The sequence below is a fragment of the Vulpes lagopus genome, chromosome 20 (assembly GCF_018345385.1).
Source record: "Vulpes lagopus strain Blue_001 chromosome 20, ASM1834538v1, whole genome shotgun sequence".
Classification (NCBI taxonomy): Eukaryota; Metazoa; Chordata; class Mammalia; order Carnivora; family Canidae; genus Vulpes; species Vulpes lagopus.
Window position 1 is genome coordinate 1,658,948 of NC_054843.1, and position 60,382 is coordinate 1,719,329.

At 61.8% G+C, this 60,382-nt stretch overlaps 1 protein-coding gene and 1 non-coding gene across 8 annotated transcripts; both read right to left on the reverse strand.

Moving 5' to 3' along the window:
* Positions 1-6,857: 6,857 nt before the first annotated feature.
* On the reverse strand, positions 6,858-54,081 carry TRPM2 (transient receptor potential cation channel subfamily M member 2). Of its 7 annotated transcripts, none has more exons than XM_041735215.1 (34): positions 53,961-54,071; positions 53,764-53,866; positions 48,916-49,141; positions 48,157-48,245; positions 41,665-41,830; positions 40,976-41,156; positions 39,327-39,493; positions 38,644-38,824; positions 37,773-37,834; positions 36,088-36,288; positions 35,066-35,168; positions 32,339-32,460; positions 31,856-32,206; positions 29,248-29,385; positions 28,109-28,238; positions 27,828-27,973; positions 27,408-27,520; positions 26,442-26,655; positions 25,958-26,076; positions 25,429-25,561; positions 24,840-25,011; positions 20,045-20,228; positions 18,830-19,011; positions 18,444-18,576; positions 16,865-16,952; positions 15,234-15,321; positions 14,477-14,634; positions 13,713-13,789; positions 13,383-13,484; positions 12,031-12,117; positions 11,388-11,493; positions 9,658-9,759; positions 8,338-8,454; positions 6,858-7,816 (listed from the first exon to the last, which is right to left on the reverse strand). In XM_041735215.1, the coding sequence occupies exons 3-34, from the start codon at positions 49,009-49,011 to the stop codon at positions 7,691-7,693; spliced, it is 4,434 nt and encodes a 1,477-aa protein (XP_041591149.1). In that variant the 5' UTR covers positions 49,012-49,141; positions 53,764-53,866; positions 53,961-54,071; the 3' UTR covers positions 6,858-7,690. The 7 variants fall into 7 exon arrangements, with proteins under 7 accessions (XP_041591149.1, XP_041591150.1, XP_041591147.1 ...); XM_041735216.1 differs by having other exon boundaries at positions 29,248-29,379; positions 48,916-49,174; XM_041735213.1 differs by having other exon boundaries at positions 48,916-49,174.
* LOC121479623 lies at positions 11,381-11,434 on the reverse strand. Its single transcript, XR_005984779.1, has one exon. It is a non-coding gene; the product is annotated as a Z6 small nucleolar RNA (small nucleolar RNA).
* Positions 54,082-60,382: the final 6,301 nt, after the last annotated feature.

The window sequence follows — 60,382 nt, forward strand, 5'->3', positions numbered from 1 at the left end:
TGAGATGTCCATCGACAGATGATGGATAAAGAAGAGGTGGTCTATATACACACTGGGATATTACTCAGCCATCAAAAAAATCTTGCCATTTTCAACAACATGGACGGAACCAAATGGAACTTGTGCTAAGTGAAATAAGTCAATCAGAGAAAGACAAATATCATATGATTCCACTGACATATGGAAATTAAGAAACAAAACAGAGGATCACAGGGGAAGAGAGGAAAAAATAAGATAAGATGAAATCATACAGGGAGATAAACCATAAGAGACTCTCAATCACAGGAACCAAACTGAAGGTTGCTGGAGGGGAGGGGATGGAGGCGGGGTAACTGGGGGATGGCCATGAAGGGGGGCATGTGATGAGATGAGCAGTGGGTGTTATATGTAACCGATGAATCACTGACCTCTACCTCTGAAACTAGTAATACACTATATAAGCATTAATTGAATAATTAAAAAAGGAATTGTCTGTTTTATTTAAATTGTTGAATTTATCAACATAAAGTTATGCATAATGTCCCCTAGTTACCTTTACAATATGGAGTACAAAGTGATGTCAGTTCATTCCTGGTGTGGGTAATCTGCATCTTCTTTCTTCTATTACTAATCATTCAGGGTAGAAGTCTATCAATTTTATTGACATTTTCAAAGGGACAGTTTTTAGTTTCATTGATTTCTTTATTGTTTTTCTTTTTTATTTCCCAATTGACTCCCATTCTGACCTTTTGCTTACGTTGGGTTTACTTTTCTCTTCTTTTTTTTATTTTATTTTTTATTATTTATTTATTTGTTTGTTTGTTTGTTTTGGTTTCTTAAGGTGAAAACTGACTTCATGGTTTAAGATTTTTCTTCTTCTCTAGTATGGGGATTTTAGTGCTATACGTTTCCCTCCAAGCCCTGCTTTAGCTGCATCCCCGAAATTCTTAATGACATCCATTAAGTTTGAAACATTTTCTAAGTCACCTTTTGATTTCTTTTTTTGACTCAGGGATTTAGAAGTGTTTTGTTTCCCGATATTTACGGATTTTCCAGAGCGCTTTCTGGTTTTGATTATTAAATTCATTGTCAGAGAACATACTCCATATGCTTTGGGTCCTTTTAAATTTATCGACTCATCTTATAGCCCAGAAAGTGGCCCGTGTTAGTAATTGTTACATGTTTACTTAAACGTGTTGTATGACTGCTCCATGGAATGTGCTAGAAGTGTTGATGAGGTCAAGACGGCTGATAGTGTGAGTCTCGCATTTTACATCATTGCTGATCTTTCATGTGTTCTATTAATCATTGAGAGAGGGGTGTTGATGTCTCTGACTGATGGTAGATTTGTCTGCTGTTCTTATAGTTCCATCAGTTTTTGCTTCGCGTATCTTGAAGCCCTTTATTACATTAATATGTCTTCTTTATAAATTGGCCCTTTCTCATTATGAGATAATGCTCTTCACCCCCGGATCATTTTGTCTGACACTAGCATAGCCACTGCAGCCTCCTTGCGATCAGGTCAGCATGCGGTGTCGAGTTCCATCCTCATACCCGTGTCTTTACACTTTGCTACCTGCGCGGTTTCTATAGCACCAGAGTCTCTTCCTCCATATATTTATTAACTACAAAGGGGAAACAATGATTTTACAGTGGAGAAGCACAGCAGAAACCACCCTGCCTATGCGACCAAGGTTAATGTCATCAGTAATAAGAAATCAGGAGAGATCGGTGTCAGTTAGCCCTTGATGCAGTGGATGGAGAAACACACGACAGCACTGCTGTGACATTCGTGCCAAACATGCATAGTGTCTGTCCAGCAGTGAGAGCTCTTCAGACGCTCCCAAACTGAAAGACATGTTACAAGTGACTGATCAGTGCACTTCATAGAGGGCAAGGAAGAGGAACATCCAGGTGGTTCAGTGGTTGAACGTGTGCCTTTGGCTCAGGGAGTGACCCCGGGGTCCCGGGATTGAGTCCCGCATCGGGGTCCCCTCAGGGAGCCTGCTTCTCCCTCTGCCTGTGTCTCTGCCTCTCTCTGTGTGTCTCTCATGAATAAATAAATAAAATGTCTAAAAAAAAAAAAGACAAGGAAGGAAAGGCTGGGTCAGTGAGAGACTGGAGCAGACGGAGGAGAGAGCAGAGCTGACTGCGATGGGGCCCGGGGACGGCGAGGGCCAGGCCATCGTGCTGGCTGGTGGTGCCGTCCTGGCTGCGACAGCCCACGCTCAGGGCTCGGGCTCCGGTCCCTCTGCCCTGCTCCCTTCTCCTCTCTCCTGCCTCCTTTAGGAACACGGGATTGTGATTGTGCCTTCTGTCCGGAGCTGCGCCCCAGCCACGCTATCTCGGCAGCGGCCTAGGCCGTCGTGTCCGGCTGCGGCTGCTCACTGGGGCGATCCTTCAGGGCACGTTTGGACACAGCCTGAGCAGCGGTGCTGTGCGCTGTCCTCCCGCGCACATCCTCGTGTGTAGGAGCCTCGCAGCGCGTGATTATTTCTGCTTTCAGCAGCCAGCTCTCTTTTTGGAGATTAAAATAATGTGAGCCTTGAAGCTGCTGGTTCATCAGCGTATAAGGCAAATCACATAGACGCCAAATGGGAACCCCAAAGGTCAGGAATATTTTAATATTCAAATTAAACAAATTAAATGGGTTTGCTACCAACAAGCACAGTGTCAGTGCAGGGGAATCCAGAGACATAAAAAGCAGAGTGGGAGAGGCCGGACACGCCAAGCCCACGCTGTGTGGTTCTACTTACAGAAAGTTCCGGAGGGCAGTGATGGGACTGGGCAGGAGGGACTCCTGGGACGGTATGTTCTGGATCTTGATCTGGGTGCTGGTGGCTCATAGTTCACATCTGCCCGGATGCCTTTGCTCTGCCTCCACAGCAGAAGATAATCACACGCCACACAGGTTTGCTATTCTCGGGCGGCTCTGCCTCGGTGGACAGCGGAGCAGACGGACACGGGGCGCTCGCCTGCGGTGTGCGCTGAGCGGTGCCCCCAGCCCAGGGCCGGCCTCTCAGGGGGTGCTGGCCGCCAGCCAGGCGCAGGCCAAGCCCGGGAGCGTCGCTCAGGAACAGCAGAAGCTCCTGATGCCTCCCGGCCGCGTGGTCTGCCCGCCGTCGCTGCGCTTCCGACTGTAATTGGGCTCAGGGCCCATTAGCTCACCCATTTATCCCCGGAACCCAGGCTCGCCGGCCCCAGGGATGCTGGGCAGCTGCTCCGGCTGCTTAATTGCTTCCCCGCCAGGAAGGTGGTTTTGCCAGGCGGGGCCGAGAGCATCTCCCCGGGGACCAGCTCACGGCCACGGCAGAACCAGGCCGAGGGACAAAACATCTCGGGGAGGAGGCCGGAGGGCTGCGCTCCCCCGGGGGCCGCCCCTCCTCGGGGTGTCGGTGTGCGCTGGCCCCGCCGCAGGGACCCCCAGACAGGAGCCTGACCTGCCATGCCGTCGGGGACACTGGCTCCCAGCAGGGGCTAGGGCAGCCCAGAGGGAGAGGTCCAAGGGCGGCTGGTGGGCAGCCCGGGGGTAGGGCCGGGAACCAAGGGCGCCCGGAGCCTCATCGCCCGCGGAGGGCCACATCCCCCTCACCGGCCCACGGAGGGCCACGTCCCCTCTGCTTTGTCCGCGTTTCTGAGAACCGATTTTTTAACATCTTCATCATGCCGACTCTGATTTTCCCTCCTCCGTAAAGCCCGGCTTCCCTGGCTCCTGCATCGATGTCGTAGCCGTTTCTTGAGCTTCTGAAGCTAGAACCTCAGACCATTCACTTTCTGTCTTTGATTTTGTAGCAAGGACGTCTAAGGTTAGGTAGGTTCCCTTGGGAGCCTCCAGCCACATCCCGCAGGGGGTGACACGAACCCCTCACTGTCTCGCGTTGGTCCCCTTCCCACTAGAGAGATGCAGGTGGCAGGTGGCAGGCACGGTGGCCCCCTGGGCCTTCCCTGGACAACGCCCAGCTCAGGGGCCTTGCCTGGCCTGCCCCTGGGACTGAGCGCGAACCAGGGTCACAAGGACAGGGTCTGCTCTGAGGACAGAGGCACAGCCCTCCTTGTTAGTGCCCCTGCCTGAGGAACCAGAGGCCCAAGGTGGGGACAGAAGCCGCTCCGAGGGAGGGCAGAGGGCAGAGGGCTGCCCCCCCAGCAGAGCCCCGCCCTGGACACTGCCCCCTCGCCCTCCCAGCTGGCCAGGGGACCGGTCCCCATAGTCCTGAGCTCAGGCTCCTGTTTCTGTCCCTTCTGGTGTGTGTTCTCGTTCCATCGTTGCTGTCCTGAGGCTACAGCCAGAGAGTGTGGCCCCGTGCTGGGGCTGCCTTGCAAAGTTCCGAGATCCCCTCCCTGGGGTGATGCACGTTTGGATTTGGTGAAGGTCCCATGTGTCTCCTCTGGGCCTCTTGTTTCTGCTCTTCGGGTGGGGACAGGACCACACACTCGCACGAGCAAGGTGTGTTGGTGTAGTGCTGTGTCTGTGTGCGTGCGGCACCTGTACGCCATACACATACTCATTTCATACGATATATAAATACATTGTACATCACTTATGTAATTTTTAAAAACATTCCATTCAATTTTTTTATTTTAAAGAGAGAGAGTCAGCAAAAGAGCATGAGCAGGGGAGGGGTAGAGGGAGAAGCGGACTCTTCACTGAGCAGGGAACCCGATGCAGGACTCGATTCCAGGACCCTGAGATCATGACCTGAGCCGAAGGCAGATGCTTCACCCACCGAGCCACCTGGGAGCCCCACTTATTTAATATAATTCACATATAATTTACCTATAAATTGCGTGCGATTCACACCTAATTTGCATGTGGTTTGCATATAATTTGCATGTGATTTACATGTAACTTGCGTGTGCGTCTGAGTTACACACGTGTGTATATCGCATGACGTACACATATTCACACATAAATACACACCGTATGCATGAAGGTGCACACACACACCTCCCGCAGCGACACTCAGGGACCGCAGTCTTGTTGATTTAGTCAAATTCTGCTCTGCTTTCCTTTGGCTTCTTGATTCCTCGATTTCTGAGAAAATGTCTCAAATATTCCTGTGAATTTGCCCATTTCTCCTTGACTTTCTATCAGGTTTGATTTATATATTTAAAAAGCTATGGTGCTGGGACACCTGGGGGGCTCTGTGGTGGAGCGTCTGCCTCCGGCTCAGGGCATGACCCCGGGGTCCTGGGATCGAATCCCGCGTCGGGCTCCCCGCATGGAGCCTGCTTCTCCCTCTGCCTCTGTCTCTGCCTCTTTTTCTGGGTGTCTTATGAATAAATAAATAAAATCTTTAAAAAAAAAGAAAAAGAAAAAGGAGAAGCAGCAGCTGTGTTGCTGGAGGGGTAACAGCTCCTGCGAGGGATGACTTCCCAAGCGAAGGCTGCCGTGACGCCCTCCACCCCTCGGGGCTCCTGGCCCCTCACAGGAGGCCTGCGGCGTGGCTCCGCGAGAACCCTGTCCACGCCTTTCTCTGCGAGCGTTTGCCCGCACGCCTTCTCCACGTTGTCGGCTCTCGTGCTTTCCTTGGTCTTAGCTGATAGAGAAAAATATATAGAAAACAAGACACAGGAGCTGGGTCATTTGTTTGCCCGGATGGGAAAATCACGATTTATACGTGTCACGGTGACTGCGGCGTCTTGCGTGTCTCGAGCCATTTTATTTCACAGTAACCATCCTCCGCTGGTTCCGGGGCTTCCCTCAACAGCCTCCTTTCCAGCTAACTCCTCGGGGTGCAGGGGGTTACGGTTATGCACCTGTCCCCGCCCCGCCAGCGGCCCCGCACCCGTGAGCCCCGCCGTCCCGCGCCGAGCCACGGCAGCCGCTCCTTCCTCCTCCTGAGCCAGAGGACGCCGCTGCGCTGGGTCACCCGCACGCCCCTCCGCGGCTCCCACTGACCCCAGCGAGGCTGCGATCACATTTTATTTTCCCAGCGTGCCCCAACAGAGACTTGCCGTGCGCTCTCATGGTTTCTTCGCTTAGCGCAGCGCTTGGTCTGTGCCCATCTGGGCTCAGCCAGTGCCGGCGCGGGGTGTGCGTGTGTTAGCCTGGAGCTTTGTGTCTCCCTCCCCACCCCCAGTACGGCGGCCCTAGCTCCCAGTGTGGCTGTACTGGGCGGTGGGGCCTCTCCGGACGCACTTAGGTTACCGGAGGCCTCGGAGCAGAGCCCTGATGTGATAGGATTAGGGTCTCGGTAGGAAGAGACCCCGGAGCGCTCGGTCTCCGAGCACACACCGAGGACGGGGCGTGAGCGCGCAGTGGGAGGCGGCCACCGGCAGCCAGAAGAGAGCTCCCACCAGCCCCAACCCTGCTGGCCCCGGGGCGCCGACCGCCAGCCTCCAGGACCAGAACTAAACGCCTGTTGTTGGAGCCTCCCCACCCCCACCCCGTCCGGATTGTGTTACCGCAGCCAAGCTAAGTCAGTGTCTGCTTCTCTGAAATTCAACTTAGAGATGTTCTCTCAGAGCACAATGCATTTTTTGAGTCTTTACGATTCTAAAATGTCATTATTCGGTGCTGCCAGTTGAATGCTAGCTTGGCTAGGTAGATGCATCTAGATAAAGAACCAAGCCCCCCCCCTCCGCCGTGTCCCCCCACACCTGTGTGTGCCGGAAGCCACGGAGAGGGTGTGAGATCGCTGCGGACCAGCCTGGGTGCTGGGGGCCGATGCCGGAGGCTGGGTCCAGGGGTATGAAGAGTAGGGAGCCGGGCGGCAGGGGATCAGAGAGGAAATCATGAGTTGGGGCCTCAGGGGCCTCAGGATGTGCACAGGAGGAACCGTAGGAGAGGGCCTCGGGAGGAGGCTCCGCCACGGGTCCAAAGAGGTTTCAGTGACTCAGACACTGCGCCCTGAGCACTGCATGTGTCTGAACTTTATTTGCAGGAAGCACAGAAGACGCAGGCCAGGCTGGAGGGAGCAGCAGATTTAATGTTGGGTTTTACAACATTCCCGGCCCTGATGACTCCTGGCGGTTTATGCTGATGGCTTGTGAGTCACTGACCCGGAGCAGGGTGGCTCCCCCCGGCGTCTATGCCCACCGCCTGCCCCTCCCTGGGCTCACAGGGAAGGAGGGAGTGCCGTGCATGGGGAGCCCCCGCCCGGTCCCCAGGCTGGCACGTAGGCAGACACCCTGTGGTCTCCAGAGAAGACGTGTGCTTGTGTGGCCCCCACCCCCCGAACGGGCTCAGCCCTGACAGCCCAGGCTCCCGCCCCAGCACAGGTGAGGTCTGCGTAAGGTCATGGTAGACACCACCTCCGGGCTGTGGGCCCGAGGAGAAGAGCACGGGGGATCCCCGACTGTCCAGGAGATGCAGGCCCCAGGCCAGTGCACGTCTGTCGTGGACGAGCTGCTCATGCTGTGACCAGGAGGGAATCACTAGCTGCGGGCCGGGGCTGCCAGGGGTGACGACAGCTGGCGGGTCCCAGGGGCCGCGTCAACCCCGAGGAATGGCCGTGTGACCACAGCCAGCCCGTCCCCTGCCTTGGCTCTCCTCTCAGGGCGCCCTGCCATTGTCCAGTTCACAGGCCCATCTGGTCGGCGACTCGAGGTGGAGATCCCCAAACCACACCACGCGGCGCCCCAGCAGCAGCCCCCAGCCCCGGCGAGGTCCAGGGCAGCAGGACCCTTGGGCAGCCGGTGTCAGCCTGGGTCCCGGGGGCCGACCAGCCTCACCTGCCCCTGGCAGGGGGGCCCGGCTGGAGCCCACAGGTCAGTAGAAAGCCCCGAACAGAGCGGCCACCTTCTGGAGGATGGTCTTGTGGTTGGCATACAGTGGGATGCGCTTGTCCACCACCTGCCATTGGACGGACATCCCGGGGTCACAGGTGTGCAGGTGCTGCAAGGGCAAACGTAGGTGCTGAGTCCCTCCGAGCCGGCCCCGCCTCTGCCCAAACACCCTCAAAACCAGCTGCAGAAGGGCCTCGGGGACGCCACCACCTGGGTCTCTGGCCTGTGGCTGCTTCACTGGGCTCTTCTATCAAAGGGAGTGAAAAACTCTGAGAACTCCCGCCCAGACCTGAAAATCCATCCTGAGGACACAGCCGGTGGCCTTATTCTCAGGGTTCCGTCCTGCAAACCCAGCCCAGGTCTGCTCCCCGGGCCCAGGGGTCCCAGCTCTGCACTGATCTCAGTGCGGGGGATGCTATCCCCATGGGTACGTGACCCCCCCAGCAGGTCCAGCTCTGACTCCGCCCCGGCCATCTGCAGGTGCCTCCGGGACCCCCTACTCTCTGCAGCCCCCCATCTGGGCTCAGCCAGTGCTGGCCGCCTGGGACCCCGGGCAGACCCCTCCTGGAGGCCTGGAGGTCCCCCCCAGAGCATGGTGGCCCCATGTTGCCCCCTCCCCGGAGCCCGTACAGAGTTCAGCCTCTTCAGATCCATGTCGCTCTGGTCTGGGAAGTGGATGCTGACGGCCACCGTCTCAATCCAGGCATTGTCTGTGTTCCTGGGGTCGTCCACGTACCCCTTGTACACCTGGGAAGCAGCACAGGGTGAGCCCATCCACCCCAGGGAGCGCTGAGCCCCACCCCTGCTTGCTGCTCCACGAGGACCCCGGCCACAGCTGCCCACCCTCGGGGGGGCCCCCCCCCCGTTCTCTCCCCAACCACACGGCCTGCTCCACGATGCGGCCTCCACGTGCCTGACCCAAGGGGGCCCCCCCGCGCCTCACGCAGCCCCCTCCTGGGCTCCGGCCCTCAGCCAGAGCCTCCCTGCCCGGCCTGGGAAGGACTGCACCGGGTCGGCGGGCGGCAAAAACATTGCGCCAAGTGATAGAAGCCAGACGCCAAAGGCTGCTCGCTGTGTGATTGCAACCAGGGCCCTGCACGGGGCAGGGGAGCAGGGGGGCGGGGGGTGCAGAGCCCGAGAGCAGACCAGTGCCGCGGGGGAGGGGTGGGGCGCAGAGAGCGCACAGGGAATGTTCTGGACCGCCGGAGGCGGGCGTGGTGATCGCACAACACGGCGGGGCACCCGATGCCACGGTCCCGCTCACTTTGCTAATTTTGTGTGGCGTGGATCCCCCCTCAGTAAGTGAACCACTTAATTCTCTTTACCAACCGGCCGGCCCCTGGGAGCGACTGGCTTCCGGAGGTCAAAAGTCTAAATATCAGCTGTCGCCTGTTTGGCCCTGAACTGGGCCAGACACGGGAGCGGCGACAACCCAGGTGCCCGCCGGCCACGTTCAGCTATTCAAGGCGCAAAACATCCCGCGGCCACGGAAAAGGCGGATTTGTAGATCGGGCCCTAAAACCGCGGCCATCGCGAACTGAGTGAAAAGGCAAGTTAGGAAGAAACGTGCGCGGGCGGCCCCATCCTGCGGGGCAGCTGGCTGGCCCCGGCCCCGGCCTGCGCACGGAGGTCACGCCGTGGGCCCGCGGGAAGGGGCGTGCGGCCGCAGACTGCTTTCGTGATGATGAGAGGACTCAGCGAGACTGCAGGCCCGACCGCCCGCTGCCCTGCGGGACACAGACCCTGCGTCCCCACGCACCCGTGTGCTCGGGCCAAGACTGGGGGGGAGGGGAGGATGGGGACATGGCGGGCACCTCCTGGTCCCAGCTCCTCCCCCAGGAGCTGCAGGATGTGGGTGGGGGCGGCGTCCCAGTGTCCCCTCCTGTGCAGCCGCAGCCAGCGGGGGGACCGGGACACGCGGACGGGAGCGAAGCAGAAGGGCCGCCTTACCTCCGTGCCCTGTATCAGCAAGTTCTGGAAGGGAGACCAGAACTCTCGGCGGAGGACCTGCTTCAGCTTCCGGGGCAGGATCTCTCCCGGTTCCCGAGAGCCCTGAGTGGGGAGGACGCAGGGGGTCTGCGAGGCTGTCCGGGGACCCACCTCCCCTGGCCCCGTGCCCGGCGTGGGCAGCCGGCCAGCGCCCCGGAGCCACAGGCGGAGGCGTGTCTGCGGCCTGGCTGTCTCGGGGCCGAGTGACACTGCCCAGAGCCCACTGCCCACGTCAGCGTGTGACGGAGTCGGGCTGAGTCAGGCCAGAGGCACGGCGTCTCTCAAGCCCAGAGGCCACCAGCACCCTGCCCTCTGCCAGCCTGGCCCCAGCAGGGCACGTTTTCACCACTCACGTTCCTCAGGTGCCAGCTCTCACCTCTGCTGCCCCAGGCCGGGCTCCCGGCCACTCCCCATGCCACCCGCCCCGGGGACCGATCCTGGCCTGCGCTGCCTGGCCCTCGCCCCTCTGGGAGGCCCTGTTTGTTATTAAAGTCCCTCCGAGTCCACGTCACAGCCATCCTGCTTTGGCGCTTGAGACACGGCTGCCCCTCGAATGCTGGAGTACTGGGGACCTGTGTGGGTCTGGGGCTGCGGGTACACGGCCTGGGGCTGCGGGTCCATGGCTCTGGGGCTGCAGGTACACGGCCTGGGGCTACAGGTTCATGGCTCTAGGGCTACAGGTACACAGCCTGGGGCTGCAGGTACACGGCCTGGGGCTGTGGGTACACGGCCTGGGGCTGCGGGTACATGGCTCAGAAGACGCCAACTGCTAGACCCACACTGGCGCTGGGCCAGTGTCCTGCCCGCAGAGACCAAAGTGCCCAAGACGGAGGCTGAATCATGCTAGAGGAGCCCCGGGGGGAGAGGGACCGGCTGTAAGCCGCCCCCTGGTTCAGTGGGGCCCCGGGGGTCCTGGCTGCAGGGGCCAGAGCCGCCCGGAGCCCCGGACCCCTCGCCGCAGCCTGAGGACCTGGGTGCACACGCATGCCCGCCAACAGGCCGTCCCAGCTAAGCAGCCCCGGGGTCAGGGGCAGGTGCTGAGGTCGGGGGAATCACGGACTTCCTTGGCACGCGCTCAGAGGAGGGGTCCCCAGTAGGGGCTGCATCCCAGAGGCTGTGCCCCAGCTCAGAGCCTGTCGGGTGACCTGGTCCTCCTGCCAGGACCCCAGAACAGGGATGGGGGGAGGGCGCACTGGTCTGGGCGTCAAACGGGAGCAGTCCAGCCCAGGGCCTTCTGCACCCCTGTCGTGTTCTTCCCCACAAGGCCTTGGGGTGCACTCCGGCCTTCAGCCCTACCACCAGCTGCCGCTCCTGAGCGGAGGGACCGTTCCTGTGGCCCCCCAGCCCCACACGCCATCCTGTCCTTAGGGCTCAGCTCTGGGCCACACACCCGCAGCAGGTGCCCGCCTGAGACACCTGCACGGGGACCCACGTCTGCCCCCAGGACTGCGAGCCTCCGACGCAGCCCCAGCCCCGAGCCTAGTGCTCTGTCGGCGCCCACACACCAGAGTCTCTGAACCCGTTTTCACAAGCACAAGATAAGGACCGGGAGGGGGAGTTCCTTATACGAAGCCAAGCCCCAGTGTGTCCCTCAGAACCGGGGGCAGGGTCCACAGCTGCCCGGGGGGCGCCTGCAGGGGCTCAGCAGGTGGAGCGCCCCGCGGCACGGACGCACGGCTCGAGCAGCTTACCCCTGGCAAGGCCCAGGACTCGGAGACGGGGTGCTTCACCACCAGCACCTCCAGCATTTTCTTTATGCTCTTCCTGCAGATGGCTCCGTCCTGGTTCCGCCTCCACCTGTAGAAGGGGTGGCCCGTGGGATCCCCTGACCTCAGCACAGCTCTCCCTGCACCGAGGGGAGGATGGGGGGGGGAGCCCCCAGCCTCCCCGGCCTCCCCGGTGCCCAGCCCGGTCTCCTTTCCCCAGAACCTGCTCCAGGGGGAGAACCAGCCTATGACCGTCAGGGGCGTCTTCCCCTCATTGGTGCTGCCGGTGGGACTAGAAGGGGGCGGCCTTTCAGGAAAGTTGTTTTTTTGTTTGTTTTATCAAAAGCCTCAGAGAGAAGCACATGCCTGGCCCCAGCTGCTCCCCTGCTGCTCTTTGGAAATGGGGGGGGGGGTGTTATGCACACTTTCATGTGTCTGTCCTGGGCCTTGGTCCGTGGCTTTGCCCCTCCTCCCAGAGGCACCCAGGGGAGGGGGGTCCGTGGGAGGCCGGAGCAGGCTCTGGGGGGGCCCACGTGCACCCAGGCCCCACATACGATCGGTCCTCTCAGCTGCCAGCGCACGGGGAGGGCCCCACCGGCGACTGAGGGCCTCATCCGAGGCTACTCACCGGGTGATCACAGGCTGCAGCGTGTGGTTGGGTCCAAAGCAACTGAGGCTTCCACGCCCACGCAGTCCCGTGCGGCCCATGGGGTTCCTGGGACAGACGGGGGTCACTTAGGCCACCGCTTGGCTCCGAGAGGACTGGGTGGGGGCAGTGGGCAGGGCACTCACCAGGGGGCGTGCTGGCTCCCCCCGGACCTTCCCCGGCCCAGGATTTCCAGAGCCCGGGCACCTCACCTCAGAGCCGGTGTGGGGAGGCAGGGATGAGACCCCGGACCTGCCAGCCCCTCCCCTGGCCTGGCCAAACCCACCTCCCCACCCTGGGGCCACCACCTGGGGACTCCAAGGGATGAGGCAGGAGCTTCAGGTCACCGTGGACTTGGTGGGGAGGGAAAGAGGTCTCCTTGGGAGCAGAAATCCAGCCCCACCGCAGACGCTTACGTGGTAGCGTGGGCACCCCGGCCCCAGAGAGTGTGCGGCTCGATCGTCGCACCACACGACACACATCTGCATCCGAAGGACTGTGGGTCCCTCTGCGACACGCCAGCCTGACTCCTCCCATGCCACGACCTGCACCTGCCCCACCCCATGTGGCCTCCCGTCCCCACAGCTGGGGCCAGCTTCCCGTTCTCACACCCTGCCCGTCTCCCACCACCTCCCGACAGTCACCCGCTCCTGCTCCAGGACGTGAAGGCCTGCCGCCCGCCACCTCTCTCAGGGCTCGTCCGCCCCAGGGGGCTCAGGGCATCCCAGAGACCTGTCATCCCTCCCCTACTTCTGATGGCACCTTCCTCATCCTCCCAGCCCTGGTGCTGCCACCGCCCCAGCCACCCCGGGCAGAGGAGGCTCCTCTACTTCCAGAACCCCAGGCTGCCACACCGTAGGCGTGATGCCACCGGTCACTCGACAGCTTTACGTTGCATGCACTCGATGCACAATGGGGCACAGAGCCCGTCCCCGCAGGGAACAGACGCTGGGAAACACCACCCCCCCCCCTGACCTGGCCCCACCAGCCCCTCAGCTTCTCCCCCGAGGCCAGAGCCCTCTCAGGTGAAGCCTGCTTTCTCGGAAATCTCCGGAGAGGGCGGGAGCTCATCCCCATTTCACAGGGAAGGACGGAGGTCACCGAGGTCACTCAGGGATGGAGGCGAAGAGCCCGAGGCCAGCGGTAAGTCCCGGGAGGTGCAGGGATGGTGCTAAGGAAACCCTTTATGTCAATGTCTCTTTTCTTCTGTATTTTGTTCATTTTTATCAGAAAAACAGCTAGCTTGCCAAGACAGGACCGCTGACCCCCCGAGCAAGCCCCCGAAGGCACCGCACAAGGGTCGGGGTGATGCGCGAGGGGGCGGCTGCACTCACAGAGGGAGCCCGTCCTGAACCGCGTAGACCCCGTGGAAGCTCCGCCGGTCTACGGGCCCATCCACGGCGTTGTAGGTGATCCCGGCCAGGGGTTCCAGGGCACTGGGAGCAAGGGAGAAGCCACGTCCCCGATGGGAGGGGTGCTGCCCCGGATCGGGCGTCGGGCGCCCCCAGCCACGCGCCTCCCCAGCACATCCCAGCCCCGGGGGGGGAGCGGGGCACCCTGTCCCCGCAGGAGCCTCGCCCTGAGCAGCTTCTGGAGGCCACCCCGGAGCGCCCAGCTGGTCCTCGCCCGCCCTCCCACCCGGGCCCGGGGATGCCCACACTCACTTTCCCACGGGGTCCACCAAGCCCTTGTCCTTCCTGTCGTCCGTGTAAAAGGGCGGGTCGTAGATGAGAAAGTCCGTCTGCACAAACACGGCGGTTCTCGCTTCAGGCTGTTACCCCGGACCGCGGCTGGGGCCCAGGCACCCCGGGTGACGGGGGCGGCTCCTCCTCCAGGTGCTCGTCGGCAAGGACCCCGGGAGCGTCCCCAAAGTGCACACGGTAGCTCCGTGCTCGGGCAGGCCTGAGGGGTGCACCCGCCCCGGGGGCCCAGCCAGGGGGCGGCAATGGCTCTGCTGGTCTAGGGGAGCCCCCAGGATGGGGGGGTCTAGGCTGGACTCCAGAAGTGAGGAGGCCCCCCAGCTCGCAGAGACTTGGAAGAAGGAATGGAAGACACAGCCCAGAACATTCTGGAAAGGCCAGAGCAAAAGCCCGTGGGGCAGGGAGGGCACGCGGAGGCTGTCACCTGGCACCCACAAAAGGGGCAGCAAGCGCTCCCGGGGATGCGGGCTGTAGGACGGGTGAGGCGGGTGCAGGTCGGGGAGCAGTCTGCTCCCTGTGTGGGTCAGAGCCCCCCCAGCGCCCTGGCTCCAATCCCAGCTCCACCGCCTTTAGCTGTGTGGACCTGCATGACTCAGTTTCCTCCTCTGTCCAGCACGTCCCTGTGAGGCTGCGGCGGGCGAGGCCACCTGGTGCCCGGCAGGGTCGGAGGGCTCACACGGCCCACTGCCCCAGGACACCGGGCGCCTCCGGCTGAGACCAGCACTTACCTCCCAGGGCACCTTCTCGTTGGGCACCGGGAACCGCGTGACGTGGGAGTTGGGGTAGAGGAGGTGCCGGGCGTTCACGTGGTGGGTGTCACCCGCGTCCTCCGCCTTGTGCCCACCGTCCGGCTCACGGTCCTGCCCCAGGGAGGCCTTCTGGGGTGCTGGGAAGAGCCACGGGGAGCCATGGGCAAAGCCGGAACCCGGCTCAGACACCTGGCCCACGGGGCGGGGGCGTCCTCTATGGCCCCATCCCCACAACTGGGCCGCCTCCACCTCCCTGAGCCCAGACTGAACACTGCCGGCCCTCACGGGGGCCCCGCGCCGGGAGGACAGAGGTCTGGGGTCGGGCAGTGCCCCCCGCCAGCGCCTGGCTCCTTGTGTGGCTTCCCCGGAGCCCGTGGAGCAAAGGAGGGCCCACGAGCTCCACTGGGGTCAGCAGTTAATGGGCCCATTTCCCGGCTGGCTGCACACTGAGGAGCGTGCACTTTGCTTTCTGCCCCCGGGGCACCTCCTGGGCAGCACGATGCATGGGGGCGTGGCGGGGGGGGGACGGGGGCGTGGGCCAGGTCTCCGCTCACAGTCTCCGCCTGGTCACATCCAGGGCTCGGCCCCTGCTTCCACAGGGTGGGCCGAGCTCCCCTGGGCACCCCCCCCAGGCTGGGCGGCTCCCTCGGCCCACCCCCAGGCGCAGCGGGAGCCCCTCCTCCTCCCCACACGCCCCCAGACCCAGGAGAACACGGGCCAGTAGAGGGACACTCACCCAGGGTGGGGAAGCCCTCCTCGGAGCCAAAGCCACTGTCTCGCAGGGCCTTCACGATCCAGTGCAATGCTCTGGACGTCTGGGCCATCTGGAAGGCACGTCCCAAACAGGATGGGGTCAACACCTGCCCCCGAACTGCATCCCCACGCCTCCACTGAGACCGCGAGCGAGGGCGCTGCCAGGAGGCCCATCCTGCTGCAGTGACCCCGTCAGCATCCAAGCCCACCCTGCTCCCCTCGGGACCAGGGCCGCTGGTCCCCGGCAGTGCCCTCCAGTGAGACACAATGACTGCTGGACCTGGACACACCAGAGGCCCCTGAACAAAGCCCCAGGAGGAGAAATCTGAGCCACAGGAAGAAGGTGGTGCAGGACTACCCACTGGAGCTTCCCACGGCTCCTGCTCCTCCCAGAGAAAAGAAACTTCTAGAAGCAAAACATACTCAACTACAGGTGATAGTAGGAGCCACGTGATGAATGGGGGCCGGGGGAACACTGCTCGGCCGCACTGCACCCGTTGTAGAGGGTGTCAGCAAGGCAAGGACCCACGGAGAGAGGGCAGCTTGGGCGGACCCCCGTGTGCAACAGTCCCCAGAGCTGAGAAGAGGCGGGACTCGGTGACAGCATGTGGGGCTCAGGGCCTGCCTGCTGGGAGGCTGCCATGGGCAGCAGGGCCGCTCACAGGAAAGCACCGGTCCTCTGTGCCCCCAGCAGGAGGGGCATAGAAGGAGGGGCTCAGCCTCCACCCAGTCCACACCTCCTTTTCCCGGAGGCTGGAGCCTCCCTGACCGCCAGTCCCTACGCTTACACTTATGAAAACACACTGTGACCATGACATTTAAGTCTGTGCCCACCAGGCTGGAAACCTCTGAGGGGGAGACAATGCCTGTTCACCCTGACGTTCCTCAGGCCAGCCTGGGATGCGGCACGGAGGAGGAGCACAGGAAACATGACGTGATGGACGGATGGGTGGGTGGGTGGATAAATGGGTGGATAAAAGGATGGATGGGTGGATGGATGGAAGGATGGACAGATGGAAGGAAGGAAGGAAGGAAGGAAGGAAGGAAGGAAGGAAGGAAGGAAGGAGGAAGGGATGGATAGAAGGAAAATGATGGATGGGTAGACGGATGATGGATAGATGGAATGATAGGTGGGAAAATGGAGGAATGAACAGATGGATGGACAGATGGATGGACAGATGGATGGACAGATGGATGGAGGGGTGGGTGAACGTTCAGGCGCCTGAGCCCCGCTGGCCTGCGAGGCGATGACTCTTAGAGGTGAGGCTGCTCGGGGCTGCCTGTCTCAGGCCCAGGGCTTGGAGCCCAGGGAGTGTGGCCCACCCGTGGGGGGAGCACGAGTGTGCGCTGACGGGGGATGAGAGGGGCAGAGGCTCCTCTGACCAGCCCGTGGTGCAGACACCGCCCGGCGCCAGCGGCGGAGCTCAGCGGGGAGGTGTTTCGCAGAATGTCTGGAGGACGCAGAAGGCGCCTCTCCTGCTTGGGAACAATCGCCCCCAGGACTCCCCGAGCCCTTCTCTTGGTCGGCTCCCCAGCGCGCTCATCATCTCGGCTCCTGACCCCAGGCCTGTCCAGCCCGTGACCCAGAAGCGGAGGCCCGGGCCCCGAACCTACTTGCTCCTCCAGGGAGGCCAGTCTCTGCTCCACGAGGCCTGACTGCTTCAGGCTCTCCCTCTCCAGCAGGTCCACCACGGTGCTGACCCTGCAAGAGCACGCAGCTGAGCCCAGCCGGCCCGGCCCAGGGGCCCGGATGCGGAGGGACTGCGGCGCTAGCCTGCGGGTGCAAGTCCCACCAGACCCAGCAGCCTCCTGGGCTTAGCCGTCAGCTCCAGGCCTCTTCCCTTTCAGCTGAAGCTATTTACAACACACGCTGCTGCACAGACCGACCACGGCCTACCCCCCACGGGGACGATCCCGTGGCGAGTGGGTGACCCCGGCTCACACGGCCACCTGACAGCCTGCAGGGGCCTCCCTGGCCGGGAGGTGCAGGTACGAGACGCGCCTCACCCAGGTTTGCCCGCGGCTGCCAGAGGCGAAGCACCGAGCTCAGCGCTGCTTCTGGGCCGCCCTGGGTGGGGCGAGGGCCACGCGGCTGGTCGGGGAATGTCTGCTTTGGTCTCATTTTGCTACAACACGGGAGTTTCACCCAGCTTCGGCCTGCCACGCTGACGGGAGTAATCCCACGGCCAGACCGCGTCCGGGCTCTCCTGCCTGGCTGTGCCCAGGGTGCCCAGTACCACCCACACGGGATGCTCTTCTGTACTAAACCCTGCCCCACGTTGTGGGTGGAGGGGGGTGGGCTCAGCTCGGCCACGGGGCTGTGGGGCCGTGGTGCACCGGGCCGCCTCCCTGGGCCTGGGATCCCTCACCGGACCCAGGGAGGGAAGGTGGCCAGTGCAGGGCATCATCCCCTGTGCCTCCAGCCAGGACGTGCGGTGCGCGCCCTCCCGTGTGTTCTGGAAGCAGTGCCATCACTGGCTCCACATCACAGATGAGCCAAGAGGCACAGCAAGGCAGGCACACGGCTCTGAGGTGCCCTTGGCCTGGCTGCAGGAGGCCCATCCTCTGGGTGCTCCCCCAAGGCCCCAGGGCACCCCCTCTCCATGCACAGCCCAGGGGACTGCACCAGGGGCAGGAGCTGGTATAGCCACATGGACACGGCCTATCGCCCCTTCCTCCTCCTGGCCCACCGCAAGACACGCACTGACAGCAGGGCCACGTCCTCCCACCCATCGGGGCGTCCGGGTGGGGTGGACAAAGCAGCACGGACCTCCCACCAGAAAGAAGTGGGAGGGGGGCCTCGGGGAGAGCCAGAGCTCCAGGCCGGGCCACCAGGCCCCACAGGAGCTGCAGCAAGGCCGTGAGCCTGGGAGCTCACTGAGCTCGCCCTCCCTGGCCAGGTGGGCCTCCCACAGACCCCCACCCCTCCCTCTGCCTCCCACCCCCGGCCCCTGAGGAAGTCAGGGCTCAGTCCTGTCTGCAGTGCAGGTGACCTTCACTCTCCTCCCCACCCGAGGGGGCCAGCCTCCCCAAGGACCCAGAGGGAAGGCCGTGGGTCAGCAGGAGGATGCAGGTTCCCACACAGGGGCCAGTGCCTGGGCCTCCCCCAGCTGGGCATGTCCCCAGGGCCACTTGGAACTATAAGGTCTCCCACCCCGTGGGCCGCCCCATGGGCCGCCCCGGCCTCGCCTACTTATCGCGGATGTCTTGAATCTGCTGCTCCGGCCTCTGCTTCTGCTGGTACTGCTGGTTCTGCAGGTAGTTCTCTTTGAGGTAGATCTCCCAGGACAGGAGGGCGGCCTCCTCGTTCTTCTCCAGCTTGGTCTCTGGGGGAGCAGGAGGCAGACGGAGGGACCCGAACACTGGATGAGGGGGACTGGGAGGGGCCCCGGCGGGAGGAACTGCAGGGAGAACCCACCCCAGGCCCACCCAAGGGGCTGCGGGTCCCTCAGAGGCCTGGGTGGTCTGCATCAGCTCAGCCCGCTGAGCTTCCAGGATTCTAGAAGGAGCAGCCGTGCTCACCCCGACCGCACCCCGAGACAGCCGAGAGCACGCTGGGGGCGCGGAGGGCGGGCTTACTGAGCTGCTTGTGCCTCTTGGCGGGTATCTTCAGCACGACCCTCTTGATGAACAGGTGCAGGTGGCTGAGCAGGATGAAGGGGGGCGGCGCGGGGGGCCTGCCGTGGTACTCCTCTATCAGGTCGTGGCGCTGGAACTTCCAGATCTGGTCCGTGTGCTCCTGGACCTGCTGGAACGTGTAGCTGGTGGGAGGCAAGGGGCGCGGGTCACACGAGGCCAGGCAGGAGGAGGCGTGGGGAGCGATGGGAAACCTGCCCACGGCACCGCCTGGGGGGTCTGGGCCCCCACAGAGCACAAACACACGCCACACGCCACCCAGGATGGCAGTCCCTGCGGCCGAGGAAGACAGCTGAGCGGAGTTCTGAGCTCCCTGGGAGCCGAGGGGAGAAGAAAGGACACCTAGGTCTTAGTCTATGCGTCTTGTTGCGGATGAAACAAGGCGGGGATTGGTGGGAGGGGACCGCGTCCTGGAATCTAAGTCTAAGTAGAGTTTATCTGAATTTGACACGTAGAAGGGACAGTGTCTTCACGGGCTGACGAAGTTCATCGGTGCACACCTGTCCTCCAGCAGATGGGCCTCAGCTGCCTGCCCAGTGCCAGACGGAGAGAGACCCCCGGGGGCGGGAGAGAAAGACGGCTGCCCAGACCAGGGACACAAGGGTCCTGGCCGGGGTCGCGGTCCCACCGCTGACCCCTACTCTGCTCCTGCTTGGGCTATACGCGGAGGACGGATATAGGTCTTCCCACATGGGAAGAGCAGCGTTTTAAAGAAGCTAGCAGCTGGCACGCGCTCCTCTGCATCTCGAGATGACCCCAGCCAAGTCCCTTTGCCTCACGAAGCCCAGGTCCTTTATTTGCAAAATGAAAGGTCTGCATAGAAAGCTTTCACCCCCTGGATCTTTTTTGTTTCCATGAACAATCTGTATAATGTAATATTTTCTCCAACAGGACAGAAGCTGAGCGAACCTCGGGTATTTCCTGAGAGCCCTGGGCGGGAGTCCAGGCTGCACCCCTGTGCGTGGCTGTGCCCCAGGCCCCCCGGAGGCTCAGTTCCCTGTGAACCGCCAGCCCATGGGCGGCCTCTGCACATCCATGCCCAGGACAGGCGCAGCAGGGACCAAGGACGGAGGCCATGCACTGGGTTGAGCAAGGTGCTTCAGAACCCCTAACTCACTCAGGCCACACAGACTGGGCCCCCATCCGGGCAGCACTCACTTGAACATGGCAATGAGGAGGTTCAGCAGCAGGATGTTGGTGAAGAGCAAGTAGAGGCAGAGCAGGATGACCGTCAGCCACTCGGGGAAGGCAGGCTCGTGCCGGATGGCGTCACTCTCGGGGCACTTGGGCTTGTAGGGATCTGTGCCGTTGGGGCTGCACTGGTCCAGGCTGAAGTTCACACCTGGGGGCAAGGGGTGCACAGGGAACAAAGAAAGCCACACACAGTCGCAAGAGCCCTTTAGACAATGAGCATCCCCAGGGCCTGGACGCCCCCACACGGGGTGACCCCAGCTATCAGCTCAGACCCAGAGAAGGCAGCTGTCTACACCTGAGCATCCTCCATGGGCAGGAGGTGTGTTGGCCAAGGGAAGAGGGACGGCCCAGGGGCCAGACCTGCACTCCAGCCTGGAGCATGCACCAGTCCCAGCACCCAGCCGACCCCTCAGGGCACTTCCTGGGCCCCGGGCAGGAGCCAGCACAGGACGGGTGATTCAGGCCCCAACCACGGGGAGCCCAGTGCCGTGGGAGGGAAGTGGAACGGAGAAAGTTAACAACTACCACAGTGAGAAGGGAGGCAGTGGGAGGGAACCCTGCAGCGCAGGCAACGTGCTGACCACACAGCAGGGCGTACAGACCAAAGTGTGGTCCCACATGCGTCGAAAAGGGAAGGGCACAGAGGATAATAAAACATAAATATATGTCCAGCTTGTACATCAAATAGCTCCCAAGGAGACACACCGAGAGGCAGGCGTTAACGGCCGTTAACGCTGGGAAGTGGGTTTATGGACAACATTGTCCAACTCACCTCGGATTTGACATCGTTTCCAACGGTGAGCGCGCCCACCGCCCTGCGCCCGTTTTGCCAACCACCCGCCCCCCGCAAGCCTACACTGGGAAGGAGAAGAAAGAGCTCAAGTCAGTAACACAACCTTCCACTTCGGTCAGCCAAAGAAAGGAAAGCAAACCGAACCCAAAGGAAGCAGAAGGAAGGAAAGGAGAAAGATCAAATGCAAATAAATTAAAGAGAGGTGATTAAAAAAAAAAAAAAAAAACAAAGAAAATCAATAAAACCAAAATCTGGTTTTCGGAAAAGATTAAGAAGATTACAACCCTTCACCTGGACTGATCAAGGGGGAGAAAGTTTCAAGTTGCTCGAGTGATAAACAAGGGAGAGAACATTACCACCAACCCTACAAAAATAAAAGGAACTGTAAGGAAATACTACAGAACGGGGTGCGAATGAAGCAGATGGCTTAGTGCGATGGGCAAGCTCCCAGAAAGACACAAAACAGGGGATCCCTGGGTGGCGCAGCGGTTTGGCGCCTGCCTTTGGCCCAGGGCGCGATCCTGGAGACCCGGGATCGAATCCCACATCGGGCTTCCGGTGCATGGAGCCTGCTTCTCCCTCTGCCTGTGTCTCTGCCTCTCTCTCTCTCTCTCTCTCTCTCTCTCTCTCTGTGACTATCATAAATTTTAAAAAAAATTAAAAAAAAAAAAAGACACAAAACACCGAAAGTGAGTGAAGAAGAAATACAAACAGACCTCTCACAGGCAAAGAGATCAAAGCTAGAACTTAGAACTTCAGGCAAAGAAGAGTCCAGGCCCAGATGGCTTCGCTCGTGAACTCTACTAAACGTCTGAAGAATTAAAGCCAATCCTTCCCAAACTTTTCCAAAATATGAAGGAAAAGGGAATCTTGCACACGTTCTATGTGGCCGGAATCGCCCTGATACCAAAACCAGACAAAAACAAAACTACAGGTCAATGCCCTTTATGAACATAGATGCAAAAACCCTCCCCAAAATGCCGGCAAATCGAATCCAGCCACACATAGAAAGAATTACACGCCACGACCTGGTGGGGTGTATCCCAGGAATGCACAGCTGGTTTTACACCTGGACGTCAGTGAACAGAACACACCGTATTAATTGCATAAGGAACAAAAATCATGTGAGTGTTTCAACAGAGGCAGGAAACGCATTTGACAAAATCGTGTACATTTTCATTATAAAAGCACTCAAGACACTAGGGACAGAGGTGCTTCTTCACCCTGCGAGGGACATTTACCAAAAACCCGCAGTGAACATCGTGCTTAATAGTAAAAGACTGAAAAGCTCCCCCTCTCAGATCAGGGGCAACATACAGACGTTTGTTTTGAACACTTCCATTCAATGTCGCACTAGCAGTAGTTTTCTTTTTTTTTTTAAGATTTTATTTATTTATTTTTCCTGCAGGGAGCCCGATGCGGAACTCAATCCCAGCACCCCAGGATCACGCCCTGAGCCGAAGGCCAACACTCAACCACTGAGCCACCCAGGCGTCCCTGCGCCAGCAGTTCTAGCCAAGATAATGAAGCAAGAAAAAGAAATAAAAGGCATCGGATGGGAAAGGGACAAGGAAAAGCATCTCTATTTGCAGAGGACATGATCTTGTTAATAGTAAATCCCGAGGAATCCACTGAAAACCTATGAGAGCTATAAAGAAGCTCAGCAAGCTTTCAGGATAGAAGATCGACAGGCAAATGTAGTGCATGTTTATACACTAGCAATAAACAACCCAAAAATGAATTGAATAAGATAATTCTATTTACAATAACGTGAAAAATAGTAAAAATCTTATGAACTCAAAAGCAGCATAACGTATACACTGAAAATTACAAAATATTGCTGAAAGAAATTAAAGATCTAAATAAGCGGAAAGGCATCCCATGCTCCCAGCCAACATCCCAGATGGCTTTTGGAGAAAGTGAGAAGCTGATTCAAAAACTGATGTGGACCCAAGGGATCCAGAAGCCAAAGCAATCTTGGAAAAGTACAGAGTTGAAGGACCCACAACACGTCCTGACTGTGAAACTTTCTGTGAAGTGACACTCACCAGGGCCGTGTGGTGCCGGCACAAGAACACAGATCAACAGATCAGAACGGAGGCTCCATAGATAAGCCCTTTCATTAATAATGGTCAGTTGACTTTTCACAAGGGGGTCAAGACAATTCAATGGGGAGGAATCATCTTTTTAACACATGGTGCTCCAACAACTGGAAATTTGTGTGCAAAAGAATGGCCCTTGCCTCCCGCTGTATAAAAAAATTAGTTTACGTAGCCGGAAGTGCGAAAGTAAGAACAAAAGCTGTTACTTTTAAAATAACAACACAGACCTAAGTCTTCACGGCCTTGGGTTCTGAGACACCAACGCCAAAAGCGTAAATGATAGAAGTGATTGATAAGGTGGACTTAATCAAAATTAAAAACTTTCGTGCTTCAAAGGACACGATCAAGAAAGTGACGAGATGAGCCGCAGAATATATTGGTAAATCACATATAGGAGAGGGTCTGGTGTCCATATGTAAAGAATTCTTGTAAGTCAATAAGAAAGAAAAATAACCCCCTTGAGAAATGGGGTCTACTCCAAAGAGAGGAGTAGATGCTTCTAAAGAGAAGACGTACAAATGACTCAGGGAGCACATGAAGAGAGGCTCCACATCACTCGCCATCAGGGAAATGTGAATCAAAGCCACAAAGAGATGCACTTCACACCTGCTGGGATGGCTAGAAGCAAAGACAATGACAAGCCAGAGAGAACTTGGCAAGTGGGGCCCTTACATACGTTGCTGGCAGGGACGTAAAATGCAGGGCAGCTGTCATAGAAAATAGTTCGTGAGATTCCTAACCCTGGGAAATGAACAAGGGGTAGTGGAAGGGGAGGAGGGCGGGGGGATGGGGTAACTGGGTGACGGGCACTGAGGGGGGCACTTGATGGGATGAGCACTGGGTGTCATACTATACGTTGGCAAATCGAACTCCAATAAAAAAATATACCAAAAAACATGTAGTCTTAAACAGGTTGAGGTCTTAAAAAAAAAAAAACCCAAAACAGAAAAAAAAAGAAAATAGTTTGTCCATTTCTCAAAAAGTTAAACACAGACTTGGTATACACCCCAGCAGGTACATATTTCACCCCCAGGTACATATCCGAGACAGAAGAAAACATACGCCCACACAAAAACATATTTAAAAACTTATAAATAACTGTTCATGGTGATGTCATTCATAATAGCCAAAAGGTAGAAGCAACTCATGTTCACCGACCTACAAACGCAGATACAAAATGCGTTGTAGCCACATAAGGGAATATTATTTAGTGATAAAAGGGAATAAAAATGGATGCAGGCTACAATATGGATGAGCCTCGGGGACATCACACTAAGAAAAAGCAAGACGCAAAGACTGCATATCACGTTATCCCATTTATACGAAACGTCCAGCAAAGGCAAATTGTACGAATGGAAAGTCGCTGACGGTTGGGGTCGGGGGGATGGGGAGTGACTGCTAATGGGGGCCTTTAGTGGGTGATGCAAATGTTCTAAAATTAAATCCCACAAGTGGGCTAAAAACCGCTAAAGCACACATGTTATGCAGGGGAGCTTCATGGTACGTGAATTATACCCCAATGAAGCTGTTGAAAAGAAAAAACTCAGTATACAAAAAGGATTGTCCAAAAAAAAAAAAAAAAAAAGGATTGTCCCCATCCAGAGGAGGCTGGGGGGACAGGGTGGCATGTAGTGGGGGGGGGTCAGCTGCTGCCCCAGAGCCCCAGGCCACACCCTTGGCCTGCCTTGGATCTCAGCTCAGGCTCCCCGCACCCCGCTGATGCCAACCCCCCTGAACCAAGCATCACACACACCTGTCTCTGCCGCACGGCACCTGGGGGGCTGCCACCCCCACCCCCTGCCCCCCATCCTCTGTGAGCTTCGCAGGTGCCCCTGCTGGGGCTGTCAGGACCCCCCCGTCCTACCGTCAATGTAAGCTGGCATCTGCCCGAAGATAGTGAGGTACGACTGGTAGATGACCCCACGGAAGATCCAGTCCACTCGGCTCTCGTTGTGGATGAGGATGGCCTGCTTGGCCACCCCGAAGGACACCACCCACACAGCCAGCAGGAAGAGGAAAAAGAAGACGTCCTTCATCTGCACAGACAGGGGGGCACCAGCTGCAGCCGCCCGCACCCACATGCCCCCCCTGCCCCCCCCAACACCCCTGGGCTGTGCGCTCCAGCATGCAGGGAGCTGCCGCCGACACCCAGGGCAGGGACGCTGGGCCCACAGTCCCGGGCCTGCCCCATATCCTAACGGGGTATGCATAAGAGGGACTGGATGTGACTGTGGCCCACGGGGCGGGGGAGTGACAGGAGCCGCAGCAGGGACGAGGGAGGAGCTGTGGGGGTCAGGGGAGGCCGCCCGGAAGAGGTGACCTACAGGCAAAGACCTGAGACTGGCGAGCCGGGGGTGGGGGCCCCAGGGAAGCAGGACACGGGAACCCAGAGGTGTGCTCGAGGCCTGGAGCACCTCACCTGCAACCGGCATGAGGACCCCTCGTCCCCTTACCATCCGCTTCACGATGATTATCTTGGGCCCCAGCGTCTTACTGACGGTAAAGATGTGCATCAGCCGGAGGCAGAACATGATGAAGTCCAGAGACAGGATGACGCGCCCGGGGTACAGCAGCCCCGGTATGAGCCTGGCCCGGGGCGGGATCAAGGGGCTCTCAGCTCGCCGCGCCCGGAGCCTGTCCCAGCTGCCCGCCCGCCCCCCGCCCCCGAGTGCGCCTGTGGCTCCGGAGGCCTCTGGACCCCAAGCACTAAGCGTGGGGTGTGGGGTCAGGGGCCAGCGCTTCTGAGGTCTTCAGAAAAGCCCGGAAGCCCAGCCTTGGGCAGGGTAGGCAGGCCACGCCGGCCCCTCGGGAAGCCACGGCAGGGACGCCCGTGGCGTGATGGGCAGTGGGGTGGCCCACGGCCGCAGAGGGGGGCGGGGGGCCGCAGGGCCGGCCGGGGAGCTCCGCACCTGCCCCTGTGCCCCCCAACAGTCCCAGGCCTGACGGTCAGGCTCGGGGGGCCGTGCCACGGGGGCCGCGCACCTGCAGCTCAGGCCGGCTGCGAAGAGCACGATGGCGCCGATATCCAGCTTGTTCCAGAAGTCGCTGAAGTACAGGAGCGCCACCTTCATCAGGCCGAAGTCGTCGGGGTCGTAGAGGAGCTGCGAGGAGACAGGGCTGGGGCCGTCTGCGCTGTCGCAGCCCCAGCCGTCCACACGCTCCCTCCCCAGAGCAAGTGGGGGGGGGTCGGGAGGTGAGGCGCGAGGGTCCATCCCCGGGCCTGGAGCTACAGGGGGGAGCTCCCCGGCGCCTGAGCCCGCCCCTGCCCCGCCACAGCCCTGCCCTACCTGCAGGCACATGCTGTCGGGGCGTCCCCCGTCTCTGACCCACCAGCCAGCTCTCCGGGCCCCCGGCTCGCCTGCTTCTGTGGCAGCCCCGACCCCGTGGACGAGCCGGCTGCAGGTCCCAGGGGCCGGTCACGCGGGTCGGGGACGCGGGGAAGGGGCGAGGGGGCCGGTGGGCGCACCTGCCGCAGCTCCTCGCACACCAGCGAGAAGAGCCAGAAGTAGATGAGGTACTCGCACCAGGAGGGCGTGGGCTGGAAGTCCACCATGAGCACGTAGGCGAAGAGGCACAGGAAGGCGAAGTAGGACAGGATGTTGAGGTGGAAGATGACCACGGGCGCGTTGAAGAAGGCGCGGACCCGCAGCAGCCCCCTCGTGGCCTGCAGCCTCCTCTCCCTGCAGGCAGACGCCGGACGGCGGGATGGAGCGGCGGGGACTGAGAGCCCGAGGGACCTCTGCCTCCCCCGGGGACTGGGGCCCTGTGCTCGTGTCACATGGCAGAGACACAAGCCCCAGACACAGCCTGCATCCGTGCAGCCCGCTGACCCTGCCCACGCGGCCACGCACACAGCGCCACCAGACGGCTCCACCGAAGGGGGGACCCTGAGAGCCCTGGGCTCTGGTTTCACTAGGACTGAAACGAATGCTTGGCTAAATGGGTGCTCAGGGCAGGACAGGTGTCTGGGCAGGGTGAGTGCTCGCGGCAGGGCAGGTGTCAGGGCAGCGAGTGTGCTCAGGGCAGGGAGGGTGCTCAGGGCAAGGCAGGTGTCAGCGCAGGGTGGGTGCTTGGGGCAGGGTGGGTGCTCAGGGTAGGGCAGGTGTCACGGCAGCGAGGGTGCTCAGGGCAGAGAGGGTGCTCAGGGCAGGGAGGGTGCTCAGGGCAGGGTGGTTGCTCGGGGCAGGGCGGGTGCTCACTGTAAGGTGGGTGATGATGCAGGCCAGGTGCTTCCCCCACGGTGGGTGCTTGGACACAGCAGGTGCTCAGCACACAGTGGGTGCCCGGCATGGGGGCACCCTCCCTCTCCTCCTGCCCACCTTCTATACCCTGCTGGCAGCCAGTGACACCCATGAGGACAGTGACCCCCCGAGGCACACTGGGGACGGCAGCCCAGGCCCCGCCCCTGAGCAGCGCCCAGCAGCGCTGGCACCTGAAGGTGACGAGGCCGGTATAGAGCAGCGGGAAGGCCACCATACACAGGATCACCCGCCACAGCCCGTTGTCCACGCACAGCTGGCCCCACCACACCTTCGTTAGAAAGGCCTGTGGGCAACGGGGAGCTTCAGCCCGGAGGTGCCCCGGGCCGCGCCCCTGGGGTGAGCCTGCATCCCCCGAGCAAGGGGCCCACCCGGGCACAGCGCAGACTAGGCCCCACCATCTGCGGGCTGAGGGACAGGCTCCGGGGCGGGGGGCAGGAGGACTGTGGGCTCCCAGACAGGACCACCAGCAGGGTCCCCAGGTCCCCGAGGGCCCGCAGCACGGGGACCCACGTGCCCCCAGGTGGGCGGAGGCCGCGTCTGCACCGCAGCCCCCCACCGCGCTTCTGGCAAGTGAGCCCGCAGAGGGTCACCTGGATGCCTCCGTGCGACATGAACTTCATGTCTTCGGCCTCCAGGGCCAGCTGCAGGCAGGTGGTCCGCCCCCAGGCCTCTGACACCCGGGTGAGCAGCTTCTGAGCTCTCTCCTCATCCTTCCGGTAGCACTCGGTGAACACCCCTGGCGGAAGGAAGGTCCCCGTCACAGCAGCAGGGTCCCAGTCAGACCCGGGGCAGCGTCATGGCGCGGCTCGTCCCCTGGGCAGGAGGCTGGGGACGAGGGCCCTGGGGGCACAGGGGAGCCGCGCCCGCTCACCGATGGCTCTGTGCTCACACTCGTCGGCGAGCGCCAGCATCTCCTCCAAGCTGTCCGTGTCCTCCTCCTCCTTGGCCAGCTCCTTCAGGATCTTGCTGCAGGCCACGGCCGCCACGATGCAGTCCTGGCTCTGGGCACAGGGGAGCCACGGTGAGGACAGGGACAGTCCAGCCAGGAGCCCCGACACACGCCGGGGCGATGAGAACAGGGGCCTCACAACAGCAGGGGCTGCCAGGTCCATATAAACCGTTTGGGTTGCCCCAAATCAGGAGGGGAGCCTGAGCTGGCCAGTGGGCTGCTGCCCCCCCACCCCCCCCGGAGCACAGACCGGACACAGGCCACCTGCACGGCCCTGCCAGCACGAGGCCCAGCACTGCCTGGGCATCTGGTCAACCCCAGGCGTGGGGCTAAGGGGCAGAAATAGGACCAGGTCCACGCAAACCCCCCTCAGGCTCGGGTTCCCCGCCGCTGGGGCCCTGCAAGTCCCAGGTTCCAGGGATGCTGGGGAAAACTACTCGTTCACTTCCCTTTAGGAAGAGAATCTGCCGGAAGTAGAGGAGCCTCACGTGTGGGGGCCTTGGGCCTGGCACACCCTCCGTCGTGACCATGAGCCTGCCCATAGCCCAGTGGCGAGGGCGCTGAGGGCTCAGGGTCCCGGACAGCCTAGTAGGGGTCTCGGGGCAGGGCACATCTGGGGCCTGGTCCCCATGTCAGCCACAGACAGTCTCTGTCGAGACACCAACGGTCAGTGGACAGACAGGCAGGCCTTCTAGGGATGGCACCTCCTACAGAGTCTCTACTGACCAGGTAGGCCACAGCTCAGGTGCCAACCCCCCGGAACCCACCCGCGCGGGCCGAGGACGGGGGCTCCACCAGCTGTGCGGGCGTGCCGAGCCTCAGCCCTGGACAGAGCTGCAGGACCCTGTGCACCTGCTGAAAATTTTCTTGCCTGAGCCAAGCTCTCTGGGCCCCTGGGGCCCCTCCTGGGGTCACAGAGGCCCACGGTGCCCCTGCAAGGCCACGGGCTCTTCTCTTCCACCTGCTGTTGGCACTGGGCTTCCTGGCCACACTCCCTCCCTGGCTGGAGCCCGTCGCTGGCCCACACGCAGCCATGCGTGCTGAGAGACGGATCCAGTTACCTGCGCCCAGATGATTTCTGCTAGCTCCCGACGGTTCTGGACGATGGCCCAAATGAGAAGATCACGGACCGGGTCCATGGTGAAGGCCACATGGCCTGGCGAACGCTTGTAGAGAGACCGGAGACTCACTCCCTGCATCTGGTGAGCAGTGGACATTCAGAACCTCTCCTAGGTCCTCACTATAGCCTCAGTATCCCCGGGTGGGCCTGGTGGGGGTGCATGCCCAGAGCCCAGCTCCACACCTTCCCAGAACCACTGTCCCCGGGTGGGGTGGGGGGGGGTGGTGAGCCCTGCGGCCTGCAATTTCAACAACACCCTGGACCAATTTCATGCACGCTGGAGTTTTAAAACCATCACTCTGGAGACACAAAGAGACGTTCAGAAAGTGGGGTGCCCCGCTAACACCTTCACCAACGATTGCAGCCTCTCGTCTACACCCCAGGCACCCTGAGTTTCCTTAGTCTCGTCTGATGGCATCAAAGCCTTTTTCTATGAGGCCAACTTCTAGCACAGAGTCCACTATAGATTCATGGCTGTGAGCTCCTCAAGGGAATCCTCACGGTGTCTCCTGCAGAGGAGGCCACCGAGAAAGCCCGAACACACAAGGATGACACGTGAGCAAGAGGACACCTCGCCCCCAGACACCCTCGATTTACACAGTGACCTGGGAGGCCAGCTTCCTGGCTGATCAATAAGTGAACACGTATTCAGACAGGCCGGAAACAATCTCCAGAAGTGAGAACGCATGTCCCACACCACACACAAAATTCCACTTTCTACGACCTTAGAAATTTCCTGAAGGCTTGTCTTTATATTAAAAAGATTCATTGAGGGGACGCCTGGGTGGCTCAGTGGTTGAGCACCTGCCTTCAGTCCAAGGCGTGGTCCTGGAGACCCGGGATCGAGTCCCGTGTCGGGCTCCCTGCATGGAGCCTGCTTCTCCCTCTGCCTGTGTCTCTGCCTCTCCCTCTGGGTCTCTCATGAATAAATAAATAATCTTTTAAAATATTAAAATTAAATTAAAAAATAAAAAGATTAGTTGATAAACTCAGTAAACTACAGACGTGGTTAATGGTAAGCTTCCACTTTGGATCTGTTTAAAGGTTTATCTTAAACGCACTAGGACCGAGAAGAGCAGAATTGTGAATATATAAAACCAAGCCACAACCACGTCTTTCTCAGGGGTCATCGTAGCTCACCTGGGACAATGGATGAATTTGAAAACCTCAAGGAAGTGGACAATTTTCTACCAGAAAAAGAAAACAAACAAACCCAAATTTCATCATGGAACACAAAGAAAACCTAAATCCAGAGATTGTCAGAAAAGAAACTGAGAGTGTTCTCAGAGCTACCACCCAAAAAAGGCACTGAGCCCCGATGGACACACAGGAGAGCCCACCGGGCTCGTAAGGACAGTGAGTTTCAGACGCGTGAACTTTTCCCGGGCAAAGAACTGAGGCAGGTTTCCAGTGGTTTTCACAAGAATAACATAAAGCTGCTGCCGGAACCTGACAAAGACAGCCCCCAAGACACAACCACGACTAAAAGTGCTGAAAATAGAATTCTGCAACCTGGTTATCAAAGAGCCATTAGTAAATATTAAATTATGTTAAATTATATGAATTTGCAGATCGATCATATTAAAAACAAACAAAAACAAAAAGTGCTGAAAATATGGGCCACGAAACCCAGCACTGCACTACCCACGTGTCGCCCGGCCATCAGTTGAGATCAAAACAGGAATAGAAGTGTTTCGCCATCAGGAAGTCCGTTAAAACGACTCAGCAAATTCATAGGTTAAATAAGAAGAGAACACCTCAAATTCTCAAAACTCAGCACCTGGGCTTCGTTTGTAAGAGCTTCAAGAACTGGGAGGTGGATAGTCGCTGACATAAATGCAGGGCTGGCCTCGCACCTCGGGATTCCCATCGAGTACGGACAGAGGCTCGAAAAATGACGTCACCCCGGCTGCAGTGCACGTGCTGGGCACCCGCACAGGGATGTGGTGGGGCCCCGCTGACCTGACCGCGTGGACTCGGGGGTACGAGGCACGAGGGAGGGCATTTTCCTCATATGTGAGCTCTTGCACCATATGAAATTTTTAGAAAGGGAGAACCACGGGCTGGATCGCGTCCTCTAAATTTGTATGTCGGAGCCCCACCTCCTACGCTGACTGTATTTGGAGACGGCGCATCTAAGGAGGTGATTAAGGTCCTGATCTGAACGGACCAGGCTCCCCGTACAAGGGACGGACACTGTGGCTCTCGGCATCTCTCTGCGTGCACACCCAACAGGCCATGCGTGGACACGGCAAGGAGGCGGCCGTGCTCAAGCCAGGAGAGAGAGGCCCTGCTGGAAACCAGCCCCGCGGACGCCCCCCCACCCCCCGGGACCGTGGCCGCCAGACTGCCGGAGCCCCACCGTCTGTGGTTCGAAGCCGCCCGGCCTACAGTATTTCGTGAGGGCGGCCCCAGCAGACACGATAGGGAGCATATTTCTTTTTTCCAATAAATATAAAAGATAATTTCTTTAAAAAAAAAAGAGGTGGGGGGAGCACGAAGGACCACGCAGGCCCAGGGGGGCTGGGACCACAACCACCAGCACGCACGTTGAGCTTGATGTTGGGCATGGGGAGCAGGAGCCGCGGGCGCTCGCCGGTCCGGGGCCGCGGGTACAGCGGCTGCGTGAAGTCCCCCAGGAGCTCCCGGAGCACCTGGGCCACGTGGTGCATCTGCACGCGGGGGGCGGGCCTGCAGGCCGGCCGCTCGGGCTCCTCGGCCAGCACCTTCTGAAGCTTGCTGTGGAACAGGCAGGAGGGGTCCAGGTGCTGGTACAGGTGGAGCAGGGTGTCCCAGGTGACGAACTCCTTCAGCCGCACCCCGTTCTCCAGGAAGAGCTTCACGAACTCGGGCTTGTTGGAGATGAGGGCTGCCATCATCACGGGGTGCAGCTCTGAGGGCTGAGAGACAGCACCGTGGGGGCGCACGCCTCACGCGGCCCGACGCCTCCGCCTTGGGAAGGGCAGAGGCTGCCCCGGGGGGCTCCCCACCAGGATCGAGGACTCGATCCCCTCGCTCCCGCCAAGCCCTACCTTCCACTGCCGCTCGTCGGAGAAGATCTCGCTCCGCGCGATGTCCACGCGGTTCCAGGCCACCGCTAACTTCAGCTGGTGGTCCCAGTTCTCGTGGCCAAAGTAGTCATGGCTCCGAGAGGCTGCAGGGAACAGCACTCACGTCGGGGGGCTGCGGTCCGGGCCCCAGAGGCGCTGCCCTGCCATCGGCTGCAGTCAGGCGGGAGGCGCCTGTCACCAACCCTGGGCTCTCGGTGACCCCGACCCAGGAGCGTGCCCAGCCCCCGCCCCCTGCCCCCCCCACGGACACACGGTCCCTCGCGGTGCGTGTGCCAGGGGACCTCCGGGGTTGGGGCATCGCTCTGGCCCGCCCGCTGGTCAAGCCCCACGGCCCCTAAGCTTCAGGGAGACACAGTCTCTGACCGGCAGGTGCTTCTGCACGAACACTCGAGACTCACACCCGCCCACGCCGTCAACTCCCTTTCCCGCCTTGAGTGCAAAGCCGCGGGCTGGCCCGGGCTCTCACGACGGGCGTCCTGCCAACAGGTTCTGCGCTCTCGCTGCCTTTACAGCTGGAAGCTCGGGCTGTTATTGGGGGGAGGGAAGAAGGAACGGGGACCCCTTCCTGACAGCACGCACAAAGGCCGCCGACGGCGCACTGTGGGCACCTGAGCATAAAGGTCTGAGCCCGCGGCCGGCAGCGGGGCAGGGCGGTGCGAGCTTGCCGCACGGCAGCCGGGCTCTCTTACGGAGCTGACCCGCCGTGTGCCATGGAGCACCAGGAACTCCAGTCCTACATGTGGCCCCAAGAGAGACGAGAAGCCCCAGGAGAATAAGAGCAGCCTGAGTCACGACCACCCCACGCTGGGGGCGGCCTGCGCGTGCAGTGCCAGGCAGGCGGGAAGCCCAGCGGCGGTGGCGGGATCGCGGGGCGGGGGACACTGCCGGTGGGAAGGAGCAGAGCTCTGAGACGTGCAGCAACGGGCCCGGGCCTCCCAGCTGTTGCACGGAGCCCGGGAAGTGAGGTGCAGAAGCGCTCAGAGCCTGGCCCATGACGGCCAGGTAAAGCCGTCTATAAGGGCAGAAGGTGCATAGACGCTTGCCCGGGGCGGGGGCGGGGGCAGCCAGAGGCACAGGGAGCCTTGTGGGGCGGGGGGCTGGTCGCTCTCTGGAGTGGACGCACCTGCTAAGGGGCCCGTCGCAGGGACCCAGGATGGGGACGTTACCCCTACGTCAGCCGTCCCTCACTACAGGTGGTTTTTAAAAGGGGCAAAACCTCGCTGCAAAACCATGTCCACGCGTTTGTGTTTTCCCATAAAGTCACACGATGAAGAGACAGCCCTTCCCCCCGAGCACCACTGCCTTTCTCCCCAGCAACCGGTTAGAACCCGCTGCTCTGCGCGGGCTCCAGAGATGGGCTGGGGCCTGTCCCCGGGCTGGCGTGTCCACGCGGGGCTGCTCAGCACGGGGCCGGAGCCAGGCCCCAGCAAGGCGGCCTCCCTCCTGGGGCGTGGGGCTCCACAGTGCACAACCCTAAGGTCGCTGCCTGGGCTCTGGCTGCCGTCTACACCTGCGTCACCACCACCACCAGCAAGAAGTGAGGACTTTCAACACCCAACACCATCGGGCTCCATCACCATCCCCGCTGGGCACCCCCCTGCCCGCTCGGTGCCCCCCCCCGCCCGCTCGGCGCCCGCCCCAGGAGAAGCCAGGATCCGTGGCGTTGCTTCGCCCCCTCCTGACACCCTGAGAGCACACGGAGACAGACGTGGGGGTCCGTCCTGGCCATGGGCAGGGCCATCCCTCCATCCCTCTCCAGCACGGGGCACAGACGGCCACGCTCAGCCCCCTGCCCCTGTCACTGCCTTCCAGGGGATCGCACCAGACACGGGCAGCCCACTGTCCCTCTTCACCGAAGGCAAGGAAGGGACAGACGCCCTCCCGCCCCGTCTCTGAACAGGAGCGTCAGGCTCCGTGAAGGAGACCGCCGAACCCTATGGTCACGCGGATGTGCACGCCGGCCCCTCCCCCCACCCCCGGGTCCTTGCTGGTGGGCAAGTCGGGGACGAGGGCGGCTCCGATGCTATCGAACCGGCTCTTCCCGGTCCCCTGTGGCCCCCGACAGCCGTCCTCACGTGCAGCCCCTGGGCCTGGTTTTAACCGTCTCGCTGGTTCTCGGAGGTTTTGTCAGGAGAAGGCAGGGAGCAAAGCCCAGGTCTGAGCGTCTCCTGCGAGCGCTTCCTGCCGGGCCGCCCCGTGTGCCTCGAGGGTGAGGAGCGCCCGGCGGCGAGAACCCAGGCTTCCTGGCATCAAGGACACCCACATCCCTGTGGGCACCAGCGGGAAGACGGGGCACCTGCCGTCCCCAGGGGCGCGGGGCAGAGGGCAGACCAAGCGGTTGGCCCAGGCCCAGCCACTGCAGAGCTTTAGTGTCCGGGAGGGTCCCTGCGGCGTGGGGGCCAGCGGGGTGCAGGCCCGGCAGGACGCACGGAGGTCAGGGCTGCCCTTCCGAGCCCGGAACCGGCACGCGCGGCCGTGATGACCGCAGGGCCACCTCACGCGGCTGCACTTGGGTTCCAGCAAGAAGGGAAGGTGCAGAGGAGCCCAAACCGCCAGCACCGCCGCGGTGCCCCAGCCCAGCACGGTCCACTGCCTGACCGAGACCTCCGTGTCCGGCCCCTGCAAGCCCAGGGTCCTGGGGACCCTCACTGCGCGGCTCCCTCTCGCCCCGGGCGGCCCGGCCCTCACCTTTCAGCAAGGCCTGCAGGATGGCCACGTCCACGTCCTGCTGCCCATCCTTGCCTTCGCGGAACACGGTCAGCAGCTGCCGCCTCCGCACGATGTCTTGGATCTGCGACAAACACCGCCCGCTGAGGTCTGGGGGACAAGCAGGGCCCCGCCTCCTCGAAGGGCACCTGCAGAACCACAGACCCCTGGACACGCAGCCAGAGCCCAGGCGCAAGTCCTGCCTGCCTGCCGGCCGCGGCCACCACCTCGCCTCCCCACGGCCCGGGCCGTGAAGAGGGAGACGCCGCAAGGGCGGGTATGCAACGTTCAGTGGCTCGGAGACCACAGGAAGCGCCCCGGGGATCACTGTGTCCCCATAGAGCCCCCAAGAACTGCGCCCGCCTGCCCCCTTTCCAGTGAGCGCTGCTGCCCCCGCAGAGCCCGAACCCGTAGCAGGTGCCGACGTCCGCAACCGCCCTCCACTGGGTCAGCCAGGGACCCCCACGCCCATGACCCCCCCACCCCATGCCCCCCACCCCATTCCCCCTGTGCCCCTCACCCCCAGGCCCCCCACCCTATGCACCCCCGAGACCCTCCACCCCATGACCCCCCATGCCCCCATCCCGTGACCTCCACCCCATGACCCCCCTGTGACCCCCCACTCTGTGCCCCCTGTGGCCCCCCACCCCATGACCCCCCATGCCCCTCACCCCCAGGGCCCCCCAACTCATGACCACCATGGTTCCCCACCCTGTGACACTCTCCACTCCATGCCCCCTACCCCAGGCCCCTCCACCTCATGCCCCCTACCCCGGGCCCCACCCCATGCCCCTCACCCCCCAGGGTCCCCCACCCCGTGCCCCCCATGGCCCCCCACCCTGTGATACCCCCCGCCCCATGCCCCCTACCCCGGGCCCCCCCACCTCATGACCCCCACAGACCGTGACCCTCCCCGGGTCCCCCCAGGCCCCACCACCCCATGACCCCACAGACTGTGCCCCCCACCCCATGGCCCCGACCCCCGGGCCCGTGTGCTCACTCACCTTTTTGGTCCACTCGACGACACTGCTCTCGGGGAGGGTCTCGAACATCTCGTGGAAGAACACGCTGAGCGCCTGCTGGATCCTGGCGATGGTGATCTCGCCCGTGGGCAGGCCGGCCACCTGGGCGATGACGTCCGCCACGCGGCCCGAGCCCTCCACGACCACACAGGGGGTGCCGTTGGTGATGGCGTTGTAGATGGTCTGCAAGAAAGGGTGCCCGTGAGCCCCGCGCCCACCCGCCCCGACGCCCCCCCGCACCGGGCACTTCGCGGCGGCGCTGGCTCAGGGCCTCGGGGCCCCCGAGAAATGTACAGAAAACATGGAGCTTGGTGGGGCAAGGGGGGCTCACCCTGACGGTGGGGGGCGCGCACCTGACTGGCCAGCTCCCTCCAGCCTATGGCACAGGTGGACCGTGACCCCCGCATCCCTGAAGCCCTGCACCCCTGCGGCCCAGGAGCATCTGCAGGAGCCAGTGCTGCCCATCCCGGGGGGACAGGACCACCAGGGCACAGCCCCAGACACCTGGCGATGTCACCTTCAGGGAGGGACTCGGGACCCCCCAGGTTGAGGAGGCAGGTGTTGGTGCCATCTGCAGGGCCCCGTGCAGAGTGCTCCATGTGTGTGGGGGCAGGTGCCCTCCCATCCGTCCCCCAGTGGCCCTCCCATCCATCCCCAGGTTCCCTCCCATCCATCCCCCCCCGGGTCCCCTCCCATCTGTCCCTCAAGGGCTCTCTCATCCATCCCCCCGGGTCCCCTCCAGTCTGTCCCTCAGAGCCCTCCCGTCCATCCCCCCGGTCCCTTCCTGTCCATCCCCCTGGACGCCCTCCCATCGGTCGCCTGGGTCCCCTCCCATCCGTCCCCTCAGGGGCCCTCCCATCCATCCCCCTGGGTCCCTTCCTGTCCATCCTCCAGGTGCCCTCCCGTCTGTCCCCCTAAGCGCCCTTCTGTCCGTCACCCTGGGTGCCCTCCTGTTCGTCCCCCCGGGTCCCCTCCTGTCCTTCCCCCCGGGCACCCTCCTGTCTGTCCCCTGGGTCCCCTCCCGTCTGTCCGTGGGTCCCCTCCCATCCGTACCCCCAGGTCCCCTCCCATCCGCCCCCGTGGGCACCCTCCCACCCATCCCCTAGGAATCCTCCTGCAAACACTGAACATACACAGACGTTTCCCGGGGGCCCCCTCCTGCCCCACCCGTGCAGGCTGTGACGTTATCCTGCCCCCACCAGGCCGCGGTGGCTCAGCTCCACCAGGAAGGCAAACCCCACACCGTAGTGGGTCCTCCGGGGACTGTGTTAAAACCACCCAGGAGCCTGCTTTACACTCGGCTGCTGGTCCCGGGGGACTGGGGTGGGGTCTGAGGGCCACCACCCCGAGAAGCCTTCCTGGGAGGTTGTGGCCGCCCTGCGGTCCTGGAAGGGGAGCCATCCGGCCCCATCGTAGCTGCAGTCCCCCCACCCGGGGCCCCTCTTCCCGGCCACCCAGGGTGAAGCCTGCACGCCCCCCCACAGCAGGGCACCCCCTGGAGGGCCGCCTTCCTACCATCCCTGGAAGGGCCCTGCCACACACCACCTCCTGCTCCTGCCTCCACCCCCACCAGTGACCCCACTGGGATGCCCGTCAGGGGGCTTCGGGCCAGCAGCCCCACCTGAGCAGAGCTCGGCCCCAGGGCCCCCCGCCAGGCCAGTACTCACGTGCAGGGTGCCGGGTCCCCCTTCCAGCACTACACAGACCACGGGGATCTTGATGGCCACACCTGGGACGAGGCACAGAACCCCGATTTAGGGGCCACGGGGGCTCGACGCTCCACCTGGGCGCTCTGGCCCACCTCCTGCCAGCCCCAGCCTCGCCGCAGCAGGAGCACCCGGAGGGAGACAGGCGCCAGGTACCAAGCAGCTTCCCAAGGCTGCTCGCTCTGCGGGCCCTGGGATGGCTCCCCCGCCACGTCCTCGTGCTCCCGTCTGGGGTGGGAGGGGGCAGCGCTGTCCCCCTGGCCGGCCACCACGACCGGCTGGCTTCCCTCAGACCCGGGCACGCCTCGGGGGACAGCCCAAGCCCGCGGGCGTAAGGTGCCATCAAGGCAGGTCCTCTAGGGGACCCTAACCCGCAGGGAGTGCCCCCCAATGGCACAGAGCCAGAACCTCCTGCCACTGCGGGTCCCTTCTCCGCCCCCCAAATCGTGTGCGAATCTATGTGTCCGTCCTTCCCGAGCCCTAGAGTCCACCCCATCTCGCCCACAAGGGGAAAGATGTCTGGGCCACGTTCTGCGCCTTATTTCTGAACTGAGCCCGTGCGTGGTGTAGAGGGACTGCGGGGGTTCTGTGACCTGAGAGAGAGCAGAAAAGCGGGGCGCTGGCCTCCACCTCCCCCCACCGGTTAAACCAGGCGAGAGATGTTCCTGCTGAACAAGTGCAAAGAGAAGCTGGGAAGGAATCCAGGTGTGTCTGAGGGCACCCCCGGCCCCGCACCTGTTCACATCCTGGTCACGGCCGGCTCTGCCCCAGACCCCCTGGCCAGCCCGCCCCCGCTCTGCCCCGAAAGCCCTCAAAGACGTGCTCCACTCGCCTCCTTTTTCCTTCGTCTGCTCCGATATGAACTTCTCCAGCTTCGTCCTCAGGGGGATCTCCACCCCGTAGCGGCCGTGGGTCCCGTCGTCCACAAGGATGAAGTGGGAGTGGTTGCTGTCCAGGCAGGTCAGGTGCCCTTGGCCCTCCTCGTCCATGATGTACTCAGCAGGAAAGCTGCCCTGGGGACACAGACAGACGGGACGTCCTGCGCCTTGAATGCTAGGCAAGGGGGCGTCCAGGTCCTGATCCCCAGGACCTACGAACGTTATGGAAAAAGAGCCACAGCAGATATGGAGACAGTGGCTAACCTGCAAGAGCAGGGCATGATGGTCCCTGGGGCAGTGGCCTGGGGCGGGGGGCAGGGGAGGCCACAGGACAGAGCCTCGTGTCAACCTAACGGATTTCCCTACCGGGCTTGGAGGTCGCCTGGGACCCGGGCCCCCTTATTCCTGCCACAGTCCCCCTCTTGGAATGAGGACGTGCAGCTATTCCGTGATGCCCGTCCCACCATCGCGTGCCGGACGACAGGCACTGGCTTTCCAGTGTGGCGAGTCCACACACGCAGGCGACATCACACCCCGGGGTCCAGACGGCGGCCCGTCCGGGGCAGCACCTGGCGGGATCCTACTCACCACCTCCTCTGACCCCACGGCCCGCCCCAGGAGCAGGCGCTGAGCTCACCGAGGGGTGGACCAGGCCCTCGCGGTTGTGCACGGTGCCCCACGTGGCGATGCCGACAGTGACGACCTCGCCTTCGTTGTAGCTGCTGCTCAGGTTGAAGTCTCGCACCGCCTCGCCCACCTGCTTCATCACGCCCGTGTGGGACCCGCCGGTGATAATCCAGGCCCCTGGGCAGAGGGGAGGGGGGCAGAGGTGTGCACCTGCCGCGTGCAAGCCTGACACTCAGGGCCCTGTGTGCTTCGGGCGGCCGCTTCCTAACTAGGTGTGAGGCCCGGAACCAGGGCCGTGGAGGAAGCCACACTGCGGTTCTGTGTTCGCGGTTGGGGCGCCGGGGCCCAAGACTTCCCGCCTGCAGGCCTCTGTCCCCCCGCCCCGCAGCCCCCTGCCCCGCAGCTTCTCTGTCCTGGCTTCGGGCACATGTTTGTCTGAATTCTAAAGACGTAAACGTCCCTTCCTCCCCTCAGCTCCTGGGGCCTGGGTGTGGGGGGCCAAACCCCTGCCCCTGACCGACTCGTCCTGCCACGCTGCTCGCGGCCCCCCAGTGCACACCCTTCCCGCCCCCCTGCCCGGCCGGACCCGGGCACCCGCTGGGCTCGCACAGGCAGGCAGGCAGGATGAGCACCAGGCCTGGGGCTGAGAATCCGTGCCAGCTGCTTTTGCGGCACCTCTCCTGCCACGAGAAAGCGGATCCCCAGTGGGGTCTGCTCCCCTAACCTGTGTCCTGGATAAGGGGAGACGCCGGGTGGAGCTGCAGCCCTGGACCTGCAGTTGCGTCCCCAGAATGCAAGCCAAGGGTGAGGTTCACTGTGTGGGTTGCCCTAGGCCGACCCCCCCCACCCCCACCAGCATGGAGGTGGTGCCTGTGGTGTTGCCATAGGAACAGACTGATACCCGTGGTGCTGGCTTTGGGGCGGGGAAGTGGCAGCAAGGACATTGCTATTAAACATGCAAAAGATAACCATCAAGACGTGGTAAAAGTGTCACCTGCGATTATGATTACCTGGGGGACAGGTGAGCACCTAATGGGTTCACAGCCAAGGTCACAGCCTGGGTGATGGTTGGCTGCATTTAGCCAGGAAACCCCATGAGACATGTGCCCGGGAAGACTCACACTGAGCCCGTTTTGGGTCAAGGACCAAACGGAGGGTGTGGCCCTCACCAGGTCCTAGAAACAGGGTCAGTCAGTGTCCTCTGGGTGGCCCGTCTCACACGGTCCCAGGATCCTTGCTTTCCCGCCATCAGCCCACCCAGGGTAGCACCCCCTTGGAGGCCACGGGCACCTCAGCTGCTTCTCCAGCGTCACTCTGAGAGCGCGCCAAGGGCCGCCTCCTGTGGAGCTCACGTGGCATGGGGGGGCAGGGGACCCCAAGGCAATCAGCTCACCTGCAGCCCCTCCTCCCCAGATGTGGACGGACAGGTAGGTCACAGGGATTTAGCCAACAGAGACCCTCACTGACATCCCGCAACTAACACAGGGGCCTCCGCCTCCTCCCGCTGCCACCACGTTAGCTCATGGTTAACTCGGGCCTCCTGTGGGCGCAGAGCCCGTGGCGCTATGGGGAGCTGGCTAGGGCTGGCGGCCCCACAAGCAAGCCAAGCAGCAGCCACGTGGGCCAGCACAGACCGGGTGAGTGTGACCCCCAGGCTACCTGTGGTCTGGGCCACCTTGACAAGGCCCCTTCGGAAGATGCTCTTCAGCCTGGGCTTCATGTTGAAGTCCTTGGCCCCGCCTGTCACGGAGATGAGGAGGTTGGGGACATCCAGTCCCCAGTACTGGGTCATGAGGTGATAGATCACGCTGGGGGGTGTGTCCTGGGAGAGGCGGACGTACTGCAGGGAAGTCAGAGGGCAGCACAGGACAGCCCATGTCAGCAGGGGGCCAGCCCAGCCCCAGAGACGCAATGGGCACCCCCACGCCGGGCCACCTCCCACCCGGGGTCTAGAGCCAATGAGTAAAAGTGGCCCCATCCCAGCAGGCCACAGATTGAGAGGAAGGGGGAAGGGGCAAAGGCCCAGAAGTGAGGCCCAGCGGGATGTCAGGCCACCCTGGGGAGACCAGCCCCGTGCCCACAGCACCCTCACTACCCTGCTTCTGTGGTGTGGGACGCACCCAGCCCAAGGCCCACCCTACTCGGTGGTGATGGAGACCTCTGAGAGCACCATGGTCTCCCGTGAGCCTCTGGAGCCCCGCCCAGCCCTCCCCTAGTGCTGGCAGGTTCCATGCCTCTGGGTTTAGCCAGCTCTCCCCACACCAGGAAGGCCTCGGATCATGGCCACCTCAGATCATGGAAGGTTGATGTGAGTCCACAGTGAGAACGATGGAGGGATGGGGACCAACCTTTCCCTTCTGGCCCAGGCCCGTGAAAACAATGTCACCAAAGGCATCTGTTGGCATCTCCTGGACATGTTTTTTTGGATCCCAATCCTTGCCCTGCGAAGTGTGGGGCCTGGTAGCCTCCTCCAAGTGTTGCTGGCGCGTGTAGCCGCACTCACATACCACCTTCCTGCAAAGACCACACAGTTACCAAAGGAAGCCAGGTGCCTCTGTGCTCCCCTCGGGGGTGACAACAGGGCCCTGTGGTGTCAGGACATTCACCCCCCCAGCAGTGATGAGGCTCCCCCAGCAGCAGTGTCAGTGGAGGCCCAGCGGGGGGCTGAGCATCCCTCCCACACCCACAGGAACAAGAAGCCCCTCCCTGCCAAATGTCAACTCAGGCTGAGAGGGGCTTGGACTTCCATCCCCATGTGGCAATAATGAGGTGGTGCTCCCCCTTCCCTGTAGATACGTCACAGGGGACCTGCTAGAACACGCAGAATCTTATAATACCCAACACATCACAGCTTTACATCAAAAATCACTAGTCATACCAGGAACCAGGAAAATCTCCCCCAGAATGAGAAACAACAGCAGCCATCAGTGCCAAGTGACCGACGTTAGGATCACCCAACAAGGACTTTATGGCAGCTGTCATGAAAGTGCTTTACCAAGGAATGGTAGACACACTTGGGGAAAAAATAAAAAAATATAAAGTCTCAGAAAAGAGATAGAAGATACATCAAATGGAAATTTAGAAGTAAAAGATGCACTAAACAACGAAAAAATTAAAAAAAAAAACTCAGTGGGTGAACTCAGCCACAGAATGAAGGTGACAGAGGAAAGAATCTATGAACTTGAAGACAGAACATAGAAATAACCCAATACAAAGGGAATAAAGGGAATAAAGGGGAAAGGAGAAAAAATGAGTGGGAAATATCAGAAAGGGAGACAGAACATGAGAGACTCCTAACTCTGGGAAACGAACTAGGGGAGGTGGAAGGGGAGGTGGGTGGGGGGTGGGGGTGACTGGGTGACGGGCACTGAGGGGGGCACTTGACGGGATGAGCACTGGGTGTTATTCTGTATGTTGGCAAATTGAACACCAATAAAAAATAAATTTATTATTAAAAAAAAAAAAAGAAAAGAAATAACCCAATACAAACACCAAAGAGAAAGCAGAGCTGAAGAAAGCACCAAGCGAAGAGCTGCTAGGACCTCCGGAACTACGACAAAAGATCCAACGTGCGTGTCATCAGAGTCCCAGAGGGAGGAGAGAGAGGGGGCAGCTGGGAAAGCATGTAAAGAAATTATGACCGATCACAATGAGCCCTGAGTTCTGTATGGAAGTGCTGGATCACTATATTGGGATTCCCGAAACCAGTATTACACTGTACAGTACCTATGCTGAGATCAAAATTGAAAACCTAATTTTTTTAATAATAAATTTATTTTTTATTGGTGTTCAATTTGCCAACATACAGAATAACTCCCAGTGCTCATCCTGTCAAGTGCCCCCCTCAGTGCCCACCTCCCTTTCCACCACCCCTAGTTCGTTTCCCAGAGTTAAGAGTCTTTATGAAAACAATTTTAATAAACTGTAACCAAAATAAGACCCAATTATCTACTTTCTACAAAAATCTCACTTCCACTATAATGATGGAGGCAAACTGGAAGTGACCTGACCACTCGGCAGTAAAGAGGAGCGGGATGGATGCACACAACAAGCCCGCTGGATCTCGAAGGCATTGCACTGAGTGAAAAAATGAAAAGCAAAAAATAATAATAATAATAAATAAATAATAATAAAAATAATAGAAAAAATTAAAAAGAAAAACTGAAAAGCTCACATAGGGTGGGATTCCTGGTGTGACATTCTCAAGGTGGGAAAGTTATAGAGACGAAGAACAGATTCATGGTTCCTGGGGGGTTAGGGTGACGGGGGCAGAGGACATCAGTGCAGAACCGGTGGTGGAACCTGGGGAGCTCCCTGTTTTATCTCTGCAACTTCCTAAAATCTATAATTATTCCAAAATTAAAAGGCTAAACTCCCGCCCCCCTCCCCACCAAACACAAGGTGCAGGCTCAAAGCAGCACCTTCCGGACGCAGGGCCAGCAGGGTGCTCCTCGCGCCCACCTGCAGCCCTGCCCGGGGCCCAGCTGGCTGCTCCTGGGTGATGCCGCAGGAGAACCCCACCTCTGGGACTGGCCGCCGTGGCTTCTGCTTTCCTCAGCAGAATGCCCCCACGCCTCTAGCAGCGCTGACCTCCTCTCTTACTTCCTTCATGGTCCCGGGTTCAGACTTTGTATTCCTTTACTGCTATTCATCGGAGAGAGAGATAAAGAACTGCGTTCTTTACACCTCTTTTAATCAGAAATTATGAATTTGTAGGTTCTGACTTTTTACTACTATCCAGTGACCTGAAACACAAGATACCTGTGAGATAGGACAACCAGTCTGAGGCCCGGTGACACCGGGACCAGGAGGCACAGGGGAAGGAGAGCTGGGCAGCCCTCCACTTACCCACTGCACGGTCTCACACGCTCTGGCTCTCCATTTCTCCGCCATTAGATGCGGAAAACAGTACATTGCCGCCCCCCCACCCTACAAAATGTTTTCAGGGTCAGATGAACTTCTAGAAGGAATTTTTAAAGATTTTATTTATTTATTTGAGAGAGAGAGAGCATGAGTGAGGGGAGAGGCAGAACAATAAGCAGACTCTCCGCTGAGAATGGAGCCCCAAGTAGGGCTCGGTCCCAGGACCCTGAGATCATGACCTGAGCCACGGTCAGATGCCCAACCAACTGAGCTACCCGGGTGCTGCTAGAAATAATTTATAAAATTAGTGCAAAAACATTGACCGTGCAGAGCACCGAGGATGGGTAGAGACCCACAGCCTCTTACACCACCTGCAAAGTAGACTCGGAACGGCCGGAGGACCTAAATGAGGCAGGAATCCATCAACACCCAGAGGAGACACGGGCAGCAGCCTCGGTGGCCTCGGCCGCAGCCGTCCTGGGTCACCGCGTCTGCAACAGCAAGGGGCGCGGAGGCACACGTGAGCTGTGGGGCCTAACCGGGATCACAAGCGTCCTCACAGCCGAGGAGCCAGTCACCAAAACCAAGAGGCCTGCGGGGTGGGCGGGGATGTTGCGAGCGTCTCCCCCCACGAAGGGCTGGTGTCCGAGATCCAAACTCAACACCCGAGCGACGAACAATCCATCAAGAGATGGGCGGAAGACGTGAGCAGACCCGTCTCCAGCGGAGACCCACACGGGGCCCAGGCACGCGGGAAGATGCTCCCCGTCCCTCGGCGTCAGGGAGACACACCAGCACCACGTGGGACCCCCCACCCCGTACTCCCGTCAGGACGGCCACCGTCGGGAGGTGACAGATGCAGATGGGGGCGGGGCTCAAGGAGCCTCGGGGCTGGGGGACGGGGTCACCGGGGACGGGCGTTGAGGAGGGCACCGGATGTCGTGAGCACCGGGTGTCACATGTAACCGACGAGTCCCCGACCTCCCCTGACACTAGCAACACGCATATGTTAAATAAATTGAATCTAAATACAAAATTAAAAGAGCCACAGCCCACCCTGTACCCAGGTGCCCCTGGGCTGGTCCAGGGCGGCCCCTCCTGCTGCGTGTCGTGGCCGCAGGGGCCGCCCGTGGTGAGCTCGCAGCGCGCCCTCTGACCTCCTCCCTCGCCGCTGACGGAGACGTGCAGGGATCTCCGGGTGGCCGTGCTGCACCCCCCACCCCACCCCCGCGCTCCAGGGCACGGCAGGGAGCCACCAGGTGGGCACTCAGCTCCTGCACCTTGGCCCAGTGCTGCCCCAGCCTTTAGGCCTCTGCTACCCGCGGCGGGCGCCTCCTTGGCTCGCCCCGTGCCGCCGCCCTCCGCTGAGATTAGATCTTAAACCTACGTGGCTTCCCACGCTCACACAGGGCAGGAAACCGCACCGAGTCCGCTGGCCCAGAAATGAAATAGTCAGAGGGTGTCTGCGGAGCTCCTGGGCCCGGCGGGCATCCCTGGGAGCCGCAGCCCGGGGGCAGGAGGGCTGAGGCCCGGGAGGCGCGGTTGCTCCGTCCGGGGGCGCCTCGTCCTCAAGAAAGTTTCCAAAACACCCGCGTCAGCCTCTGTTTTACGGAGGAGGATTTGGGTTCCAGGGAACAGAACCCACCGGACAAGGTGGCAAGGCAAAGGGGACAGAGCACGGGGGAGGATCCAGGCTGGCCGTGGAGGAAGGACGGAGCTCAGGCCGCGGGACTAATCAGACACGGGGGCGGGAAGAGGGTGGGGGAGACCCTGGCACCCGTGATGGACATGCTCACGGTGCACAAATAAATCTGTCTCACCCTCCCCTCCTGGGTCCTCCACTCTCAGGAAGGACCACAGGCCCTATGGCATCCGCTGGGGAGACCCATATGATTGGAGAGACGGGAAAGACCCTGGGAGGCCTGACACCGCTGTCCCTAGAGGGACCTGCTCACACGGCCGCCCCTGCTGCCCCCACGGTCCCTGACCCATCGGCTCCTCCCTGGGCCCCGGCTGTGCCAACGCCAGGATTTAGGCGGCACACCTGCTTTCCCTGGGGCCTGGAATCGGGGGTGGGGGTGGCTAGGCTAACCCCAGGCACCGAGTCCCCAGTGGCTTTGCAGGACAAACCTCGGTGCACGGCCAGCGTGCCCCTCGGGAGGGGAGAGCATCGCAGGCCTGCGCGTGGGGCTCTCCGGTCACCGCGTGTGTTTTCCCTTGCCAGGCCTGCTGTGTGTCCCGGTGCTGTGACAGCCTGTCCCCAAACATATGGGGCAGCCTCAAGGACCCCCGGGAACCTGCCTCCACTGCGCCGTTCTGACTGGAGTCGCCCCCCAACCCCCGAGGCCGGCCTGCCCCTGGGAGCACTGTCCACGCGGGAAGCAGAGGGGGTGCTGGGCAGCAGGCTGTGGACGCACTGTGCACGCACTGCCCTCCTCTGTGCCTCCCAGGGCGCCGGGCAGCTGGGCAGGCCCCAACCACCAGGCACCTGACTGCTCCGCACACCCCAAATCTCTGAGAGGGCAAACAAGCAACCCTCAGGATGGCCACCTCTTCAGTGAACGGGCCCTGGGAAAGCATCCGTGGGCCACGGGCGCTCTTGGAGAGGAGCCAGACGCCGGCCGCCTCCAGCACGTCCAACACACCTGGTGAGCTCCCGGGCAGCGGGGGTGCAGGGGTCCTCATCTCCTCTCAGCCACATCTCACTAAGCTTCCAGCCCTCCCTGTGGGGTTCCTGATGCCCCAGCCCTGGAGCTGTCCCCAGAACACCTGGGACCCTGTCCCCAAGCTTGCATCACCTAAAGCCCCTGCAACAGGGCACCTGGGTGGCTCAGCAGTTTAGCGTCATCTTCAGCCCAGGGCATGACCCCGGGGTCCTGAGATCGAGTCCCGCATCGGGCTCCCCACAGGGAGCCTGCTTCTCCCTCTGCCTGTGCCTCTGCCCCTCTCTGTGTCTCATGAATAAATAAACAAAAATCTTTTTAAAAAACAAGTAAAAAATAAAAAATAAACCTGGAGACCCTGATGCAAAGGACTCTGCATGCTGTCACGGTGAGCGGTGCAGCCTCTGTGGTATCAGAGCTCACCACGAGCTGGCACATGGCAGCTGTCTCTGCCCCGGAGGCCTGCTCCCAGCCCCGAGAGGTGAGCACTGTCCTCCGAAGTGGAGCCACGCCGGGGGCATGAACCCCAACATGTGCACGGGCATGAGGACCCCAGGGTGGGCCACGGGACCCCGGGAGTGCATGTTCGCCAGGGGTCACTGCTGCCTGGCTCTGCGTCATCATCTCCCCACCTTCCCCGCACGGGCTGCTCCTCCCGTGTCATTCGGCGCACGCGAGCAGGGTGCTGACTGTCCAGGGTGGGAAGTGAGAAAGCGACCCTGCCACCACAAAGCCACACAATCGTGGTGCAGCCGCCTGTATAAAGGACAGGTATATGGAGCACGGCGGAGGGACAGGTCACCTCCCAGGGCAGTCAGGGAGGGCTGCCCTGGCAGAGGCAGCGCCGGCAACAGGAGTTCAGGAGGTGGCAGGGGAGGAGTAGAAGCAGCCCACGGGCAGTGTCTGCATGGGACGTGCGCCCGCGGCTGGGCTCCAAGCGTCCACGAGGAACGCCAAGGGCATGCACGCCTCCCGGGAGCGACCTGCTAAGCCGCCCGTGGCTCCTCCGACCCACGGAGGGCGCCGCTGGGGAGCCAGTGGCCCCGGAGTGAAAGGTCTGGGAGCATGGGGGGCTGCCTGTGGGAGGGAGTCTCGGCTGTGGGCTCTCCCTGCGCCCCCCCAACAGCCCCCCGCCCTGGCGCCCGCCCGCTCTGTCCACAGAGCAATGAGCCAAACAGCTGGCGACGCACCTACGCTCTCTGCTCCCGCTCTGCGGCAGGAGGGGCGAAGCTGCTCCCCCACAGCAAGCCCCGGGGTGAGGGAGACGCCCCAGCACCTGAGGCCGCGCCGTGGGAACGCCCCCAGGCCACGTACCCGGCGTCAGACAGTTTCGAGCTCTCCACGAAGTACACGCACTCCTTCTTCGTGATGTTCTCAGGGATCCACGAGCTCAGATTTTCTTGCTGCGGGTAAGAAGGTCACTTGGAGATCCCTGGGCAATCCCATCAGTGCTCCCGGACGCTGCTGAGCTCCCCGTCCGGCTTCGGGGAGGCTGGGGGGCAGGGAGGCGCCCTGGCCGACCTGTCAGCTGTGGGTTCCCGCGGAGGAACTGCCCCGGGGGGTCACTCTCCCCAGAGCCCCACGTGAGCATCCCGGAGCTTTCAGTTCCTCTGTCAACGCTCGGGAACAAAGCTGTGTGGCGCGTAAGGGTCTGGACACCTGCCTCCGTCCAGGCGAGACGGCAAGCTGGACGCCCTCCTGCCCACCTGACCGGGGGCCGGGGAGGTTAAACGTGGCCTTCAGCACATCCCATCCCGGGGCCTTCGGGAATCTGGCCCAGGACTCGGGTGGCGCCCAGGACCCTCCCAGTCAAATCGGGGACGTCAGGGGGAGTCTGGCCCCAGCCAGGACTGGACTGAAGGACTTACCCAGCGCCCTCCTGACCAGACCCAGAACATGCTGGGGCCGTGCTGCCCATGGGAGGGGACAGACCCGGCCGATTGCCTTCTCTGCAGGCCCCCACCCGGCTCTGCTGAGCCTCTGTGCGGCGGGCAACACACCCCTCCCCGGTGGTCACCCGGCCCCACAGGTCACCTGGCCTCACCTGCGACTCCGCCGACCCTCGGAACCTACCTTTGCACTGTTGCCAAACAGGTGCTGCGACCTCCTGGTCTTGCAGAGGCTGCTGTTGCTGCGTCGCAGATTGGAGACCATGCCCAGGTCAGCCATCCTCCTGGGCTGCACCCCAAAGCCCTCCTCCTGCCTGGAGCCGGCTTTCCTTGGGGTCGGGGGCTGCTCCCACTCCAGCTTCCACGGCCTCCTGCCTCCCTCAGGACGGCCTGTCCTCCCGCTCGCGAGGCTGAAGGTTCCAGAAGGACACCATGGAGGGCAGCTGGAACAGGTCAGAGAGGGAACCGAGGCAGGTGTCTGGGAGGAGCAAGCATGGGTCTCCCCTGGGGGGCCCTGTCCGCACGCCGGTCCACAAGGATAGTGACCTCAGTGTTGTCCCCAAGATTGCGAATCCGAGAAACCACCGAGGAGCCGACACCGATGCAAACACACGAGGGTTTATTTACAAGCTCGAGCTTGGGTCCAAGTGCACCCGACACAGCGGAGCAGGGACTTGGACCCCGAGACTAAGAGGCGTAGCAGCTTTATAGGGGCCAGCGGCCAATGGGATGCACAGAAAGTTGCACAGTCCTATCGGTCCACACGCAGGTGGCCAACTGAATTACACCTTACCCTATAGGATCCACTTGAGCTGGCCTATTACTTTGGTCAGAATTGGCGCGCAGTTTTGGCGGGCACAAAGCAGGGTTATGAGCCGATTTCCGATTAGGGTGTGCCCAGCAGCTTGACTAGGGTGCGGCAGCGCCTTAAGCAATAAGCAGGTGATGTGGGGGCCATACAGGAGGTGGCAGGTGTAGCACAAAATGGAATCAGTCCTGCTCTGCTTGTCCAGGGGTAGGGGATTTTTGTTAAATTTCCTGGGTCCCACACTCAGGTCGCTGTGAAGGCCCCAGAGGCAGCCCCATCACCCCGTCCTTCCTTCCAGCTGCTCCCCCTTCGGGATGGGAATGTCTGTCCTGTGCCCCAGCACTGTGTTCGGGCAGGTTCAGAGCTGGGAGGGGTCTGCCTTGGGATGAACGTGCCTGGGGTCTCCCCACCCCCGACCTACGTGAGACTTTGGACTCAGACCCTGGAGTAGATGCTCGAATGAGTTCAAACTCAGGCTGTTGGGATGGAGTGAGCCTATCTCTCATGGGGAAGGACATGATGTGGGGGCCAGGAGTGGACTGCTATGGTCTGAACGTGCTCTCCCGAAGCTCACACGCTGAAGCCGACCCCCAAGGTGATGGCAGTAGGGGCGGGGTCTTTGGGGTGACTGGGCCAGGAGGGGGAGCCCTGGTGATGGGGTCAGCACCCCTAAGAAGGAGACCCCAGGGAGCTCCCTCGCCCCTTTCCCACTGTGAGGACACAGGAGTCTGGCGACCCAGAGGGGCCCTGAGCGCAGACTTCGGGCCTCCAGGGCTATGACAATACTGTTGTCCTCCGGTGGTAGCGGGGCCTGCGGTGACAGCAGCCCGAATGCCTGGCACACACCTGCTGGCAACAGCGGGCGGCAGTCCCTCCCGGGCCTGTGGTGCAGCCCGCCCAGAGGTGACAGTGCCCCACACCTGCGTGGCCTTCCCAGGGCCATTGGCTGTCCTACGGAGAGCTCCCCTGGCCCCACAACCAGTTTCCAGGGAAGCAGTTAAGTGAGAAATGCTCCCAGTGACAGGAGACGAAAAGGAGGCTGGGAAATCTCCGACAGCCAGTGTGCAGACGGACCTGGACCAGAGGGCTTCCCACCGCCAGGACAGGGCGGGGGCGGGCGCTGGGACCACAGGCTGGGGCCTTAAAGGCCTCCCGCCCGAAGATACTCTTGGGCGTACCCCTCCATGGTCTCATTGGTCAGACCCCCATTGGGGTCCCAAGCAGACCTTCCCAAATCCCAGCTGGAGACACTGGCCCAACCCTTCCCCTCTTCCCCTCCCCCATCCCACAGTCTGGGCCCTGGAAGAGTCTGGAAACCCAGGGCTGACCATGACCTTATTAAGTCCCCCCTCCAACCTTCTGTCAGGTTCTCCCCCGAATCCGACCATCACTGCCCTTCTTCACACACCCCCCCAAGAGCACACACGGTCACCCTGGCTCTTAGCTCTAGTTCTCCACATGCGATAGCATAAGTGTGTGTTAAGGACACTTAGAAACTGGGGCACCCGGGGGGCTCAGTGGTGGAGCATCTGCCTTCGGCCCAGGGCGTGACCCCAGGGTCCTGGGATCGAGTCCCGCATCGGGCTCCTCACAGGGAGCCTGCTTCTCCCTCGGCCTGTGTCTCTGCCTCTCTGTGTGTCTCTCATGAATAAATAAACAAAATCTTTAAAAAAGAGAAAAAAAAAGAACACTTTGAAACTAAATGACTTCCAAGAAGACAGGCACTCAGATACATAAAAACACAGAATGTGCCAGCAGGCGAGCCTGCACATACGGGTACACAAAGCAAACATCCAGGTTTCACTGTAAAATGCCTTCCGCTTTGCTGTATGTCCAGAAATGTTTATTTAACGGGTAAGAAAAAAAACCCAAAACACAACCAATGGACTTAAAAAGTAGTAGATAATGGTATAAACCCTAATTATAATAAATATGTGAAATCAGTATAGCTCTATGTTTCTATAATACAAAAAAAATGCAAATCTATAAATGCCGTTTGGCAGAGGCCACCTGGCAGGAATGCATTGCCATAGAGCCCGCCAGTGGCCGAGCGGGGCAAGGCCTGGCCCCCGTGGGCTGGGGACCCAAACCTGAGCGCTGCTTGGTGCAGTCCTCGGGAGGAGACGGGCACTAAGGGGCCACAGGAAATGAGCGCGGGTGCCCAGGAGGGGCCATGCGGGGGCTTCGGCACCAGGAGGCACCCCTCATCCATCCTGGGGCTCCCGCAGCCCAGGGGGCACCCGCTGAAAGTTGGCGCCGCAGCCTTGGGAATAGACCCCGAGCCCAAACACAATGAAAAGTAGAGGACGTGTCTGACCGGGCCACCTGGGCCCAGACGGGGCAGCATGCAAAGGTAGGGCCCCCTCGCCCCCAGCCCAAGCCCCCCCAGACCTCACAGGTGAGGCTACCCCAGGGCGCCCTGGCCAGGGGTCCCGCCTACCCGCCCCTCTGCTTCTCCTACCGGGCACCTGCTCCCTGCAGCTCCCCACCTCAGGCATCCTCTGAAATCCAGGCCGTGAAAACACTGTCAAGACTATAAATAGCCATAGGCTGGGTGAGGGGCTAAAGCACCAGCCCAAGCCCTGTGGTCTGGGGAGGGGGGGTGGGCGGGTAGGGGGAGGAGTTGCGGCCTGAGCTTCAGTCCCAGAAGGACCAAATTCCCAGTCTCCCCAGGTGCCTGCCAGGCACCCCCGACAGACCGCTCCGGGCCTTGCGGCACCCCGCACCCCGCCTGCAGCCTGGGTCCCCGCACTCCACCTGCAGCCTGGGTCCCCGCACCCCGCACCCCGTCTGCAGCCTGGGTCCCCACACCCTGCACCCTGCCTGCAGCCTGGGTCCCCGCACTCCACCTGCAGCCTGGGTCCCCGCACCCCGCACCCCGCCTGCAGCCTGGGTCCCCGCACCCTGCACCCCGCCTGCAGCCTGGGTCCCCGTGCCCCGCACCCCTCCTGCAGCCTGGGTCCCCGCACCCTGCATCCCGCCTGCAGCCTGCGCCCAGGCCCGCACCCCTACCCCGGAGCTCGCATCCCGCCCTGCGCCCCCGCGACGCCCGCCCCCCAGCCTCGCTGCTGTGCCAGCGTCCCTGCCGCGCCCTTGGACCCGGGACGCCCCCTCCCCCCCTCCCCCCCCCCCCCCCACTCTCCCACCGCCAGCACCGGCCCTGCCACCTGTGTCCGCGCCGGGTGCCGGTGCCCTGCGTCCGCAGGTGGGGAGGGGCACCCCTGCCCGGAGAGGCCCTGCAGCCCGGTCCCCCGCCGGCTGCGCAGCAGCCGGTGCCCACGGAGCCGCCGCATCTCGGGGAGCTGAGCCCGCGCGGTCCCGCCCGCCGCGCTCTGCGTCACTGGCCCCGAGGCAGCCTGCGGGCTCCCGCCTCCAGGACACCCCTAGCCCGGCTCCTCGCAGGGGCTCCCCTTGGGAGGGCTCGAGTCTCCTCAAGCGCCCGAGGGCGGGGAGGGCGCCGGGTGGCGGGGGCAGGAGACCCCAGGGGGCCTCGAGACCTGCCCCGGGACCCAAAGCGGAGACACTTCCAGGAAGGCAGGGCCGGGGGTGGGAGGAGCCGGAGAGACCTAACCACACCTCCTCTGCGCCGCCAGGTGCTGGCCAGGTGCTGGCCCGGCAGGTGCCTGCGCTCCACCCCGCTGGAAACACCGCAAGGATTCTGCATCCCCTCCCCCTCCACAAAACAGCCGCAGCTTTCCTGAAGGTCCGAACCCCTCCCCCCACAGTGCTCACAGTGCTCCAACTTCACAAAGGCCACTGCCCTCGCCTTCCCAGCCACCAGCCCACAGCGCCCCACAGCCACCCCCTGGGTCCTGTGCCTCTCTGACCGGGGCCGGGGCTCCCGGCTGACTCCTGGCTGACCGGCCACCCCCTGGTTTCCTCCCCCCAAGCGTGCAGACCTAGTGTCCAGATTTCTGCCCACAACATCCTCCCCTGGAACGCCCCCGGCCTTTCTCTGCCCCTGCCTCTCCACGAAGGAGCCAGCCACCGTGCCATCGGTCCACAGGACCCCTGTCTCACCGTCCCACCCTCAGGAGGTCTCTGCAGCTCAAGGAAGGTGTGAGGACCCATCAGAGCCCCTCGTATAGGGCAGTGCTTGATGGGTTTCTCCAGACACTTTGATAGGCTCAAAGGAGGCTGGAGCCCTGCCCCAAAGCAGTGAGCCCCGTGGAGGCGAAGAGGGGGCAGGCGGGAGGGGGAGCACCGCTGCTACAAGAGACTCACCTGCACGGGCAAGCCCACCTGTCAGCGCCGCATCCCTAGTCCGGCAGCCCAGGTGTTGGGCAGGTGCCTGCCGCGGGGTTGGCTCGCTGCAGCTGCCCGTGCCCTGGAGAGGGGACCGAGGCCCTAGTTAGCGGGCAGAGGAAGCGGAGGCGGCAGCGGTGTCCCAACCCTCGGCCCGCCCTCCTTCCCTGGGGTACCTCTGGGCCTGGGAGCCATCCCACTGACGACAGATATGGTGCGTGTGTTACTATTTCATGGCACAGTAATAACCGCAGCGCTGCGCGGTGGGCGGGCTCCGGCTTCCAAGTATCCGAGGCCTCTGAGGGAACGTCGGTTAAGGGGAAGTAGTCCGTGAAGCAGACTGTTGACCTGACATCTGTGCCCCTGCTGTCCCCACGTGGCTCCTTCCCTTCTTAAAAAAAAACCCACATGTTTCACAAGAAGGCCACGTTCCAGCGGCCAGGACGCCATTGCAAAAGCACTTAGGAAACATCCTTCCCATAAAAGTAAAAAGGCATTTGACCATAAAGCAGGAACACAGCAAGTACTGATTTGGACGGCGAGTTATTTCGAATCCAGATAAAGGAAATGTGAGCCGAGGACTCTTCCCGCCCCGACATGGACAACATGCCCGAGATAAAAAGCCCCAGCAGCAAGCAAGAAACCGCAGTCCCTGGAAAAGAGACCAGTCTGACCGCTTGGCCCCAGCACGCTCTGGTCATGAGTAATAGACGGAACAGCCAGGCTGGGCTGCTGGCTCCTGGGGGCCCGGGGGCCCCGGGGGGCCCAGGACAGAGAACTCGGCTGGGGGCAGGGGCAGGGTCTGCAAACTTCCTCTGTGGGGCCACGTGGCAAATACTCGGGGCCTCCGACGAGGCCCAGGATCTCTCCTGACTGCTCACCTGTGCTCTGCCGCCGGAACGCACCCCTGGCCGCAGGTAAACGGGTGGGCGAGGCCGTGTGCCAATAAAACCTATCACTTCATTTACAAAAACAGGCAGCGGCCGCGTTTGCAGACCCCCGGCTAGAGAAAGCGCCGAGAGGGGCGGGCTTCGTGCTGGGGACACGGCTGTTTCCCTCCTCTCTTCGTGTCTGTCGGCTGCATTCCAGAACGGCTCAGAAAGACCAGCCCAGCAGCTGTGTGGGTCCGGTGGGAGCGGCACGGTGCGCCGGCCGACCCTCAGCACCTGGCAGCTCGGAGCGGCTGGCTCCCGACCCCGTAGGCCCGCCTGAGAGCCACAGCGGGATGGGGACAGGAACCGGAGGTGACCCACCCGAGGGCCACAGCGGGATGGGGACGGGAGCTGGAGACGAGCTCCCAGGTCACTGCATGAGAGGAGCACAGGTGGCTGCTCTCCTGTCTGCAAGCATGTTCCGGGGTTTGCCATGGGGATTGGGACACGCCTGCAGCCCGGCCTTCCTGAGCTCCGGCGGCGCCAGCCGGGGTCACCCTCCAGCAGGGAGGCAGCGCGGTTGGGTCACTCAGCGTGCACGCTCCTTGCCAAGCACCACACCGGCTCCGCACGCCCATCTGCCGTCCTCACAGTGTGACAGGGAGGCTTGTGCCCATTCCCTGCTGAGGGATTTGAGGCTCAGGGAAACTAAGGAGCATCCCAAGGATCCCCGGGCTCCTGCAGACCCAGCGGTCATCTGGATCAGCCCACCTCCAGGTGCTTCCGGAAGCCTTACCAGGCCCAGAACCTGTTCAGGGGCCAGGGCTCCACGGGGAGAAGGGCATCAACAACCTCAGGTTGTGTGTCATAAACGCTGAGGAGCTCAGCAGGGCAGGGGCTGCACAGTAATGCAGGTCGACCTCAGGGAAGAGCAGGTGCAAAGGCCCTGAGGTGAACTCAAGTCTGTGAGTTTGAGGGACAACAGCCACCAGGGCCAGCAGAGTGGGCCTGGCCAGTTGTGGCAGGAGACTGGGGGAGGCCAGCGCAGGGGCCAGACCACAGAGAGCCTTCTGGCTGGGAAGCAGGTCTCCTGGCCAGACACGTTATCCAGGACCCCTGGGTGGCAGGTCAGACCGCGATGCTGGCTGAGGCCCCTCACGCAGGAAAGGCAGGCCCAGGCCCAGAATGTATCCATTCTGCGGAGGGCACCACAGTCCTGTCCCTTTGAGGACTGCCAGGGTGTGTGGTCTCCGTCTGGGCCACCAGCCTGACGGCTCCCAGAGTCCCGCCCCCCAGGAACGGTGAGACGCGAGTGGGTATTGTCGTGGGCTGCAACACGCGGGGCTGTTTGTTACGCAGCCACAGGTAACCGATACAGTTGGGAAGATTCAATGGTGGAGCCCGGGGTGTGGGTGGCTGGAGGGCAGGGGGAGGGTAGGGCAGAGGCTGGGCAGGTCCGAGTCATTGCCCAGGCCCTGCGTGGTCAGGGCGCCGTTGCCAGCAGGCCCAGCTCCTGAGCCACAGGCGCCTGCCTTTGCGCCCCCACTCCATAGGCCAGGCGGCCACGCCCTGGGGCACGGAGGCTCTCAGCTGAGAGCAGTGGGGAGGCAGAGAGGCTGAAACAGAGGGGGCGAGTCCCCGAAACAGAAGCGGGCAGGAGGAGGGCAGGCAGGCCCCGGACGAGGTCATCCCCCCGGGGTGACCTCAGTAGCTAGTGGCGTTCCTGTTGCCACGGGAGGAGCCGAGCTCACGCCTGGAGGAGGTCCTCCCTCCGCACCCAGCACCTCCTTCTCCGGGGCCCGTCCAGCACCTCTGTCCCTGCCCATGTGGGACAGGCTCCCCGAGAGTGCAGAGAGGAGAGCAGCCTCCTCCCCTGGGTCCCTGTCGCCTCTGCTACAGGAGCACCGTCCCCAGCACCGCACCCGGGCCCGGGACCCAGGCAGGGCGCTGACCACACTTGCCAGCCCCCAGAGCCCTCCTGGCTACAGGAAGCCGCTCCTATTCCCCCCTGCGCACCCCCACCCAGGGCTTCCAAGAGCCCCAAGCAGGAGGCGCCCTAGGTGTGGGGCGGAAAGGCGGCTCGCAGGAGTTCTGGGGGAGCCCCTCGGGTCTGGGACGGGGTGCCGGCCGAAATGAAGCTCATGGCTCACCTGGGCTGGAACCAGACAGGAGGGTGGGGGAAGGAGACGGGCCTCTTGCAGCCGGGGCCACCATGAGACCCAGGGCACCCGCCACGTGGCAATCCTGTGAGCAGAGCCCCGGAGGGACCGAGCAGGGAATTTCACCCCGAATAAGGAAGTGTGTGCAGGGACACGAGGAGAGGATGTGGTGGCAGCCGAAGGCGCAGTGTGCTGGGGCCGTCACCTGGCCTGGGGCAACACCCGCCCGAAGCAGCGGGTTCCTTTTTTCTTGGATGTTTCTCTGGGTCACGTCCTTCCGCTCCCTCCCATCACCCACCTCGGGCAGGTGGCTCCGGCCCGCAGTCCAGGCCTTGCAGAGCCAGGCGCAGCGTTGGATTCGGGGCGGCATGTAGGGCGATGTCAGGCCAATCCCCCAACACGCACCTGAGTCACTGGGGAGAAGCTTGCTTTCTGCTGCACTGGAGCAGCAGGGCGCAGGCCTGGAGGGTAACAGCATCCCGGGCGGGCAACTGAAGGCCGGAGGGCGGGAGAGACCGCCCGGCAGCGAAGCCACTCCCCTCGGCTTCTCCGGCGCATGAACCAGTGTTTCATTTCAGGGTTTTTTTTTTATGATTTTATTTATTCATTCATGAGAGACAGAGAGAGAGGCAGAGACACGGCAGAGGGAGAAGCAGGCTCCCTGGGGGGACCCCGACATGGGACTCGATCCCGGGACCCCGAGGTCACCCCTGGGGAGGTGCCCTAGGCCTAGGCCAAGGCAGACGCCAACCACCGAGCGCCCCAGGCGCCCTCATTCCTGGTCTCAGCAAGTCTGTGCTGCGTTGGTGAGTCGGTGCTCACTCCCTCACTCCGGGAAGCAAAAGCGCACCAGTGTGGTGAAATCTGAAACCAGGGCCCTTCACACCCGGCAGGGAGCTAGGGATGGGGAAATCCAGGGGGAGCTCAGCTCGGGAAATGCAGGCGGGAGGCGGGGAGGGGGCGCCCGGAGGGAGCTGCAGGGCGGCGGGGCCTGGGCTCTCCGCTCTCCGTGGAAAGCCCGGCCTCTTCAGAGCCCCCCTGGGAGTTGGCGATGAGGGTGCTGGTGGCGGGCAGGGCCGCTGTCGGGGTGGAGGACACGCCTCGCGGGGAGGGCCCTGTGCCCGCAAGCCCCCGCTTCTGCGTCCACCTCTCCCCATCTCTGCCCAGGACGCCCTTCACTGTTCACTGCTCCTCTTCCACCTTCCCAAAGGCACGTGAGCTTGTCTTGGGGTCAAATCCTGCCCAGAGCGACACGGGGAGGGGGATCCTGGGAACGCACAGCAAACAACCCAGACCACATTTCTACTCTCCAGGCAAGGATCCCTCACCTTACGAGTGTCACCTGAGTCACCGGGGCCTTCACCTGGTCGGCACCCCAGCCCCCTCCTGAGGGGCAGAGGCTGCGAGGGAGGCCCCGGAGGCTAGAGAGCTCACCTGTCTCCCCTTCCCCCTGCGTGGGTGCCTGACAGCGGCTGGGCCTCTCGCTCCCGCAGCTGAGAGGAGATCTCTCCTGCCAGAGCCCCAGGCGGCCTGGACTCGGGGACCAGTGGCTCCTGTCCCCAGTGACTGGTGCAGGGAAACCCGCACACCCAGAGCCTGAGGCCTCCACCCACTCCAGGCAGACCTGCAGGGCCTCCCCGCTCCTTATCCCGTCACCCCCGTCACCTACAGAGAACCCTCCAGGCCTGGCTCTGCTGCCGAGAGCTGGCGCAGAGAGCTGGGGTCTGCGCCGCAGCCCTACCTGGCAAGGCGCACGCCCCACCTGGACCGGTTCCTTTGTCCTGCGAGGAGGTGGTCGGGCCGGCCCAGCAGGGTGGGGTCAAGCGGGGCCGGCAACCCCGGAGCCCCCTGGCCGGCAGCCACGACGTACAGCGCCTGTCACACGCCTGCTCAGTCCTCCCCAGAACCAATTTCTGCAGACGTTTGCTGCAGTCCCACAGCGGCGCCCTTATCCACACCTGGGGCAGACTCTCTGGATGCTTCTGCCGCCACCTGTTGGCCTGGCCCGCTCTTCACAGCTCCTGGCAGCCCGTGCTTCGTCCCTGTCACCTGACGTGGCTCCCAAGTTGGGACGGCCAGAAGCCCTCTGCAAGGTCCTGCGCCCGGGCCCCTGGAGGCTTCCTGCCACCCGCAGGGACGCTGGGCTCCAGGGACTGCATCTCTCGCAGGCCAGGCCCGTTGGTTCATCATCCTCTGCCTGCTTGAAGGCTCCGGAAGGCCTCTGCGCCCCGCTCCTGCACGACTCACCCTGAGCGCCCTCCCTCGTTCCCCGCCTCCCGGAGCTCGACCCAAACCTGGCCTTTCTGCCACTGCAGGATTCCAGCATGAGATGGGGGGCGGGGAGGGGGGGGCGTCCTGCCCGGAGACCTGGACACGCCCCGGGGCTGCTGCTACGCCAGTGTCTGGTGGGAGTCCGACCGGCTCGCACCGTCGGGGAGACTTCTTCCTCCCTGTTGCCTGAGGAGCCTCACGCTCCATTTTGCGGGGAGAGCTCGGGGCAAGGATCTGACCCATGAGCCGCCCGTGGCACCCCGTGGCACCCCGTGGCCCCGCAAAATCCAGCACAAGGACACAACCCCAAGCGGCAGCAACTGTAAAACTACTAGGAGAAGGCTTTCCTCCTTGAAGAATCCCCACGCCGACCGTAACACAAGGGGCAGGGGTGGGGGGCCCGGTAGCACAGATCTGCTCTCTCCCGCTGCCCCTCCACGGGGCCCTTGTCCCAGCACGTCCTCCACCAGTCCCGGGGGCCCTGGGCTTCGGATGTCGCTGCGGCGCTCGGGGAAAGCAACCCGCCTGACCTCTGTTCAAGGAACAATTATCCTGCCGCCTCGTACCACAGTAAGGGAGGCTTTATTCAAGTTTACTGCAATAGGGGAGAGAGGACAGGTGGCTTCGCGGCCAAGGAGCAGAGTGGGGAGACCAGCGGGTGGAAACGTGCTGAGACGTCTCGGGGGGGCTGCTGCTCACGGGGAGGACAGGCCAAGACCAGGTCCTACTTGGGGGATGCAGAACGTAATCAGGTAACGGGGGTGACCGCACATCAGGGTGGGGGTGAGCCAGCAGGCTTGGTGGAGACCGGCCGGCCAGGCCAGGGCAGGACAGGGTCCTCGAGGAGAGGACGTCTCAGAGCAGGACGACTCAAGGCGGTCTCGTCACCTCCACCAGCTCTGAGATGCCAAACGCAGGTCGACGGATCCTGACCCCTGCTAACCTGTGATTTCTATGAGCTTCATACTCAAAGGCCCCTTCTCTTAAATGCTCACGTGGGGGGGTGGATCCACCGCCCTAGGACTCTCCCTGATTTCCTATTCCAACGGTTTAAATCACAGTGATTCAGGGGACGAGAAAAACTGTCACCTCGATGCTCCAGGCTCAGGTGCTCCAGGATGGGGGGCTCGGGGACTGGGTGCCACAGGGTTGGGGGCTCGAGCCATCAGGGACATGGGGCCTCAAGGGCTGGGGGCTTGGAGCCCCGAAGGATCAGGAGCTGGGAGCTCGAAGGACTGGGGACTAAAGGGCTGGGGGCTAGGAGGATTGGGGGCTGGGGGCTCTATGGATCAGGGG

What these genes read in the sequence shown, in the direction of transcription:
- TRPM2 (XM_041735215.1), bottom strand. Translation starts at nt 49,011, where the DNA reads ATGGCTGACCTGGGCATGGTCTCCAATCTGCGACGCAGCAACAGCAGC. An exon ending in CCTGCAGGCCTTGCTGAAAG is followed by an intron (nt 32,461 to 35,065) that starts GTGAGGGCCGGG and finishes TGTTCCCTGCAG; the next exon opens with CCTCTCGGAGCCATGACTAC. An exon ending in GTGTGAGCACAGAGCCATCG is followed by an intron (nt 27,974 to 28,108) that starts GTGAGCGGGCGC and finishes TCCTTCCGCCAG; the next exon opens with GGGTGTTCACCGAGTGCTAC.